Source organism: Mus musculus, chromosome 4, assembly GCF_000001635.26.
Source record: "Mus musculus strain C57BL/6J chromosome 4, GRCm38.p6 C57BL/6J".
Classification (NCBI taxonomy): domain Eukaryota; kingdom Metazoa; phylum Chordata; class Mammalia; order Rodentia; family Muridae; genus Mus; species Mus musculus.
The window spans coordinates 17,164,766-17,236,854 of record NC_000070.6 but is presented as its reverse complement, the minus strand read 5'-3'; positions in this window follow the sequence as shown (position 1 = coordinate 17,236,854).

Sequence of the window (72,089 nt, the reverse complement as noted above, 5' to 3'; positions counted from 1 at the left end):
ACATGAGTTCATGTGTATGTGTGTATATTTGTGTGTGTGTGTGTGTGTGTGTGTGTGTGTGTGTGTGTGTATGTGTGTGAACATGAATACAGGTCCAGCATATGGAGAACAATGTGTTGAAAGTAGTTCTCTTCCTCCACTGTGTGGATCCCAAGGATCAACATCAGGTCATTAGGCCTACCAGCACTGCCTTTTCTTGCTAAGCCATCTTGCTGTCCTCCCTTATCGTGGATTTAAAAGGTCTTTCACATACTGGCCAGAAAAGTGTGAATGATGGTGTAGAAGTGAAAATCATCTCATGCAGAAAGTAGACAGTGAGTGGTAATACGAGGCCTATGAAGAATTGCCTAGCATGTATCCTACTCTACAAATCAGTTAACAGGACACATTGACACTCTCCCTGGGGCCTATCCCGCTAATGAACATTATAAACAAATTTTCTCCTCTGAGACAGGCAGCATATGGAGTGAAAACTTAATTAAAGCAGAGACAGAACATTAACCAAGTAAGAGAATGAACACAAAGAGGGCAAACAGAAGGAGAGAGTGGTGCTCTGGGATGGAGGCTGGGGTAGAATGAAGGTGAGAAGAGAATGGTGTGACTGCTGACAAAGGTGAAAATCCTGGCCTCTTACCTGTCTCCCTAGTGACTATACTATATTTTCATTTCCTGCTTAGGAACAACCTTTCTGAAGTTGCGTTTACCAGGTCTTTGTGTGCATTAAGCATTTTATCTATTGCTCTAGGAGCAAATTCAGCTGTAAACATAGACAAGAAAATACCTGATTTCAGAAGTGTCCATATTCTACTAGAGAAATTCAAACTTTAGTTGTAATTTTGCATATATTTACATTTGATATATTATGTTCATTGATATGGAATAAAATTAATTGATGTGTAATATGTTTGTTGCAAATTCTTAAGTATAAAATAAAAGTAAATATCATTATTAGCATGGTACAGATAATGTATTGTGAAAGTAAAAGTGAGAATAGAGGATCTGGTTATGCATAAGTTATTAAACAATATTAAACAAAGATAATGATGAGTGATAAAGAATAATTTTAGTGTGAATTGTAGAAGGTAGACAGGCTTGATTCATCTTTACAGTAAGAGGCAACAATATCTAATGATGGTAGATGTGAAGAGCCAAGGTTTGATGAGCTAAAAAATAGTCTTCACTTTTTTTAAAAAAAATTTTTTTTAATGGCTTCACGCCTAGCTTGAGAATTAATAAATGGCAGTACCATGTCATTAGAGAGACCAGGCTTAAAATAGGGAACATTGAAGGAATACTAAATTGTAGGTGGATAGTAGACATCTAGGAGGAGACATAGAATTCACCATTGCCTGCATATGCATATTCCTGGTTTAAAGGATTTTACTTGGAAGCTATTTCCTTGAAGGAGATATGTAAGTTTTAAATGGAGCATGAAGAGAAAAAAAGAAATTTAAGAGAGTGTGTCAAAAGAAAGGATGTGACAAAGAAAGAATTGCAAATCATGTCACATCCTGATATTATAAAAGAAAAAATTGAAAGCATTTTGGAAGCCCCATATCTTTGTTGATCTTGAGAGGAATACGTCATGGAGTGATGAGAAATAAAGTTGATTGAGAGAGATTCTAAGGCAAGAATGTAATGTGAGAAAGAGAATATGAAATGACAACCCTTCTCTATAAAAGATTAAGATTACATTAACAAGCTTTCAGGGTACAGATTTGTTTTGTTTTCTGTAAAATAAAAGAGTCCAGAGACTGCCTGTGCAATAGTAAACTGAAGGTTACAATCCATAGAATTGCTCAAACACTCCTAAGAAAGGAAGAGGAACAGCAGGACTTCAGTAGAAGAAGGAAGGTTAGCAATGAAGCACACAGGAACTGGAAGAAGGAAGAGTCCACATCATTCTTAAGACTGAGAAAATAGAACATGAGAAAACAGATTTGCAAAGGACAGAGTTTTCCATAGTCAGAGAGGGTGGAAAATTCTTTCTGCTTCTTTTTTGGGACAGGAGATTTTTCCTTTATAAATTTTGTCTTTACCTCAAGGGTTAACCTGAGAAACAGAGTAGTGCCTAGTTGCTTAAGGAAGAAGAAGAAGAAGAAGAAGAAGAAGAAGAAGAAGAAGAAGAAGAAGAAGAAGAAGAAGAAGAAGAAGAAGGAAAGAAAGAAAGAAGAAGAAAGAAGAAGAAGAAGAAGAAGAAGAAGAAGAAGAAGAAGAAGAAGAAGAAGAAGAAGAGGAAGAAGAAGAAGAAGAAGAAGGAAAGAAAGAAAGAAGAAGAAAGAAGAAGAAGAAGAAGAAGAAGAAGAAGAGGAAGAAGAAGAAGAAGAAGAAGAAGAAGAAGAAGAAGAAGAAGAAGAAGAAGAAGAAGAAGAAGAAGAAGAAGAAGAGAAAAGAAGGAAGAAGGAGAAGGAAGGAGAAGGAGAAAAAAAGGAGGCGAAAGAGGAGGAGAGGGAGAAGGGGAGGGGGAGGGGAGGAGAGGGGGAGGGGGAGGAGAATCAAAACAAAATGACAAAAACCAAGCAAGCAAGCAAACAAACAAAAAACCACTAGAATCTGGCATCTTGTACCTTTCCTAAATCAAGCACCAGATTTCTTCCTATAGTCACAGACTCTATTTATCTGAACACTGTTAATGAGCAAGACACATAGGATTGGCCCTTAGAATTAAAACAAGGGGTATAGCAGAGAACATTTTAAAAAAGGTTTTACTTTGACATGAGAAAGGATTTCTGGATGGCAATGCTAGCTAAAAGTAATATTAATGCCTGTGTGCTAAAGGAAGAAGGATGTTTTTTATTGCTTTAGGACAATCCACTAATATTTAGGACACGCTGACTAAATTCATTGAGACATATTTTGAAGATAAGGTTAGGAAAATGGATAGCAAGAGTCTCATAGCCACTTCCAATTTTAGACTGAGATTCTGTGTCACTGAAGATATGCAGCTCTCTCCAGGGACAGTAGTAGCAGAACAGAAAATTTTAATTATAAGAATTTTTACATTAAAGGAATTGTGCAATGAAAATATGTTTAAATTATGACATTCTTTACAAAGGATGCTGCTGATGTTGGTGAAAAATAATCACATTTGTCTGCGATAACTACTATAAAATAATGATGAACCAACTTCTCTACAAAAGTTCCTAGAGGTGGTAGGTGATTATTGTAATTAACAAATAGAGGTTTTAAAACATATTTATACATGTAATGAACTATGTGTACTTGAATAGGAGCAGTAAATACTTTATTCTCTGTAAGTAAATGTACTAATCTTAACCCTGCTGGTAAATTTTTGTGAACCTCATGAAATACAATCTGCCATGCAATATCAATTTTCTTGAAAAATCTCACACAATGCATAATGCATACTATACACTTTAACATTTCCATTTGTATCTGATGTTTCTAAACAATTTTGGTTGTAACTTCAATTCTATTGATTTTTCTCTCTCTAAGAAAACTCTTATGAACCAAAAATGATTCATCTCCTCACAGTGTAAATATTTCCAAATTCAGGATGTACTGCCACAGAGCAGTGAAAAATCAATAGAGTAATTCTGATTAGTGAAATTTCCAATAAGAAACATAACTTGTTTTTAAATATATGTTAGTTGCAGTCATTACAAAATGCTTTATCCTAATAGTGCCATAACTCACTTTAGGGACTGATAGCTGTTCTGTGTAAGAAAGCTTCTTAAGAGCCAATTTCAGTAAACAAAGAATTCTCAGCTGAGGAGTACCAGGAATACTGAATGGCTGAGAAGCACCTAAAAGAAATGTTCAACATCCTTAGTCATCAGGAAAATGCAAATCAAAACAAACCAGAGATTCCATCTCATACCAGTCAGAATGACTAAGATCAAAAACTCAGATGGCAGCATATGCTGGCGAGGATGTGGAGAAGGAGGAACACACATCCATTGCTGGAGGGACTGCAAGATAGTACATCCACTCTGGAAGTCAGTTTGGTGGTTCTTCAGAAAATTGGACAGAGGATCCAGCATTGTCACTCCTGGGTATATACCCAGAAGATGCTCCAACATTTAATAAGGACACATACTCCACTATGTTCATAGCAGCCTTATTTATAATAGCCAGAAGCTGGAAAGAAGCCAGATGTCCTTCAATAGAGGAATGGATAAAGAAAATGTGGTACATTTATACAATGGAGTATTACTCTGCTACTAAAAACAATGAATTCAGGAAATTCTTAGGCAAATGGATGGAACCAGAAAATATCATCCTGAGTGAGGTAACCCAATCACAAAAGAACACACATCGATTACACTCGCTGACAAGTGGATATTAGCAAAGAAGCTCAGAATACAATTCACAGACCACATGAAGCTCAAGAAGAAGGAAGACCAAAGTGTGGATACTTTGGTCCTCCTTAAAATGGGGAACAAAATACCCATGGGAGAAGTTACAAAGACAAAGTTTGGAGCAGAGACTGAAGGGAAGGCCATCCAGAGACTTCCCCACCTGGGTATCCATCCCATATACTGTCTCCAAACCCAGACACTATCGTGGATGCCAACAAGTGCTTGCTGACAGGAGCCTGATATATCAGTTTCCTGAGAGGCACTACCAGTTCCTGACAAATACAGAGGTGGTTACTCTCAGTCAACCATTGGACTGAGCACAGGAGCTAATCTAGCTTCCAATAAAGGAGCTAGATTCAGGACCCAAGGAGAAAAAGGGGTTTGTAGCCGCATAGAGGAACAACAATATGAACCAACCAGTACCCCCATAGCTGCCAGGGACTAAACCACCAACCAAAGAGTATACATGAACGATCTTTGGCTCCAGCCACGTATGTGGCAGAGGATGACCTTGTCAGTCATTAATGGGAGGAGAGGTCCTTGGTCCTAGAAAGGCTCTATGCTCCAGTATAAGGGAATGCCCGGCCAGGAAATGGGAGTTGGTGGGTTGGTGAACAGGGGGAGGGTGGTGGGGATAGGGGGTTTTCAGAGGGAAAACCAGGAAAGAGGAATAACATATAAAATGTAAATAAAATATCTAATAAAAAAAGATACAAAACAAAAATAAAGAGCCGTTTTCACCTACTTAATTCAAAATCAAAATGATATCATTAACTATATTGTGAACTTGTATGAGAAAAGGATGGATATAGAAAGGGAAATGTATTTGAATAATATGGATAGTATATATTCTTTTGATAAGTTATTCATAAAAACATATATGGTGAGAAACATGCCATATTTTATTATGTAAAAGTAAGATTAACACAAAAATGATTAGGAAAAACAGTGTAATCAATTATTGTTATTTTTAATTACTGTTATTTACAGTATTCTCCATTTTGCAAGATGCATGAAAATATAAGAATGGAGCCATGATAATTATAATTAGTGTTGTAATTCCATAAATTGTTCCTGGTTATTGAACTGCTTAGAGATCTTTATAAGATTTCAGAGTTATAGGCTCCTTTAACTAAAATTTAATACAAAAATGAATATTAGGTAGTGAAAATAATGCTCTACAATAGATTGTAAAATTTTTAAGGTGACTTGGGTACATCCACAAGCATGTATCATGGTACATCTAATATTAATAGGAATAAACAAACAAACAAACAAAAACCCTAATAGCTTAGAAATAAAATTAACCTAAAATTGTCTAAATTTATGCCCTTGTTGCATTGTAAAGTCTCTTAAGAAAATTTTGGAGACATAGTTTTTCTACTGGCCTCCACCTTATAAAATTTTAATGCCATAGAGAAACAAATATATATTTCATATGTGTGTCTCAAATATAATATATGATATATAGAGTGAAAGAACCATATATATATATATATATATATATATATATATATATATATACACACACATACATATATGTATGTATATAGATATATACCGTATATATATCTAATTATTAAAAAATAATAAGATAATATTTTTCTGTTTGAAAATAATTTTTGCCTCCTTGGTTCCCGTGGCTAAAGAGCAAGGATACACTTATGAGAATTTATATCCCAAGCCTGCTTGGGTCACAGAATTTTCAGCATGAGAATCCAGAAGAGAATGGGGTCTGGAAAGACTTGACAAAAACTTACAAAAAATACCATATAGAAAAAGAAAAAGAAAAAAGCTGCAAACTCTCCAGACAAAGCCAAATAAACTGATCTTGCACCGCTGACAAGGGCACAGAGGCACTACAGAATGTCTGGGAGTAAAGATGTGTGGCTCCTTATAACACAAAAATGTAAACCCTTGCTTGGACTTTGAAGAAGTTAATTGACATGCAACACATTAAGTCGTATGTAAATTAATATGTAATAGATCATGAATATAAATGGTTAGGCTATATCAATGGGGCAAAAAGCGACGCTTTCAAAAAAAAGCATAGAAACCCTGGATAAGGTAACTTAAAATCTCCAACTCTGTGAAACAAGGACTGTGGGCTATAAGATTTTATCTATATTCTAGCATCCTTTTCATTTGTAATTTTATTATTTCTATCTTTTTCTTTAAGTGATAGAATGTCCTTTTTAACCAAACTTTTCCTACTTATTGGATGTTGCTTAAATTTTACTGTAAAAAAGACATAATAACAATTACAAAAAATTAAACTAAGAAAACTATATTGCTTGATAAATTTTATACCACTAAACTTCTTTTTAATTATTTATATCTGTTTTACTTGTATGAGAGCACAATACAATTATAACCTTTTTCCCCTTCTCTGTTCTCCATCCAATCCCTCTCTTATGTCCTCTCACTGCTCTAGTCTCTTTCAAATAGATATGAAAATGAAGCCTCAGCATTTGGTCTGCAGGAGATGAGCTTGAAAAAGCAATAGCAGTTGTTTAGAATTTTTCTCAAACAAGAGCTGAGCTATCCAGAGATCTCTAGAGAGTAAAAGCAACTCTTCAGGAATGTTTTTCTAATAGAATTTCTGATTTTGGTTACAAAATTCAAAAAGAACAAGCACATCTCTTTTAGAGATTTTCATAGCTCTTTTACAGTTTTTTTTTTTTTTCTAATAGAATTTCTTAGTCACGTAGACACTGGTACTTTAGAATGTTTTCTAGCAGCTATCCAGGAAAGGCTGGCTGAACAGTGAACACAGCGCTTGTACAATTTTTTTGGCTATTTGACTTTGATCAGAAAAAATAGCTTTTAGAATTTTTCTAATAGGATTTATGGCTTGGTTAGAAGATCCAAGAATTTTTTATATCACCTTTCTGAGTTTGGTCAGAAAACCTATTACCTATCCATGGAATTTTTAGACATTTTACTAGACTGGCACCCTGCACACAATATTTGACTTTCAGTCCCTTGTTTTCACTGCTTGAAAACAACACCTTTCTCTCAGGAAATTCTTAAAGCCTTGACATGTTTATATACATGTGTGTGTGTGTGTGTGTGTGTGTGTGTGTGTGTGTGTGTGTGTAATTACTGATGTACAGACTCTACAGCATGTATTTCAATAGCCTATTGATGAGTATAGAAAGACTGTTTGATTTTATAGTGTACCATGACATTATTTTTATAGAGTTTATAACTTCTTGAAATATTTAGTGGATAGGTATGTCAAATTAAACTTGTTCGAAGTCATTTCTTACGATATATAATGTGTCTCAATTATTTCACCTGAAATCAATGGTAAAACATTCTCATAAGTAAATAGCTTTAAAATAAGATTCAGAAATGTATGTATAAACTCTTGGGATCATTTATTTGTAATACTTTTTATTTTCACATTTTTTAATACAATTACTCATATTTCATAAAAGAAACAAAATTTCTTTCTCTTTTCTATTAATTTATATTAAAGTAATATATAATACTCATTTTTTTAAATTTGCCAATAAACTTACCTTAGTCCAGTGCATCGTATGTGGAGAAAATTTTGTGAAAACATAATATCTTATTCTGTCTATCATATCTTATTGTTATATATTACATATCTCATATATTATATATTACTATAACTATCATATGTTATTATCTAGAGTCATTCTACCGTCTTAACTCATGCTCTGAAATGATATATTTTATTGAAGTGTCAACTTTGTCAACTATTCTAAACATAGATGTTTTCTTCTTGGCTTTATGCCTCTAAATGGAAATACAGCAGGCGAATGGAGCATGTATTTCAATACAAAACTAACTGGTTAATGTCAGGAGATATAGTTCTGAACTAATTAGCCCTATATAAAGTATTTTTATCAATGTGTTTTAAGTAGCTCTGAATATAAGACACATTTTCAACATTGTGATGAGACAGGTAGATATTTTTATTATGACATTGGAGGACAAAACTACAATATAACTTCTTTCAGTCTTACAACTTTCTCCTCTCTTTCAATGGCACTTTACCATACATAATGGATTTTGTAGAGCGACACATAATCAAATTTTTAGCTTAGATGAAAATGTTCTTGCACCAGTGTTGATCACATGATGATGTATATTGTTACTAAACACAAAGCATTTCCATGTAAGTTAACTGACTTAAATGGCCAAAAATAAATGTTTATTTCTTCCCATAAAGGTCCAGAGCAATAGTCTCCAAGTTTACAATTACACATGTCAACAGAAGCAGAGTGAGAGAGTACTTGCCCTCTTCTGCTGCCTCATGAGAAAGATTTCTGATCAAGTGAATGTCAAAAATTGGATCATATATCCTGGACTACACGTCTCAAAGACATTTACACATGACATTTCCAAAACAGCAAAGAAATAGATACATCATTTCTTTCCTCATTAAGAACCGAGCTGGGATGACTGTGCCCAGTGAATTGACATTGTGCTGATGGCTGAGCCTTTCCTTCACTCACAGGTTTCTTTAATGACTTCACAAAATGGCAAGAACATTTCAGTTACATTCTGAATCACTTTGATTTGTGCTAAAATTAGCACTCTGCTTCTCATAATAAATTTATTCATGCATTTTATTGTGTCTATCAGCTTTACTACCTAGGTGATCAGCCAGATATATAAAAATGTAAAATAAATTAGAAAGTGGAAATTATCCTCGTGCAGCTTGAATAGTTCTAATGCATTATATGATGTTTTGGTTTTTCTGGTTAACATGATTTTTTGTAATGTTAGAAAAGCCAGCAGTATCAGAATAATTTAGTTAATAATTTATTGTCAATTGAAATAGATAGTTCTTTTAAGAGGCAGTTTCTCATTCTGAACGGTGTTTTTAATATTAAAGAAATAAAGCACCACCATTTCCCCTACTTATGAGATTAAACTTAGTGATAAATAATATAAATTTTTTCTGAGCTATTTCATCAGGTCATGGTCTTTAGGAAGTCTATTAAAAAGAAAGAATACTACTTAAAAAATCTTCATAAAAAAGCAATTCCCACATCCAAGGTAGTTTAAGATATCTTTCAAAACTGCCAGTTGTATTTCTATAAAAATTTGACCATCCTCTTTCATCCTATTTCCTCTCTCAGGCCCTCTTGTGTGTTTCACTACAAGTTCTCCTCAAGTTGACATGTGAGTTTTATGTGTTCTCCTTTCTCTTGGCTAACCTAGATACATGTGGGGTTAATATTAGGAAAATAGTGACTTCATGTATTATGTGCAAGTTGCCTTCTTTCTCATGTTTATTTACATGACTGAAACAAGAAATCTTGGCACAGATTAGTGAATATAAATTCAGTTTGAATTCCTTCCACAAAAGCCTCAATGTTCTCATTTTTAGTAGGATGTGTTTAAATCTGTTAATGGTTGTGCAGTGTCGCTATTAGTTTTTTTAAACCACATTTAAACAAACACACCAATATATCTATTATAAGAATATGTTATCTTATATATAAAATGATCTAAATATGTGTCAAAGAAAAGTATTTTATCAATATCAGAAACACTTTGCAGGTTTTATTTTTTGAACTGACTTACTTATTTGAATAACATTAATGAATTAGAATTTGTTGTTAGCATAGTGTGATATACTAATTAATGATATGCTATAGTATGATATACTAATTTCATATTTCTTTGTGATGTTACATTGAACTAAATGATTAGTAAATTATGATGCAAATAAGTGAGTTTTAAGGTGGGGTTTGTAAAGTAGTGACAGTGGTATGACTATGTAACAGATTTATAGTACCAGCTATATTTTTGTATTTAGTTTCTTTGAGAAGATATACATTATTTATGAGTTGGCTGAAGATGACTACAAGGATTAGTAATGAGATATGAAAACTTTCATCTCAGAGTGTCTATCTAAACATGTGATGTGGTTCTTATGCCTGAGTGTCTGTTTTACTACTCATTATGGGATATGCTAAATAACATGAATTTAAAGAACTGAGTTGTAACCTGCAACCAAATTTCATCTACTTTGAAAACATGCTCTTAATGTATGTTTGGAAACCATTGATAAGCTTTTCAAGGACATCATCACCAGATTACATCTGCATAGTCTGTCTTCTTACAGGGTTCTGTAGCTCAAGTTTGATGGTCTACTCTACTGACTTTTGTTGTTGCTGTTATTGTTTGTTTTGAGATGGGTTCTCTCTGTATAACTCTGATTTTCCTAGAATTCATAATGTAGATCAGACAGGCAAGATGTTCTGTCTGGTTATGCCTCCTTAGTGCTGGGATTAAGTAAAGGGCAGGATATTCTACCATGCCTGGTTTAGAGGTTCTCTGCCTATGTGTTATAACTCTTAGCTTGGATTATTTTGTGGGACCACTATTAGTGTATGAGGGTATATCTCTGATTCTTCCCTATTTCTAAGACTCTTTTCATCCTGTTGGGTTGCTTTGTCCACCTTCAATATGAAGGGCTTTTACCTTGTCTTATTGTATCTTGCTTTCTCATATTTGGCCTTTGTTTCTTGGAGGTCAGCTCCTTTCCGAAGAGGAAACTGATGCAGGGAGATCTGGAAGATAGGGGAGAATGAGAGAGGGAGAACTGTGAAGAGTGCATGAAGGGGAACTGTGGTCAGGAGGTATCATGTGAGTGAAGAATCTATTTTCAATAAAGAAGAAATGTAAAAGACAAAAATTATGGCATATTGGTCACTGTTTTCCCCAATATGTTAAGATTCAAATGAAGCTTTGAAATTTATATTGTAATCTTAGTTTTATAGGAAAAATGAATTGAAATTAAAAGAAATTAAACTTAAGTCAAAGATTTATAAGTGATTCAGTTACGGTTCAAACACAAAGTCACTTTTACTTTGATTATTCAACAACTCGATTTCCTTTAAAATTCTGATATTTCTTTCTTTTAAAAAATGGACATTTTATTTATTTACATTTCAGATATTGCCTCTTCAAACTCCTTATCCCATTGTCCCTTACCCTGCTTCTATGAGGGTGCTCCCCCACCCACCTACCCACAAGTACCCTAGCATTATACTTTAGGGCATCAATCCTTCAGAGGAACAATGGCTTCCCCTCCCATTGATGCCAGATAAGGACCCTTCAGCTCCTTGAGTCCTTCCTCTAATTCCTCCACTGGGTCTTAGTTGGCTGCTAGCAGAGTATCCTTATCCTGCATTGATCAGGATCTGGCAGAGCCTCTCAGGAGACAGCTGTATCAGACTCCTGTCAACAAGCATTTCTTGGCAGCAGCAATATTATCTGAGTTTGATTTCTGCATGTGGGATAGATTCCTTCAGTCTCTGCTCCACTCCATGTCCCTGTGTTTCATTTAGACAGGAGCAATTCCAGGTTAAAATTTCGGAGATGTGTGGGTGGCCTCATCCCTCACTGGGGGTTGGGGGAGCATGCCTAACCTCCGGATATGGGCTTGACAGCTTCTCCCTCCCCTTTGTGAGATATTTCAGCTAATCTCATCAGTGTGGGGTCTAGGGTGGCTCTTGCTTTCCTGGCATCTGGGACTTTCTGGATGCTACCCCCAGTTCCCCATGCCCCTGTGCTACTCACCCCTGTTCAATTTCCTGAGTCTTTGATCTTTTACATTCATGAAAACTTTCTAAAATCCTTACAAAAAGCCCCAACAACAACAAAAACAAACAAACAAAAAAGTCAAAAAATCCCAAATACTATTTTGTTTTGAATATTCTAATATACCATGTTTAGGTTACACTCTTTCTTCACATTAATTTAATGTTCGAGGTTTTAAATTAATGTAATTGAAAATTTCATTGACAATTTTGAAGTTTTAACTGTAAGCCAGTTGTTGTAGCTTACATCTATACTTAAGCTGACACAGAAGTGAAGCAAGAGTTCAAAATCAGTTTAGTCTAGATACCGAGTCAATGCAACCCTAAACTATAGTGAGAATCTCAGAAAAGTAAAGGTAGAAGGATCAGAAATTCAAGGGTAACCTGGGCTAAGTGAGACCCTGCATCAACCACTTTTAAATAAATAAATAAATAAATAAATAAATAAATAAATAAATAAATAAAATTGAGTAAATTTAAATATATAAACATGCATAAAATCTTAATAATATACATTAAAGATTCAAGGATATATGGTATTAAATTATGGCAGGTTATACTTTTTCCAGTTATATGGTAAATTCAACATGGCACATAAATAATATTTGTAAATTAAATATTAACGTCAGATATTTGTTTATTACTAAAATAGTATAGGCAAACTACATACTAAGAGTAAAAATTGAGTTCGATTAAATCAAATTTCTTTTACCAGATATCATTATTTAACATTCCATGCTAATTCCTCATCTAATGCAAAATTGTCTGAATATATAGTTACACAATTACAGTAGGCTTAAATATGTCATCAAAAAAAAGAATATTCTACAGTCACTCTCCTAGTAAGAAGGTAGAAATTATACTCCTTTTAAAACATATTAATTAATATACACAAATTTATTTATTAATAGATTTAGGAAATAAATTTGAATTCATACAAAAGCATCACTCCTAGGTACCATATTGATTAAAAATTACTAATTCTAAATTGTGTTTACTTTATAATATTTATATTTTTTTTTTCATTTTTTTTTTATTAGGTATTTAGCTCATTTACATTTCCAATGCTATACCAAAAGTCCCCCTTACCCACCCACCCCCACTCCCCTACCCACCCACTCCCCCCCTTTGGCCCTGGCGTTCCCCTGTACCGGGGCACACAAAGTCTGCGTGTCCAATGGGCCTCTCTTTCCAGTGATGGCCGACTAGGCCATCTTTTGATACATATGCAGCTAGAGTCAAGAGCTCAGGGGTACTGGTTAGTTCATAATGTTGTTCCACCTATAGGGTTGAAGATCCCTTTAGCTCCTTGGGTACTTTCTCTAGCTCCTCCATTGGGAGCCCTGTGATCCATCCATTAGCTGACTGTGAACATCCACTTCTGTGTTTGCTAGGCCCCGGCATAGTCTCACAAGAGACAGCTACATCTGGGTCCTTTCAGTAAAATCTTGCTAGTGTATGCAATGGTGTCAGCATTTGGAAGCTGATTATGGGGTGGATCCCTGGATATGGCAGTCTCTACATGGTCCATCCTTTCATCTCAGCTCCATACTTTGTTTCTGTAACTCCTTCCATGGGTGTTTTGTTCCCACTTCTAAGGAGGGGCATAGTGTCCACACTTCAGTCTTCATTTTTCTTGAGTTTCATGTGTTTAGGAAATTGTATCTTATATCGTGGGTATCCTAGGTTTTGGGCTAGTATCCACTTATCAGTGAGTACATATTGTGTGAGTTCCTTTGTGATTGTGTTACCTCACTCAGGATGATGCTCTCCAGGTCCATCCATTTGGCTAGGAATTTCATAAATTCATTCTTTTTAATAGCTGAGTAGTACTCCATTGTGTAGATGTACCACATTTTCTGTATCCATTCCTCTGTTGAGGGGCATCTGGGTTCTTTCCAGTTTCTGGCTATTATAAATAAGGCTGCTATGAACATAGTGGAGCATGTGTCCTTCTTACCAGTTGGGGCTTCTTCTGGATATATGCCCAGGAGAGGTATTGCTGGATCCTCCGGTAGTACTATGTCCAATTTTCTGAGGAACCGCCAGACTGATTTCCAGAGTGGTTGTACAAGCCTGCAATCCCACCAACAATGGAGGAGTGTTCCTCTTTCTCCACATCCTCGCCAGCATCTGCTGTCACCTGAATTTTTGATCTTAGCCATTCTCACTGGTGTGAGGTGGAATCTCAGGGTTGTTTTGATTTGCATTTCCCTGATGATTAAGGATGTTGAACATTTTTTCAGGTGCTTCTCTGCCATTCGGTATTCCTCAGGTGAGAATTCTTTGTTCAGTTCTGAGCCCCATTTTTTAAGGGGGTTATTTGATTTTCTGAGGTCCACCTTCTTGAGTTCTTTATATATGTTGGATATTAGTCCCCTATCTGATTTAGGATAGGTAAAGATCCTTTCCCAGTCTGTTGGTGGTCTTTTTGTCTTATAGACAGTGTCTTTTGCCTTGCAGAAACTTTGGAGTTTCATTAGGTCCCATTTGTCAATTCTCGATCTTACAGCACAAGCCATTGCTGTTCTGTTCAGGAATTTTTCCCCTGTGCCCATATCTTCAAGGCTTTTCCCCACTTTCTCCTCTATAAGTTTCAGTGTCTCTGGTTTTATGTGAAGTTCCTTGATCCACTTAGATTTGACCTTAGTACAAGGAGATAAGTATGGATCGATTCGCATTCTTCTACATGATAACAACCAGTTGTGCCAGCACCAATTGTTGAAAATGCTGTCTTTCTTCCACTGGATGGTTTTGGCTCCCTTGTCGAAGATCAAGTGACCATAGGTGTGTGGGTTCATTTCTGGGTCTTCAATTCTATTCCATTGGTCCACTTGTCTGTCTCTATACCAGTACCATGCAGTTTTTATCACAATTGCTCTGTAGTAAAGCTTTAGGTCAGGCATGGTGATTCCACCAGAGGTTCTTTTATCCTTGAGAAGAGTTTTTGCTATCCTCGGTTTTTTGTTATTCCAGATGAATTTGCAAATTGCTCCTTCTAATTCGTTGAAGAATTGAGTTGGAATTTTAATGGGGATTGCATTGAATCTGTAGATTGCTTTTGGCAAGATAGCCATTTTTACAATGTTGGTCCTGCCAATCCATGAGCATGGGAGATCTTTCCATCTTCTGAGATCTTCTTTAATTTCTTTCTTCAGGGACTTGAAGTTTTTATCATACAGATCTTTCACTTCCTTCGTTAGAGTCACGCCGAGATATTTTATATTATTTGTGGCTATTGAGAAGGGTGTTGTTTCCCTAATTTCTTTCTCAGCCTGTTTATTCTTTGTGTAGAGAAAGGCCATTGACTTGTTTGAGTTAATTTTATATCCAGCTACTTCACCGAAGCTGTTTATCAGGTTTAGGAGTTCTCTGTTGGAATTTTTAGGGTCACTTATATATACTATCATATCATCTGCAAAAAGTGATATTTTGACTTCCTCTTTTCCAATTTGTATCCCCTTGATCTCCTTTTGTTGTCGAATTGCTCTGGCTAATACTTCAAGTACTATGTTGAAAAGGTAGGAAGAAAGTGGGCAGCCTTGTCTAGTCCCTGATTTTAGTGGGATTGCTTCCAGCTTCTCTCCATTTACTTTGATGTTGGCTACTGGTTTGCTGTAGATTGCTTTTATCATGTTTAGGTATTGGCCTTGAATTCCTGATCTTTCCAGAACTTTTATCATGAATGGGTGTTGGATCTTGTCAAATGCTTTTTCTGCATCTAACGAGATGATCATGTGGTTTTTGTCTTTGAGTTTGTTTATATAATGGATTACATTGATGGATTTTCGTATATTAAACCATCCCTGCATCCCTGGAATAAAACCTACTTGGTCAGGATGGATGATTGCTTTATTGTGTTCTTGGATTCGGTTAGCGAGAATTTTATTAAGAATTTTTGCATCGATGTTCATAAGAGAAATTGGTCTGAAGTTCTCTATCTTTGTTGGATCTTTCTGTGGTTTAGGTATCAGAGTAATAGTGGCTTCATAAAATGAGTTGGGTAGAGTACCTTCTACTTCTATCTTGTGAAAAAGTTTGTGCAGAACTGGAGTTAGATCTTCTTTGAAGGTCTGGTAGAACTCTGCACTAAACCCGTCTGGTCCTGGGCTTTTTTTGGCTGGGAGACTATTAATAACTGCTTCTATTTCTTTAGGGGATATGGGACTGTTTAGAAGGTCAACTTGATCCTGATTCAACTTTGGTACCTGGTATCTGTCCAGAAATTTGTCCATTTCGTCCAGGTTTTCCAGTTTTGTTGAGTATAGCCTTTTGTAGAAGGATCTGATTGTGTTTTGGATTTCTTCAGGATCTGTTGTTATGTCTCCCTTTTCATTTCTGATTTTGTTAATTAGGATTTTGTCCCTGTGCCCTTTAGTGAGTCTAGCTAAGGGTTTATCTGTCTTGTTGATTTTCTCAAAGAACCAACTCCTCGTTTGGTTAATTCTTTGAATAGTTCTTCTTGTTTCCACTTGGTTGATTTCACCCCTGAGTTTGATTATTTCCTGCCGTCTACTCCTCTTGGGTGAATTTGCTTCCTTTTTTTCTAGAGCTTTTAGATGTGTTGTCAAGCTGCTAGTATGTGCTCTCTCCCGTTTTTTCTTGAAGGCACTCATAGCTATGAGTTTCCCTCTTAGAAATGCTTTCATTCTGTCCCAAAGGTTTGGGTACGTTGTGGCTTCATTTTCATTAAACTCTAAAAAGTCTTTAATTTCTTTCTTTATTCCTTCCTTGACCAAGGTATCATTGAGAAGAGTGTTGTTCAGTTTCCATGTGAATGTTGGCTTTCTGTTATTTATTTTGTTATTGAAGATCAGCCTTAGTGCATGGTGATCTGATAGGATACATGGGACAATTTCAATATTTTTGAATCTGTTGAGGCCTGATTTGTGACCTATTATGTGGTCAATTTTGGAGAAGGTACCATGAGGTGCTGAGAAGAAGGTATATCCTTTTGTTTTAGGATAAAATGTTCTGTAGATATCTGTCAGATCCATTTGTTTCATCACTTCTGTTAGTTTCAGTGTGTCCCTGTTTAGTTTCTGTTTCCATGATCTGTCCATTGGTGAAAGTGGTGTGTTGAAGTCTCCCACTATTATTGTGTGAGGCGCAATGTGTGCTTTGAGCTTTACTAAAGTTTCTTTAGTGAATGTGGCTGCTCTTGTATTTGGAGCATAGATATTCAGAATTGAGAGTTCCTCTTGGAGGATTTTACCTTTGATGAGAATGAAGTGTCCCTCCTTGTCTTTTTTGATGACTTTGGGTTGGAAGTCAATCTTATCAGATATTAGGATGGCTACTCCTGCTTGTTTCTTCATACCATTTGCTTGGAAAATTGTTTTCCAGCCTTTCATTCTGAGGTAGTGTCTATCTTTTTCTCTGAGATGAGTTTCCTGTAAGCAGCAAAATGTTGGGTCTTGTTTGTGTAGCCAGTTTGTTAGTCTATGTCTTTTTATTGGCGAGTTGAGACCATTGATGTTAAGAGATATTAAGGAAAAGTAATTGTTGCTTCCTGTTATTTTAGTTGTTAAAGGTGGCATTCTGTTCTTGTGGCTGTCTTCTTTTAGGTTTGTTGAGGGATTACCTTCTTGTTTTTTCTAGGGCGTTGTTCCCGTTCTTGTATTGGTTTTTTTCTGTTATTATCCTTTGAAGGGCTGGATTCGTGGAGAGATAATGCGTGAATTTGGTTTTGTCGTGGAATACTTTGGTTTCTCCCTCTATGATAATTGAGAGTTTGGCTGGGTATAGTAGCCTGGGCTGCAGTTTGTGTTCTCTTAGTGTCTGTATAACATCTGTCCAGGCTCTTCTGGCTTTCATAGTCTCTGGTGAAAAATCTGGTGTAATTCTGATAGGCTTGCCTTTATATGTTACTTGACCTTTTTCCCTTACTGCTTTTAGTATTCTATCTTTATTTAGTGCATTTGATGTTCTGATTATTATGTGTCGGGAGGAATTTCTTTTCTGGTCCAGTCTATTTGGAGTTCTGTAGGCTTCTTGTATGTTCATATGCATCTCATTCTTTAGATTTGGGAAGTTTTCTTCAATAATTTTGTTGAAGATGTTTGCTGGACCTTTGAGTTGAAAATCTTCATTCTCATCCACTCCTATTATCCGTACGTTTGGTCTTCTTATTGTGTCCTGGATTTCCTGGATATTTTGAGTTAGGATCTTTTTGCATTTTCCATTTTCTTTGATTGTTGTGCCGATGTTCTCTATGGAATCTTCTGCACCTGAGATTCTCTCTTCCATCTCTTGTATTCTGTTGCTGATGCTCAAATCTATGGTTCCAGATTTCTTTCCTAGGGTTTCTATATCTAGTGTTGCCTCGCTTTGAGTTTTCTTTATTGTGTCTACTTCCCTTTTTAGGTCTAGTATGGTTTTGTTCATTTCCATCACCTGTTTGTATGTTTTTTCCTCTTTTTCTGTAAGGACTTCTACCTGTTTGATTGTGTTTTCCTGTTTTTCTTTAAGGACTTGTAACTCTTTAGCAGTGTTCTCCTGTATTTCTTTAAGTGATTTATTAAAGTCCTTCTTGATGTCCTCTACCATCATCATGAGATATGCTTTTAAATCTATGTCTAGGTTCTCAGGTGTGTTGGGGTTCCCTGGACTGGGCGAAGTGGGTGTGCTGGGTTCTGGTGATGGTGAGTGGTCTTGGTTCCTGTTAGTAAGATTCCTCCATTTACCTTTCGCCATCTGGTAATCTCTGGAGTTAGTAGTTATAGTTGACTCTGTTTAGAGATTGTTCTTCTGGTGATTCTGTTACCGTCTATCAGCAGACCTGGAAGACAGATTCTCTCCTCTGAGTTTCAGTGCTCAGAGCACTCTCTGCTGGCAAGCTCTCTTACAGGGAAGGTGCGCAGATATCTTGTATTTGGACCTCTTCCTGGCCGAAGAAGAAGGCCCAAAACAGGACCTTTCTCAGACAGTGTGTTGCTTTGGCAGTTCCCAGGTGGTACAGACTCTCACCTAAGCAGACTAAATTCCTAAGTTCCTTGGAGTCCCGGGACCAAGATGGCGACCGCTGCTGCTGTGGCTTAGGCCGCCTCCCCAGCCGGGTGGGCACCTGTCCTCCGGTCCGGAAGGTGGCCGGCTGTCCCTGGCCCACACAGGGTGCTGCCTCAGCGCCTCTGTGCTTCTGCCTGTTCCAGAAGCTGTCAGGTTCTCTGGCGCACCCTCTCACCTGTTCAGACTAATTTCCTAAGTTCGGCGGGTCTCGGACCAAGATGGCGACCGCTGCTGCTGTGGCTTAGGCCGCCTCCCCAGCCGGGCGGGCACCTGTCCTCCGGTCCGGACGGTGGCTGGCTGTCCCCGGCCCACAAAGGGTGCTGCCTCAGCGCCTCTGTGCTTCGGCCTGTTCCAGAAGCTGTCAGGTTCTCTGGCGCACCCTCTCACCTGTTCAGACTAATTTCCTAAGTTCGGCGGGTCCCGGACCAAGATGGCGACCGCTGCTGCTGTGGCTTAGGTCGCCTCCCCAGCCGGGCGGGCACCTGTCCTCCGGTCAGGAAGGTGGCCGGCTGTCCCCGGCCCACACAGGGTGCTGCCTCAGCCCCTCTGTGCTTCTGCCTGTTCCAGAGGCTGTCAGGTTCTCTGGCGCACCCTCTCACCTGTTCAGACTAATTTCCTAAGTTCGGCGGGTCCCGGACCAAGATGGCGACCGCTGCTGCTGTGGCTTAGGCCGCCTCCCCTAATATTTATATTTTTATATAAGATAATAAAATGGGCAATGGGAATCATGATTTGAGAAGATAATGCAGTATGAAAATTTATTTTACATCAAATATCTTGCAGAATTCTTTTGTATCTAAAACAGTATATCTAAAATTTAAAAGGGCATAAAGATTTAGGAAATTTCAAAATGGTTGGTAAAAGAACTCTCAACATATTGGAATTCTAAAACGTGTTGTCTTGAAATTCTAAAAAAAAAAAAAAACAAAAGCAAAAACAAAAAAAAACATACTCCTATGAAAGCTTTTACAAAACAAACAGAAGAGTTTGTGATATAATATTTATGCCAGAAAAAAAAATCTCAACATACTTAATTATTTTGTTTGTTTATTTCTTTGGCTGTTTTTTGTTTCATTTTTAAAATATTTAGAATTAACCTTGAACTTATTCATATTTTCATCTGTATATATAAATGTTTCTGGTTTGGGGGCTAAATTTTCAGGATATTCACAAATATAACCTAAACTTTCTTATCATATTTAAATCTATAAATATTTTAATATACTGCATAAGAACTCTGAACCCCTTAGACATATCTAATTCAAAATAAACAAGTGTTAGAAAAAAAATCATGTGAGAATGAAAAAGTAAATAACTTAATGCTGTAATTGTATACTTTGTACCATAGTCTTTATTTTTAAAGTAAGTCTGTGCTGAGATACACCTTTCTGGTGTTATGTCTATGGTTCCATATTAACATAATATAATATTGATGCTAGCAAGAAATCTCACAAATAAAATATTGAAAATAAGGAATGAAATATTTTTCAGTTTTATTTATTTCAATAAATAAATCGCTGTCATTATCTGAACAGTCTAACAATGCATTTACAGTGGCAATCCTGGCAGGCATGGAAATAAATCTTGAGTTTAATGTCAACATTGTGGAACTTGGAATACATTCCTCTGATTGAAAGGAAAAATAAATAAATAAATAAATAAATAAGTTTTTTAAAGGTGCTATTTTCAGTAAGCTTGATCTTAAGAAAACAACCCTCTGATAAAAATTAGTTTAATCTGAGATGTTATTATTCTTCTTTGAAGAGGAATTTTTTACTTTGAACCAACCTTGTATAAATATTAGAAAATAGTGCATACATTTAATAGTTACCATTTCTATTTGCATTTAACTAAATAATTGATTTTATATATCTTTTCTCAATTTACTATATATTAAAAGTTTATGTTTCATTGTCTTATAAAGGTAAATAACATTTTATCAAAAACTTTGTAGATTTCTGTTTCAAATACATGTTATATTTATTTATTCAAAATTCTTTTAACATTCTAGCAGCTTAAACATTACTTTGAGAGTCATCTGTCTTATTATGTTAGCACATGCTTAAAATACTAGCTATTGAAACTTAAAACAAAGTGATTCTGAGTTTGAAGTTAGCCTAAGGTGCATAGCAAAAGTTTATTCTTAAAACTAAAATAAGCAAATAGAACCTTCTCCAAATAATTATTTTAATCAATGATCTTAGAAATTAGTGGAAATAAAACAATTATCTAAAAGAACATGTAAAACTTTATAATTCACAGATTTAGAGTTGGTTTAAGAGTGCTCATATCAGATTATCTGAGGGTAAAATAAAATCTTCTATAATGTAATGTTAGGATAAGTAGTAAATGTATTATTTGAATAGTTGAAAATTGCATAATTGGGTAAGGAGTTGCTAGCTATATTCAGTAGATGATCAAAAGTAGTAACCAGCTGCCAGCCTAAGAGAGTCAACAGTCAGCTGCACAGCAACAAAGAATTGTACCCAGGCAGTCCTTGAACCTTCCAGATCTCCCTTTGCTCAGATGTATCTGCTTATCTCTGAATCAGAACTAAGAGCCCTGGATGGTGAAGACAGGGGAGACTGCAGCAAATGATTCAGAGACCCTCTGTCTCGTGAAGTCTGAGCCCAGCAGTTTCCACTGAATGTAAAAGATCTGAAGAGAAGAGAGTCCAGTTTCAATACTCAGCTTTCAAACCCACCCCACCTATCCCCTTGAATCCAGTTCTGCTGGTGTGCAGCTGGCAGAGATGTGTTGCTAGTAGTACCTTCACCTCTATTTGTGGTCACTTGGTTCACTATTTGGTCCTGAGAAGCCTTACATTACTTCAAGACCATACTGCTTCGTTGAGGAGGTAAGAGAATCCCAAGAATACCCCACTTGGAAACTTGTCCTTCCAATTCCCTTGTGGTCTGGTCCTCTGGAGCATAGCCGTCAGATTAAGTTCCACCGGAGGCACAGCCAGCAGAGACATTCATTGTATGGCCCACATCTCCTCTTGCCTTCCCAGGAAATCCTACCATCATCAGGATCATCTAGCCAACACCAGAGAAAACCATATGCCTGAAGGACAGCATAAGAACAAAACCAACAAGAACTAGGGCAATACGGCACCAGCAGAGCCCACCTATCCTCCTACAACCAGCCCTAGATATCCTAAGGAAACCGAATCACAAGAAGATGACCCTAAATCCAATCTTATAAAGATCACAGAGGCCTTTAAAGAGGATGTAAGTAAATACATAAATTCTGGAAAATACAAACAGGTAAAATATTTGATAACTGCCCAAGGCCTGAAAATGGAAATAGAAGCAATAAAGAAAACAAAAACTGAGACAATCATGGAGACAGAAATTCTAGGAAAGAGAACAGGAACTGCAGACATAAGTATCATCAACAGAATATAAGAGGTGAAAGACAGAATCTCAGGTGTAGAAGATAAGATAGAAGAAATCAATACATCAGTGAAAGAAAACTCAAAGTCTAAAAAGTTCATAACACTAAACATTCAGAGAGAGCAGTTTCCACAAATGGGACTGGTCTAACTGGAAGTCTACATGTAGCAGAATAGAAATAGATCCATATCTATCACCCTGTTCAAAAGTCAAGTCCAAATTCAGCAAAGACCTCAACATAAATACAGCTTCACTAAATCTAATAGAACAGGAAGTGGGGCATATACTTGAAATCATTGGTATAGGAGAAAATTTCTTTACCAGAACCCTAGTTGTTCAAGAACTAAGATTATATTAATTGAGTTATTAATAATTTATTAATAACTGAGACCCCATGAAACTGAAAAGTTTCTGTAAGTCAATGGACACCAGAAATAAGACAAATGGCAATCTTCAGATTGGGAAAGTATCTTCACTAATTCTACATCTGACAGAGTAGAAGTACACAATATATATATAGTACTCAAGAAATTAGACACAAGAAAACCTAATAACCCAATTAATAGATAGGGTACAGAGCTGAATAGAGAATTTTCAGTAGTGAAATCTTGAATGCCTGAGAAGCAATAAAAGAAATGCTCAACATCTTTCATCATCAGGGAAATGCAGATTATACAATTCTGAGATTAAAACTTGTACCAACAAGAAGGGTTAAGGTCAAAAATTGAAGGAATAACACCCGCTGTCAAGGATATGGAAGAAGGGAAGCAGTCATCCATTGCTGGTGGGAATGCCAACTTATACAACTACCCTGGAAATCATTTGGGTGGTTTCTCAGACAATTGGGGATAGTTTTACCTAAAGAATCATCTATACAACTCCTGAGCGTATACTGAAAAGATGCTCCAGGATACTACAAGGACACTTGCTCAACTATGTTCTTAGTAGCCTTATTAGTAATAGCCACAAACTGGAAACAACCAAGATATTTGCAACTGAGGAATGATTGTAAAAAATGTGGTTCATTTACCCAATGGACAACTACTCGGATACCAAAAACAAAGATATCATGAAATTTTCAAATAAATGGATGGGACTGAAAACTACCATCCTGAGTGGGTTATGTAAGATCTCCCTTACCCCAACCCCAAGAGACAAGTGTTGTATATACTTCTACCCTTATGTATGGATAATAATCATAAAGTACAGGTTAACCACACTATAGACAGCAGACCCAAAGAAGCCAAATAACAAGGAGACCCAAGAGAAAATGGATGAATCTTTTTCCAAAGCAGAAACAAAATAGATGGATGGGGAAAATGGGTGGGTGATGGGATATGGAACAGAGCAGAACCAGGGACAAGATGTAGAGAGAACAGTGTAGAGAGAACGGAGATTGGCAGTGAATGGTAAATGGAGGATGTTATAGAGACTTGGAGAGGAGGGAGGCCCCTTTGGAACTATGGAGGTGATTATAGCTGAGACTCCTATCTGGGGGTGATATGGATCCTGAAGTAGGCAATTTGTGTAGCCAAGAATAACTCCCAATGGAGAGAAAAGAATAGCAACCTACTCACAAAACTCCAAATGTGTCCTGTCTTCAACATGTTCAGTGATGAAGATAGAGCAGAGAGGGAATGAATGTCCAACCAACTGAGATCCATCCCATTGGAAAAAACTAATCCCTGACACTATTAATGATACTCTGTTATGCTTGCAGACACAACCCTAGGATAACTGTCCTTTGAGATCCTCCACCCAGCAGCCAATGGAAAGAATCCCACAGCCAAACATTAGATGGCGCTTGGGGAGTCTGATGGAACAATAGAGAGAAGTATTGAAAGCCAGAAGGAGGACAGAGCCTCCAGAGAGTCAACTAGCCTCCTCCCTTGGGGCCAACAGAGATTTAATACCAACCAAATAGCAAGCATATGCTGGTTCTAGGCCCTCTGCACAAATGTAACAGATGCCCAGCCTGGTCTTCACTGGGTGCCCCACAAGTGGAGCTGGTACTCTCCTTGTAACTGTTGCCTACCTGCCTCCAGATCCCATTCTTCTAACTGGGCCACCTTATCTGGTTTCAGTGGGAGAGGATGTTCCTAGAAATGCAGTGACTTGATTGTCCAGGAAGTGGGGTAAGGTGGTGTTTAGTGTGTGAGGAAAAGAGGAAGAGGGGATGGGGAGGAGAATCTGTGTGAGGGGATTCTGGGAGAAGACAAAGGGCTGATATTGAGATGTAAAATGGGACAATAAGTAAATTAAATTTACATAGTAGTAATTATAAGGCCAAGCAGCCTAATAAAGTTTAAGGAAGATAGATGAAAAAACAAGTAACTACCAGATTTATACGTAGTATAGTTTGTAATCAAACTATTTGTAATTAAAGAAAAGAAAAGTTAGAGAGTCAGAAGAGAAAAACATCCAAAGGAATTGAGCAAGAACAGAGTACTCAATTTTCACTTAAATCACTGCCAGTCAGTAGAATTAGATATTGAAGAACTATTTTAAAACTAAAAACTAAAATTACAAATTTGTTTAAGACACACTTTGAAATGTACAAATATAAAAAAAGAAACTTACCAGTAAAGTCAGAGAGGTTTGTCACTGGCAGGCATGTACTACAATGTATGGTAAGAGTTCATCCTATGGACAGGAAGGGTAAGAAGAGGAAGGGAGTGAACTTGAAACAAAATGAGCATAAAAGATGAGATACCACATGCTTGGAAAACAAAACAAGACAAATGAATAATAATAATAAAAAAACAGTAACAAAAATCATCACCCAATACCAGGAACGGTTTGCCACTCTGAGTTATTAGCCAGCAGAATCCCATAGAGCCTCAAATATTTCAGACTATTGCTACTTCTCCCATGTGCCCTCACAAATTTGACTGTAAGACTCTATTACTGAAGGTACCATAAAATTTATTTGTAAAATGTTGAAAAAACAAAGATACTGTTATGAAAACTTCATCCTGCTATCTAGTTTTTGTAGTATTATGTACTCTCTTGGAAGATAAAAGCAATTATCCATGTTATCTAGATGTGAATGCTGTGTGCCCTAATAATTTTGTTTGTATGATGTATCCTTTCTGCCTTTACTGGTCAATTTCTTTATTTGTATTTTGTACATTGTGCAATTGCGGCATCAATGTAATAGGGCTAGACATATGTTTTCTAATAGGATGTAAGACCCACTCTATGAGATGGTACTCATATTGAGCATATTGTCAAGGCCAAAAATCTATAATTAGTAATGGTCTCATGGAGAATTTACTGCTCATATTGTGTCAAACAGGTATGTTTTATTAAATAAATTTCCAATGATGTATCTATATATTCCTAAATTAAAGTATATCTCAACCTTCTGGAAGTGAACTGCAATAAACATAAAGACAAATAACTGCTGAGGTACAGAGAATAAGGGACTTCAGAGTGATCAGCCCTGAATGGGACATCTATTTCACTCCTGGATGTGTAAGCCTCTGAGTTCATTGTAGAAGAAGGTGAAGAATAGTTCATTCTATTTCCACATAGAATTAACCATGAGGAAAGGGTACCTGTAAGAGACATAAAAATAAAAGAATATTTGAACTCACAGCTGTTTTGCCAGCATTTACGATATCAGGAAAAGTCCAAGGTAAATAAACATCCACTTTGGAGAAGGGATTCTGGCCATAAAAATCCTGTGACAAATAAAGGAGCAATTGGCCATTGATAGCTGCTAGAAAAAGGAGAATCTATTTTCTTTAAGATTGTGAACATTAGTAGGTTGACCATGTTCCAGGGTATAAATTTCATTTACTCTGATGAAGTGATGAGAGCCAACATTCAATTTCTGTGAATATATGGCTTGGGCTGAGCCCCAGTACATTTTCTTTTTTGTTTAAGGTATAGGCCTGGAAGATTCTAGCCTTCATTTAATCTAATCTTCTAAGCTGACTGAGTCAATCCAGCTTCCCTCACCTTCTGAATGAATTGCTCTGCTTAGCCTCATACTAAATATGTTCTAATCTTCTGGACCATTCTTGTTCTGTGGCTTGTTCTGTCTTCACCTGTGTCTAGCTTGTTCTTCCTACACTCTTTCTCTGTAAACTGTCTTAGTAAAACTGTCATGTTCATCTACAACACCACACATCACACACCACAGCTTCTCTCCCTTGCTGCTCTTAATTTACCTTTCTTTCCTGTGTTCTTCTCCTATGAGTTGAGCATAGTTGAGCATATCCTATCTATGACTCATTTTGTCAAATCTTTCTCTGGGCCCTCGCTTTGTCTGCCTCTCAGTTACATATCACTTTCAAACACGGTTGCTTCCTTCTAGCAACTAAACTTGCTTTCATTGTTTGGGATTAAAGATGTGTACTAAGGGTTTATCTATATTCCAGGCATATGATGCTGTTATCCAGGGCATGCTGTGCACTCTCTGGATCATATAGACACAGAATGTCTTTTGATATGATTCCTTAAAAAAGCACCCATGTTGCTGAATTAAAATTCCTCTGTACCAGGGAAGACTCCACACTCAAGAATATTTGGACAATGCAAATTTGGCTTGACTAGCAAAAGAAGAGATTATCAAACAAAACAACACTAACAAGAAAAACAAAATGGGATTTAGCAGTGGATCTGGGAGCAGTTCTGGTACTTGGTGAATATGATGAATTTAATTTTTGCAGATAATTTATAAAATATTGTAGCTACCCACAGCTACACAAATCAAGCTCCTGAATGGGAGACTGGACTACATGGAAGGAAATGGGGTGGGGGGGGGGAAATAATAAGACCAAGACAAGATACTGATCAAGGCCCAGAGTTTACTCTGTACTTATAAAGGGGAAGGCCCATCCCCCACCACACCAGGGTGTCAGCACTTGATTGCCAGGTTGTTCCTTAATCAGAAATGTCTCAGGAAGACAGGTTCAGCCTTTCAGTGGGTAAAGGTGTCTTGGAGAATAACACAGGTAGCAGAACAATAGACCTGTCTAGATCAGAAGACTCCACCCTAGGCAGTCTCTTCACAGTGGCAGAATAGGTCTGATCCAGCCTGCTCAAGGCTGGGGTAAGCTACAATTCCTCCCTAAATATATAATAAAAAATTAGCTTGACTAGGGCATAAAATTTACTTATGCTACATGGTCCTGCCTGGGAATTATGATGGCTGGTGGCCACGCCTGTCTTGGGACTTTGGTCTTCTATTAACTTATTCTTATCTGTCCTGGAAAACATGTGCAGCGTGCTTGTGTTTATTTGCACAAACATGTCTCTATGGTGTTATGAACAAACCACTGCATCTTGGCACATGCTTCTGTCTTACATTGAATAATTCAGAGACCCAGTGGCCCGTCTTTGACTGCCGGCCGTCATAGCACAACTTTTTCCCAATCAGACCAAAGCCACAATATGTACTCAATGCATCTCTTCATATCTATGAATTTCTGCCACCTGCCCTTGCTGAAGTTGAGTCTGCATGCTTGCTGAAGACAAGCCTGCATAAAGGTAACTGACCTGCTTGAAATACAAAGCCAAGAGATGAAAAGCAACAGGATTAAGGCTGTGTGTCCATAAATCCAGGTACTCTATTCAGTTGCAAATTAACAACAAACAAGTCCAAGCTCTGGCCTCCTGGGGTGGGGGAGGTGGCTTTGGGAATCAGCAAAAAAGCTGTTACTTCTTATGTAAATAGGCTATGCTCCAAGTTAACTCTGCTGGCTAATAAAGATTTTTAGCTCTCTTCATAATAGGAATCTCTAATATTGGATTTATTACTAGACCAGTCCATGATTAAGAATAACTGATCACATTAAATGAAAAAGAAGAGTCATTATAAACTCCTCCTTTTGAATAATTTTTCTAAGTCAGTTTCCACAGTCTCTAATGTTCTCTGTCCCATAAAGTTAAAGACCTTGAAGCAAGGCAGCTTAGCTTGTTTAATCTGGGACAAAAACAAGCAAAGGTGGGTCAAGAACATATACCCAATACAGCTTTCTTGTCATCATTATCAGGGCACTCAGCAAGCTCACAGGTCAGCCTGTTACATGAATCACTCTGGCAGCTGGCATGCTCCTGCAGCAATCTGTGGCGAAAACACAAGCGTGTCCTCTTCCCCATATTAAGTACCTGTTTAGGATTATGCCATATGACAATAAGTAGATCCTTTTCATCTCACCTAGGCATGAGTATGCCTAGTTTTAAGATACTATAAGGCATTCAGCAAGTTCTTTGACATACAAATTTTAAATTTTTAAAAATAAAAATATGATTTAAATAATGTACATGGGGATATAATTCCATCCCTTCTTTGTTTTTTAAGATATAGTTTTTAAAGTTCCATAATACCTTGTCCTTGAGAATTATAAAAAAAATTCAGGAACATGAGTAACATTAAGTTATTGACAAAACACCTCAAATACTAGACTGTAATAGCCAGTTCCAATATCTGTTTTGATCTGATTTGGAACACCAAGCATAAAAAAATTAACATAGGGAATGACTAATTACACTTTTAGTTGCTTCTCTTGTTAGAGAAGTTGTAGCTAGAAATCCTGAAAAGGTATAAATAGTCACATGTGAATTTTTTTTAAATCAGAAATATGAGTATCCATTTGCAATAATTGATTAAGTATAAGTCCTCATGAATTAACACCATTGTGTGGAACAGGTAGAAACTGAGAACACTGAGAACAAGTCTTTACAATTTGAAGTGCACATTCTGTAAAAATACCAAAATATTATCCCAATCGAATACTACTTTGATGATGTAAAGAATGAAATTATATGGCCAATTATTCTTGTGTAGGGCCTGTAATCTGCCTGGGATAAAAATCTAGTGTGGCATTGCCTTAAGAGTTCTTGTCCAGGCAATCTAGAATGAGTTCTTAAATGTCCAAAGACTGTCCTTTAAAGGAACAGCATTTTTTTCTTATGAGTTGTATGTGCATAAACAGTTGCAAATTTGAGAATTCATAGTATCTAAGAAATGATCAATTTTAAACAATTGTAAGCCCTGGTGTGTGTGTGTGTGTTTGTGTGTGTGTGTGTGTGTGTGTGTGTTTGTGTGTGTGTGTGTGTGTGTGTGTGTGTGTGTGTGTGTGCATTATTTGTATACAAATTAAAGCTTGATTATTCAACATTTTAAAACACTGGCTACAGCACACAATTCAATTATCTGTGCTAAAGGAAGAGGAGACTCAAAAGAATAAACATGTAATTCAATCACATATACTTTTCTCCCATAGAAGGGCTGTTTTAAATATAGTAAATGGGATGCATTCATGAATAAATTGACAGAAAATACAAAAGCATGCTTAGAACCAATATTTAACACTTATATTGGATAGTGATTATCAGTTTTACCTAAAAAGTTTGCTATGCTATAGGCCAAATACCAATATTCTGTAATAACCAATTTAATTGCTGTTTGGAACAAGGAACAGATGCTTCATCAGGTTTTGAAGACACAATTTTTGTTGTTGTTTTTCTAAAATGCTTTGATGAATTTATCAAAGAATTCTTTATTAGCACCATAGCAACCTTAAAATTGGATGTTAAAACTTTACTTAGAGATGAAGAAAGATGATTTTACATTAATGTTCTCTTTTGCCAAACAATTGCTGTGGGCACATTAACAATAACTAAATTAAGCAGCTAATATTTGATTACCATTTATTACAATTGATAACAATTGATCACAGAAACTCTCTCTATTTTCTGCAAAGACTTTTGTTTCTCAACAGTGAATTTGCATCTCCCTTGATAACATCCAACCAAGGCTTAAGTCACCTTAATCTTAGCCAATTAACATCTCTTGGAAGCTTGAAAATAGTTTGAAGTAAGCAAATCTTTTTTTTTTCCCTTAAATTTTCTGTACGACAATTTTTTAGGATAACTAAGACCATAAATATTAAAAAGATATTGCCTCTGAATATTTTCTGGAGCAATAGCTACTCCCCAGAACTTTAAAGATCATTGTGTAAGAGCAAATATTTGAACTAAACTTCCCTTCAGAGGCATTTGCTAATAAATTACATTCCATTTAACAAACAATATACAATGAAAGTATTAGCTTCTTGTATTGAAGCAGAGCCAGAAAAAATATGTAAATGAAAAAACAAACTTTCAAATCTAAAATAATTGTATATAGAGTAGGCAAGCCTGCTTGTAATGCTTCTGTAGTTCTACAGCCTCATTGACTTTTCACAATTTAAACTTTATTTTGAACAACACCTGGATAGATCTGCAACAATGTTGTTTAGCTAAAAAAAAAAAAAAAAGAAAAAGAAAGAAAAGAAAAGAAAGAAAGAAAGAAAGAAAGAAAGAAAGAAAGAAAAAATCCCCAGAAGGCAAGGAGAGACAATGTCTCAAGAACTTCCCTAGGCACGGTTTGCAAAACAAAAGAAACACCACACAAGCCTTTATGAGGCTGCTCTGAGCTTTGCATTAACTCAAATGTGAATATTTCTTAGTCTGAATATACAGTCTGAGTTTTGACCCAAAGATTATCTCTCCTGTAGTGAGGAACAATTTGACCGACTATTTCTTCAATTTTGGACATTCTTTCTTAAGATGACTTATACTTAAAACATTCCGTATAACTTTAGAACTGTGAAAAAATTGCTTGTACTATAGTCCCCTGCAGCAAACATAGCCAAACTGATTGTATGAGAGTCTAATTTCTGCACAAAGATGAATGTATCTTGTTAAGCCTGTCTTTGCTTTGTATGACAGAATGGCTGCAGGGAGCTGCATTAGTGTTCTCATAATATGATTACTACTGTAATCATCCTAATTACAATATATGGGTGAGTTAAAAATCTTAAATTTGTGATCAAGCTGTGAACTGTGGTCAATGAAACATTGGCAATTTTAACCATAATTTTTAAGATTCTTTTGCAACGTGCAATATACACACACACACACCTTTTGGTAAGCAAAATCCAATTTCAAACAATTTATTATCTTTAACAATCAATACCAGAAACATCACTTTTATGTTACGATGTTTGGCTGCCCATTCATACATACGAATGCATGACAGTGTAAATTTTAATTCTTCATTCAAGAAACATTGTTTTAAATCTTATCTAAGTCTACTTTCTAGGATAAGAATTACATAAAATATTATCCCAATTTAAAAGTATCCTTAGAGGCCTAGTTTTCTGGGCTGATTTATATTACTTGTCATTGTTTAAAATGACTCCAACCCTGAGTTACCAGTTTAAAGCTAACTTTATCGTTACCAGAGTTACACCTTTTAATCCTACCCAATAACTTACAAGCCAATATTCTATGACCAAGACATGCAGAGCATATTGGCATTTAAGACCAGTCAAATAACAAATGAAGTGGCTACACAAATCTTATAAATTTAAACAAATCAAAGAATTTTAATTTTCTAGATATAATTTCAAAATAAAAAGCACTTTGTCATTTGCTGAATCATAATAATCACAATTGCAGAGAATTTTCTAGGAAAAAACAACTGTCAGCTTATTTGCCTTAGAACTAAGATGCTGCAGACTCCTTTTTTTAAAAAGAGCATTTCAGCAGGAGCTATCATGCTGTGTGTTCCTCCTGGCTAAGGTGCGGGGCTATAAAATATTGTTTAAAATATCATTTTTTTCTCTTCTTAACAACTCCAAAAAAATGGTAGTGATTTTTAAAATATGTAATTTATAACTCCATGAAGTCATAAAGAAAAACAATTTAAACAACCATGATCAAGTTTCAATTCATCTTCTTTAAAATCTAAGTTCATTTAGTTTTGAATTAAGTATCTTAAGAAACACTATCATGAGATAGACTAAACTAAGTTCCCTTGTTCAATGTCTGGGTTGGAGTACATCATCGGTCAGCCCATTAACTAGCTTCATGCCCTTTGGGAATCTACAACAAAGTGGTCTTCTTTTTACTAAGGCATAATTTTTCAAGATTTTGAATAAAATGTAATTTATAATTTATAATTATAATTATAAGAATAGCAAAATTGTTTATGTTCTTCCTTTAAGAATTAATGAAATATCATTGATGAATTCATTCATACATTATTGAGACATAGCAATAAGACCAATAGAAGCAAGTAAATTATATTATAAGTAAATTAATTACAAATGGTTAAAGAGGTGAAAAGAACAAAGTGTAAAGATAATTATAAAAATGGAAAATATTAAATAAAGTAAACTATAAATAATTGATTCAAGGTAAAATCTATGAACAATTTTATTAACAGTCTGTAAACCTCAAATGAAACAAACATTAAATCTCAACTTCTCCAAATTAATTAAAGAAACAAACACTTTTAATAGCAAGTAAACACAAGGGGGATATATATTGAGAGACTACATAGAAAAAGTACTCCATGGAAACACAGTTTATAAGAAAATAAGTGTTTCTAGGAGATAATGTTTTATGATGATGTAGATCTGAGAAGCCAGCTAAGTAGTTTAAGGCAGTTGCTACATAATTGTGATGAAAGGAAATAAAACTTGAGACATGTGATTCATGTAATTTATGTCAAATAGCCCAAAGAGTTGTTTGTGAGCTTTAAAACCTGGGGCTGAGAACATAGCAGAACAGGCCAGGACATGCCTGGGCAGGCCCGTCGTTACATGTCCTGACTGGCCTAGTGCCTCCCTATCTTCCGCCCTTCTGACAGTCTGTTGATGTTTAAATGAACCAATCATGTGAAACCGCGCCAATTCCAGCCCCACCCCTTTTCTGTAAAAGTCCCTAGCTTCCAAGCCTCAGGGTCGAAACCACTGTCTCCTGTGTGAGATATGTTTCGAACCGGAGCTCCGCCATTTTGGCTCCACCATGTGGTCAACACCTCTGTCTCCTGCAGGAGATATGTGTCGGCCTGGAGCTCCATCATTAAACTACCTCATGCTTTTACATCAAGATGGTCGTCTGTTCGTGATTCTTGGGTGCACGCCGAACGAGAATTGAGTGGGGGTTTCCCCACTAGGTTCTTTCAGTGACAGCTTGAGTTTGACACCAGAAACCCTAAAGAGAAGTAAAGAATGGACTACCCCAAATAATTTTCCTCTGACCTCTGACTTCTAAATGTGTACTATGGCACATGTGAATTATTACACAGATGCACAGTCTCTCTCTCTCTCTCTCTCTCTCTCTCTCTCTCTCACACACACACACACACACAATAAAAATAGTCAATAAAATACTACAGATAATGAACCATATTTCATAATTTACAAAGATTCAAATCAATTTGAACAGAAACTTAAGAATACTAATACACAAAAAGCTAAAACAAATGGAATCACTATGTAATTACTAGTTGAGGCTTTAAAAACTTCTTACTTAATAATTTGCAGGCAATATCTCCCACGATATCAAACACATATAATCTATTAGAAAACTACTACCAGTTCACTTTGATTTTATTCAGTCAATATCTCACTGACTCTACACTGAAGCCAACAGTATGTTAAGGATTAAGTTCCAATAAGCAAATTTCCACACACACAATGCAGAGGGGAAAACGAACTTTAATAAATTATGGTGCTATTTATGTTAGTAGGTGAACCAAATTTTAGAAGATCCCATTGCAGATATAGAGGCAATTGTTCTTGAAAAACAGTTTGTTTTCAGTAAGGAATTTGGAGATTTAATTGGGTAGGGGTTATATCTGAGACTGGAATTGTGAGATAAGTAAACATTTTTAAAAGACAAAGCAACTTAAGAAAGATTAATTGCAGGCAATAAAATAACATCTATAAGATTTTGGTCCTGCCAAAGGTTCTATAATTTATTGGAAACAATATAAAAACCAGATAATGAAAAAAAATGTGAGTAGTATTACAGTAAAGATGGTTTTCACATCACTAAGATTCTAAGATATGAAAATTTGATTTTAATATATAGGGCTAGATAATCATAAAGACACATCATAATTATGCTCTTTAAGTGTGGCAAGCTGGCAAACAGCTGAGACAGTTCTGAAAGGCTGGAGTTACGAGGATTAGTGGCACTCTAACTGATAGTGAATGGATGTGTTGCTTTCTTTTTAATTAGATGCAAGAGGTGCCACATGAGACTTGTTATTAATGAGCTACTTAAATATATAAGTTGTCTAAAGAAGGGCTAAGTCTATCTCTAATAAAATCCTTTCTCATTTATAATTTCTCCACAGGTGATAAAAAATGTTTTTATAGCTGACATCTCAGAAATTGTAAAAGAGCCTAGATGTACTCATTTAACTCTGAAGTATATACAACTGTTGCTTGATCTTTGTTTTCTAGCCTCAATAGTCAGTAACAAGCCAGTTTGCAAAGCATTATTATTGACACATTTTCTAATGATCCCACCTCCTCCAATTTTGCAAATGTGACTTTAGTAATGGTTCTGATATCCTCATGAACAACATACTGTTTACGTTTTGTAGCCTTTACGTTTATCATCATCATTCTTATAGTAATGTTAAAATGTTTATAATACATTGCATTTCATTATTAAGATAAAGATCAACCTGGTCCATATAGCAAATTACAGGAGGGCTAGCTGCACAGCAAGATCAAATCTAGAAAGAAAGAAAGAAAGAAAAAAAAAAGAATAAAGCAAACAAATGAAAATGCACTCAACCTGAGGCCCTGAAGTCTTATGAGTTTTAAATGTTAATTTAAAGATATAAATGCTTAGAAATTTTGGGGAAAATGTAGATACTTAAATTAATATCATCTTTTTGGGAAGCTGAAAAGATTCATAAGTGACTAAGAGTACTTGTGGCTCCTACATGTTTGTTCGCTATCATCTATAACTCTATATTGTGAGATTCAGATGACCTTTTCACCAGCTCTAGGAGTGCAAACTACCCAGACAAACACATATGAAATGAATATATATTTGTATTGTTTCAATTAGTCATTTTCTTTATTTATATCTCAAATGTCGCCCCACTTTCAGTTGCCCTCCTCTTTGTCTAGTAGGGTACATTCCACTCTGGATTCCCCTTCCCTGGGGCTTCAAATCTCGACAGGATTAGATGCATCACCTTCCAGTAAATTCAGACGAGCAGTTCTATGCTGCATATGTGCCAGGCACCTTGGACCAGCCTGTGCGTGTTCTTTGTCTTGTAGGTCAGTCTTTGAGATCTTCCAGGGGTCCAGGTTAATTGACACTGTTGGTCTTCTTATGGGGTTGCCATTCCCTTCAGCAGCTTTAATCCTTCCCCTAACTCTTCCATAGGGGTTTCCTTTTAAAAAGTTAGGGGCAGGAAATAAATCTTAATTAATTTCATTTCTTATCATTTATGTGGCTACTTTAAGATTTAAAATTACATTTATGGCATATATTGTTTATGTGACAGTATACTAGTGAGAATAATTTATGTTGTGTTGAGTCATAAAGCCATATAATGATATATGCAAATTTTGGGGTTCCTTTGGGGACTTAATATTATATGGAGGAAAAATGCTCATAAAAATGTATGTGTTATTTTAAAATATGTGTTTTTATCATATTCAAGTTCTCTCCAAAATGAACGCACTTGATCACGCATGATATTATTTAAAAGCACCTGGTAGACAGCAAAATTAGTAAGGGGATAAAGGCACTTATCGCCACGTCTGAATACCTGAGTTCAATCTACAGTACCCATGTGAAAAAGCAGAGAACAGACGCCGTGTAATCTCCTCTGATCATGTCCATTGCACGATATACATGTATATATAAACAAGCAATAAACATGTAAATGTAATTTTTAAAATCTGGGATCAGTTGGAGGCTTAAAAACAGGAAAAATGCCTTAATGCTTTGTCTATAACTAGATAGAGAAATTAAGCTCTGATGTCCAATGTATGGCCATTATGTTGATTTCCAAGCTAAATAGTTTTAACTGTTAACAAATCTTCAAGGATTCCTAGCATAGCAACATCTTCCACTGTGTAGCATGACCATACAGAGTGAATCAGCACTCCATGGAAGACCTGATCTGTGTAAGCAGCAAGCAAGGCAAGTATTGCTGATGCTCTTCCCAAGCAAACCTTCCATCTCATGCTTGCAATGAAAAATTGGAACCTTATTTTAGTATTTCTGTGAAATCCTGTTAGTGATACATAGTATGTTGTCTACCCTCATTAACTAACAAGGGACAAGTAATATTTACACAGGAATAGAAAAGCAAATACAAGTTAAGCATTCAATGTTCAGTGGCATTCCAGAAATAACTGATTTTGATGTTTTGCTACAAGAATATTTACAGAGTTGAGTGAACAAATTTGAAATTAATCTAAATGTTCTTTATGGCTGCCACGAATCAATGTGCTTCCATGTAAAGTGTGACATTTGTTTTGATTTATTAGTAGCCTGAAGATCATGTGTTTTACTATCAAGAAAAAAAAATATTAAGAGATAAATTCCCACTTTCACATGTATGCACCCTAGTAGATTTGCAGTAAACCACATTTTCATTAAATTGCCATGTATGTCAGTCAGAATTCAAAGATTACAAGATGGTGAAAATGAGTGCAGAAATTTCAGCTGGTCAGCTGAGTGAAGTCTTAACATATGTGATAGGAAGTCATTCCTGTCCAAGAGCTAATGTAATCCAGCTAATGGTGAAAGCCTCTTTATTCCGTTGTCTAGACTGGAGTGCAATACTGGAGATGTACATGCACATAAATCTAGGATGGAAAAATTTGAAGGAACACGAAGTGGAAAAAAAAACTTATGGTCCTGTATCAACAAAGAGTATATTTTATAACTTTTTTAATTAATTATTTACTTAATGTCTTTAGGGTGGGGAACATGAATGGCGATTTAATGGAAATTAAAGGACAATTTTTCTCATCTCTAACCCATGGATTTAGACTATTTATGAGGCTTGGAAGTCAGAGCTTTTATCAGTCAATTATCCGGTGTGCCCCATAATTGATGATGGAAAATGAACCAAAATCCAAAGTTTTAGTTGCTTTCAACAAATGAAAATATAATTGAACATTTAGACATGGAAAAACATTGAGCTAGACTTACAAAGATAGTATTTATAACAAATTAATAGATTTCAACTTCAAAGCTTTCAGACATCTTGATAAAAATGCATAAAAATAAGAACAAAAGAAACTGAAACACTGTGAACATATGGTTAAAATACAGTATAAAGAAATTTAATAAATATAAACAAATGATAAAATAAGTATTTATGTTATTTAACAATATTTGAAGTAAAATTCACAAAAGATTTGCAACAAAAATTATTGGTTATCTCATGATAACCAATAATTGTAAGTTAAGATAGAATAAGCTATCTTAAATATCAAATTAATAAATATTAAAGAAAGAAAAATTTCAAGGTTGCTATAGATTTCTACAATAATTCATTTACTGGTCTTGTACAATTATATAATAGTAAAGGCCTTGTTGAAGAGGAATTAGTCTCCGTACTCCCTGAGTTTTAAGTATGTATGTACTGTCTGGCACTATCATTTCATATTTAATACATAAGTGTTTGACTTACTAATAAGCAATGAAAGATAGAAACAAATGAAATGTAAAGGAAGGGAATAATTAAGTACTCAAACATCTGAGAAAGAATTTCATAATGTTTTTAAGTGGCATGAAATTAATATTGTAAAAGTAAATCATTCTTGATTTATGAATGCAATTAAGAATAGATAAAAATATATTGATGATAGTTTCACCTTAGTAATTATTGCATTAAAATAATAGTCTCTAAAATTGATGAAACAAATTCAAGTTATAGTGGTAAACTACAATAAACCTATGAGGATCACTACATGTACTCACTAAGTAAAATGAATATAAGCTTTAATTACTCTGTAAATGGTTGCTTTTTATGAACCCATTTTTATAAACCTGTACATTCACATTTACTCAGATATAATATCCATTATGCAACAATCAATACACAAATGTAATATTTTCTGTCATGCATCCTCCTGTTTAGATCATTCAAATTAACTCAAATTGGGAAGTATTGCTGAAGTATAAGGGCTAGAGATGGCATGTCCAACGAGTCAGTGACCCTGTGAAGGGACATGGACAGAGAGGGGTGTGCAGTCTCTAAATGAGTCACAGTAATCCTCCTCCCTAGTTACCCTTGCATGGTAAAATGTTTCACATGATAAATTTATTACCTGCAAATTTATGTGTGCTTTAAAATGTTCCTCTACTCTCTGTACTTCTGGTAACATGGTAGTAAAATCTAGAAGTTTGGTTTTTAGCAATTATAATTTATACAGAGTCTATTTAGCAATAAAATACATGCAGTCTAATTGTTCTGTGAAGTTGTCAGATTCAACTATAATAACTTCATATTATTAAGGAACATTTTATATTTTCCTAACTTATTTCTACAATAATAATATTTTGATCTGTGCTATTACGGTTTTCAAAAATAGAAATTCTATTTTTATATTTTCTTCTTCACTTATAAATTCTGCCTTACATAAAAATGTCTCTTCAATGCTGTACATACTCTAAGATGCTGTAGAGCAGCAGGGTATATGTTTTCCAATTTGGCTTTATTTACCACTGATTAGAGTAATGGGTTGGTTTCATGGTACCCTCCAACTTAACATATTAGTTCTATTTTCAAATGTACACCTACTATCAACTTAAGTACTTTCATGTTTTAATCTGTCTTAACATCATTATCATTTGACCTCTTGGTATGTAAGTGTTCTCACATTTATTTTATTTTATTTTTATTTCTTTTTCTCTTATGAAGTATATCCCAGTTGCAGCTTCTTCTCCTTTCACTCCTCCCACTTTCCCAAACTTCCCTGTTTCTCCCACAGCCGCCAATCTCATTACATCCAGAGAAGACCACCCCACCCAGGGACATCAACTAAACATGCCATAACATACAATAAGACAATTAAACAGCACATGAAGGGTGGGGAGACAACCTAGTTAGGAAGAAAAGGGTCTTAACAGCAAGCAAAAGAGATGGCTCAGCTGCTAAAGGTTAGGTTCCTATACAACAATATAAGTATATCATTTATTTTTTTCAACAATTTATTATTTGAGTCACTGTACATCCCAATCACAGCCCCCTTCCCTCCTTTCTACCCAGTCATTGCCTTACAAATCCCTTCCCCGTTTCCTGCTCCCTTCTCCTCAGACAAAGAGAAGCCTTCCACCTTGGATACAACCTCACTCTGGGACATGTAACACAGCAAGACTAGTCACATCCTTTCCTGCAGAGGTCCAAATGGGCAGTGCAGGGAAGGGAATCCAATGCCAGGCAACAGAGTCAGAGCCAACCCCTGCTCTAATCAAGGGACCACATGTAAACAAAGCTGCACATCTTCCAGCCCCTTCACACTCTTTGATTGGTGGTTCAGCCTCTGTGAGCCTCCTTGGGCCTAAGTTGGTTGTTTCTGAAGGTCTTCTTGTGGTGTCCTTGACCCATCTGTCCCCTTAATCCTATCTAAACTCTTCCACAAAACTCCCTGAGCTTTGCCTAATGTTTGGCTGTGAGTCTCTGCCTTTGTTTCCACCATTCCTAAATGAAGCCTCTCAGGCGACAGTTATGCTAGGTTTCTGTCTGCAAGTATAGCTGAGTATAAATAGTAGTGTCAGGGGATTGTCTCTCTCACATGAGGAGGGTGTCAAGTTGGGGTAGTCATTGGTTGGCTGTTCCCTCTGTATCTGCTCCATCTTTATTCCTGTGCATTTTTTTCCATATTAAAAATTTGAGTTGAAGGCTTTGCAGGTGTGTTGTTGTCCCCCCTTTCTTCACTGGCAGTCCTGTGTAGCTACAGGAGGTGACCACTTTAGTCTCTATATCTCCAACTGGTAGATAGTAGGAATCTCAGCTTGGGTCACTTCCATAGACTCTGCCTAGCCTCCCTGTTCCAGAGATGGACTCCACAAATTTCGATTCTCATTCCCAACAATCCCCACCCTCCTTGCCACAAATGATGATTATCTCTTTTCCCACTCTCACCTCCTCTCCCAACCAGGTCCCTGTCCACCTCTGAAGATTATGATTGGAGGGATAGCATTTCTTAATGCAATTAATAATTATATAACATCATTATTCTCTTCGTTTTTTGTTTTTGTTTTTGTTTTTTGTTTTGCTTTTGTTATTTTTACATTGAAATTGGATGCAGGATTTCCCTGTCTTAATGTGAACTAAAATAAAGTTTTCCTTATTTAAGAAGACATACCTGTGTTACTGGCTGAATTGAACAATTATTGCCTTTTGGGTTCCACAGCTACAAGCAATCTTTGTTGTGGAGAATTGTTTTGTTGAGTTTCATTAAGTATATGAGGATTGAATGTTACCTTTCCCTGCCTTATTTTAAATAAACCTTTCTTTCTTTCTTTCTTTCTTTCTTTCTTTCTTTCTTTCTTTCTTTCTTTCTTTCTTTCTTTCTTTCTTTCTTTCTGATTTTCTAAGCCACACTCCATCTGCCCTGAGCTGACATCATTTTACTGTGAGTTTTGTGGGTCATATGTTATAGCTTTTGGGTCAGTTTCCTTCAGCATTTCCAATTTCTTTGCATTCTTCTAATTCATATGTACTTGTGTGCCTAGGTAGCATCCCCTTGCCAAATTGGCTGTTATTTTATTTGGCTCAACTCAATGAATGAAGCTCCACATTTTGGTAAGTAAGGGCTTCACCATGACCTTCAGGGCTTGCCCTGACCTTTTCTAAACTGAATTTGAGCATATTCCCAATGTATCTATTATATCTTAGCTTCTGTCAATAAAATATGCCCATTCATCTAGCTTTGTGAAGATTATGTTTGGATTTTTGATCTATCAAACTAATTACTTTATCTACATTTATATATAGATTATCTGCTCCTGTTATTGTGGACATATCACAGGTACTTTGTTTCCATTTGAATGGTTTCAAGTCTATAAAATGTAGTAGAATTTATTTAAATACATACCTGGGCTTTCTATCCTATGTTCGGTTATTGAGTTCCTTGATAAAAAACATGCACAACCTTGATATTTTTCAATTATTTATGTATTTATGTATTTATTTATGTATTTTTTTATTTATACTCCATATTTATCCCCCACCCTGTCCACTCTATGGCTGTTCCACATCCCACACCTCCTCCCTACACCCCTGTCTCCACATGGATATCTCCATCACCTACCCAACCTAAACTCTAAACTCCATGGGGCCTCCAATCTCTTGAGGGTTAGGTGCATCATCTCTAAATGATCATAGACCCAGCACTCCTCTACTTTATGTGTGTTGAGGGCCTCATATCAGCTGGTTTATGCTGTTTGTTTGGTGGTGCTTGAGAGATCTTCGTGGTCCAAATTAATTGATACCACTGGTCCTCCTACAGGATCTCCCTTATCAGCTTCTTTCAGCATTCCCTAATTCAACAACAGTGGTAAGCTGCTTCTGTCCATTGGTTGCGTGCAAGTATCTGCATCTGATTTTTTCAGCTTCTTTTTGGGTCTTTCGGAGTAAGGTCATGCTAAGTCCCTTTTTGTGAGTTCTCCATAGCTGCAGTAATAGTGTCAGGCCTTGGGACCTCCCCTTGAGCTGGATCCCACCTTGGGCCTGTCACTGGAACTTCTTTTCCTCAGACTTCTCTCCATTTCCATACCTCTAATTCTTTCAGAAAGGAACAATCATGGGTCAGAATTGTGACTGTGAAGTGGCCCCCCCTCTCTCATTTGATGCCATGTGTTCCTGATAGTGGTGGGCTCTATAAGTTCCCTCTCCCTACTGTCAGGCATTTCATCTAAGGTCCCTCTGTTTGAGTTCTGACAGTCTCTCACCTCCCAGGTCTCTGGTGCATTCTGGATGGAGCCCCCAACCTCTTATCTCCTGAGATTGCCTGTTTCCATTCTTTCTGCTGGCCCTCATGGCTTTAGTCCTTTTTCATTACCCAATACCAGATCAGGTTCTTCTTTTCTGCTCACTCCCTCCCCCCACAATGTCCACTTTCCCTCCCAAGTCCCTCTCTCCCTTCCCACTTATGATTGTTTCTTCTCGCTCCCAAGTGGGACTAAGGTGATCCCCTCTTGGGCACTTCAGCTTATTGAGCTTTTTGAGTTCTGTGGAGTGTATATTGGGTATTCTATATTTTTTTTCAAACATCCACTTATTAGTGAATAAATGTCATGCATGTTCTTTTGGGTCTGAGTTAACTCACTCAGGATGATATTTTCTATTGCCATCCATTTGCTTGGAAAACTCATGATGCCCTCATTCTTAATAGCTGAGTAGTATTCCATTGTGTAAATGAACCACATATTCTGAATCCATTCTTCTGTCCTTGGACATCTGGGTTGTTTCCAGCTTCTGGCTATCACAAATAAGGCCACTATGAACATAGTGGAGCACATGCCCGTGTGGCATGGTGGGGCATCTTTTGTGTATATTCTCAAGAGTTTTATAGCTTGGTCTCCAGGTAGATCTATTTCCAATTTTCTGAGGAACCTCCAGATTAATCTCCAGAGTGTTTGCAACAGTTTATAATCCCACCAGCAAAGGAGGAGCATTCCTCTTTTTCCACATCCTTTCCAACAAGTGTTGTCACATGAGATTTTGATCTTAGTCATTCTGATTGGTGTAAAGTGGAATCTCAGGGTAAATTTTGATTTGCATTTCTCTGTTCACTAAGGACTTTGAACATTTCTTTAAATGCTTCTCAGCCATTCGAGACTTCTTAGTTGTAAATTGTTGGGTTAGTTCTATACCTCCTTTTTTTATTGGGTTATTTAATTTTTATTACTAATTAACTTCTTGAGTTCTTTATATATTTTGTTTATTAGCCCTCTATCAAATGTGGGTTTAGTGAAGTTTTTCCCAATTTGTCTTATTGACTATGTTCTTTGTCTTACAGATGCTTTCCCATTTCATGAGGTCCTTTTTTTGTCTGTTTATTTTTTGTTTTTTGTTTTTTCAAGACAAGGTTTCTCTGTATAGCCTGGCTGTCCTGGAACTCACTTTGTAGACCAGGCTGGCCTCAAACTCAGAAATCCTTCTGTGTCTGCTTCCCAAGTGCTGGGGTTAAAAGCGTGCACCACCATGCCCGGCTTCCCCATTTATATTTTTAATAATGCTTTCATATCACAATAGCTGGGCATGACTACCCTCCATGCTGTTAGAATCTACTTTCCTATCTATCCATAATCCTGCTTCATTACTTACTATTTACTATGTTCCATCTGGACTGCTCTTAACTCCAATTGGGCAGCAACCATGGCTACATTCTCCTGACCCTTAACACATGGCAACTTCTCCTTCTTCCTCTCTTGCACATTATTCCTTGCCATCCTCCTCCTCTTCTGCGGTAATCACCATCCCTGACATCAAGCTCTACTACAGAGAAATAATGATAAAACTGCATGGTATTGTTATAGAGACTAGAGGGTAGATCAATGGAATAGTTTTGAAGACCCAGAATTAAATCCAAACATCTATGGTCACTTGATATTTGACAGAAGCCAAAACCATCCAGTGGGTAAAAAAAAAAACACCATATTCAAGAAATGGTGCTAGGTCAAGTGGTGATCAGCATGTAGAAGAATGCAAATTGTTCCATTCTTGTCTGCTTGTACAAAACTCAAGTACAAGTGGATCAAGAACTTCCACATAAAAACCATATAGGCTGAAGATAAATTGGGGAAAAGGCTCAAACATATTGTCACAGGGGTAAATTTCCAGAATAGAACACCAATGGCCCAGGCTCTGAGATCAACTATTAACAACAGAACCTCATAAAATTGAAAAGCTTCTATAATCAATAACTATTAAACATGAATAGAGATTCTCAAAGTATTGGCTCACCAGAGTTTTTAACTTTGTCCTCATAGTTCTCTTCCTTGTTGGATTGGTTTTTCACTTGTAAAGAGGGAAACATCATGTATTAATTACCCACAAATGAAAGTATTTATATTTTTAAGGTTTAAAATGTTTTAAGACCCTTACATTTGAATGAGTGATTAATGCTAGGTTCAGGATTGTTTTTCTCTCTTAATTTTGATAGACAGTCTGTCCTTGTTTCTCTTCTTTTCTTATGAAAAGAAGACTATTTCCCATGAAATCTGTATTTCTTAATAGAAGCTTTGTGTTTGTTCCCTGATTTTTTGCCAAGATTTATTATTTTCAACTACTTATGTATTTATTTTCCTAATATACTTTTAAATTATTCAGTGGCTGAGCTCTTTGAATAGTAAATTATATTTTTGAATCATATACTGAACTTATTCTGGAACATTAGTCTCATCTACAATTTTTGTTTTCTACATGTGAGTAACTAATAGCAATAATAATAGTAATAGTGGCATTTTTCTAATACAAATTCTATCATTTTAATTATTTGGCCAAAATTAAAGGATATATATATATATCACAGACTAACAAATATATTTGTTTTTGTTTTCTTTTGTTTGTTTTTGGTTTTTTAGAGACAGGGTTTCTCTGTATAGATCTGACTGTCCTGGAACTCACTTTATAGACCAGGCTGGCCTCGAACTCAGAAATCCGCCTGTCTCTGCCTCCCGAGTACAGGGATTAAAGGAGTGTGGCACCACACCCGGCTCTATATTTGTTATTGTATATATTTGTGTGTGTATATATATATGTGGATTATATGAATTATATATGTGTGTGTGCGTGTGCATGTGTGTGTGTTGGTGCTAGGGTAGGAAAGCATTTCATGAAAAATTAATGATCATTCTAAGATGGAAATAATTCCATTGTATATTCACTTTTATAGCTAAGTAAGCTCATTTTAATAATGAAAATGTTATTATGATTAACATTTTGTTCTTCTAAGTAAAGGATGTTTCCTTTGACTCTTTCTAAAGTTTGTTATATTTTCAAATAATAATTGAAATAAAACATTAGCTTTATTTTTCTTATATAAGCTCAATTTCAGAATTGTTTATTGAGTGTTTTTCTGAGGTATTTTGCGTTTAATTATATTGTATACTTATGAATATTTTACAATCTTCAGTTTACTTTTGTGTATTCATTTGTATTTCTAATGTAATGTAATTTTATTGGAACTAACACAAGTCAAATATCAAGTCAATACAGAAAAGAAAAGTTTATTATAATCAAGCTGCTGTAAGGGTCTAAAATTGCTGAAGGAAGACCCCAGACTCCGATATTATGCAAACACAAAGAGCATTTATTCTGCAGAAACAACCAGCTTGGGGCAGGGGGGTTCAACCATTCATTTGGCAACCCGAGACATGCATGCAGACCTTCTTTTGGGAACTAGGGAACTATCTAGATGGTTTACAAAATCTAGAATTTCATTGGTGAGTATTAGGAGGTGACGAGCGTTCATTGGTCTACATTTCTATGTCATGAACATTTAACCATGTGATGAAATAGGGCTGTCCAGTGCAGATATCTCATTCTCAGATAAGATATTTCTCCAGTTTTGAGGTTATCCCCAGGTTGTTCTTTGGGAGGGGAGTTTATGACAGTCCCTTGGATTTAATGGTCTGTTCCTACAGCTGCTGTCTAATTATTTAGGTTATGTTCTATTCCTGAAGCTGGTGCCTTCAACATTTTTTTTTGAAATAAAGCCTGGTCTTTAAATTGAGAATTAGGTCCTTATATGGAGACAAATGGGGTTTATGTTGCCCTTTCACTGCTACTGACTAATCAGGGACACAGAGAAGACTCAGAAGTCGAATCGCAACCCAGAGCCAGAATTCTATAGACGTTTTAGGCGTAAAATCAAAAAGTTGTAATCATCTGTACTGAGTTATAGTTACCTTTTTCACCAATTATGATTAGTGATAGGGGAGTTTTCTAGGAACATTTCTTTATGACACACTTAACCTGTTCTCATTGGGTGGTTTACCCAACTATGTCAGGGCAACATGCCCAGTATTCAAGTCTCAACTTACCAACCAATATGTTGCTCATTCAGATAGGTATTGGGATCTTAAACTTTATTTGACTACTATTTAAAATGGAAGTTTTATCCAAAATGGCTTCAGTTTCTTTTACTCAATGCAAGCACGTGGAATGGTACCACCCATATTTAAGGTAGTTCCTCACACCTTAATTATCCAAAGTTTAAAACCTCACAAAAGCACCCAGTGGTTATTTTTCTCCCTTGGATATTACAAATGACATAAAGTTGATGCACTTGATAGTTTTATGTCAGCTTGACAAAGCTAGAGTTATCTGAAAGAAGGGGCCACACCATGGAGAAAATGTCTCCGGAATTTGTAGTTTTGCGGCATTTTCTTAATTTGTGATTTGATATGGAGATCCCGCACCACTGTGAATGGTTCCATCCCTGAGCTGGTGGTCCTAGATCCTATATGAAAGAAGGCTGAGAAAGCCATGGGAAACACGTAATAAACAATGACTCTCCGTGGCCTCTGTATCAGCTTACTAAGCTTGCAAGGCTTGTTTAAAACCATCTTCATGAGACTTAACCAGAAAACAAAGTCTATGTCTGGAATTTTTAAAAGATTTTCTTTATCAATGCAATTAATATGAATCTCTTTGCAGAGGATGCCCTTGTGGGGAATCAATGAGAGGAGAGGCACTTGGTCCTGGGAAGGCTCAATGCCCTAGTGTAGGGAGGCAGGAATAGGTGTGTAGGTTAGTGAGCACCCTCATAGAAGCAGAGGGAGGGAGGATGGAATATGGTGTTTCTGGAGGGGAAAATCGGAATGGAAATAAATAAAATACTCAATAAAAAGATGGCAATACAAAAATTATTTAAAAAGTCAAAAACATTTTTAAAAAAGTTTAAAAGGAAATCTCTTTACCCTAGACTCAGAAAGACTCTTCAGACAAGGGCAAAAATCAGGCACATTCTTCACCAAAACACCACAAATACAATCTCTACACCACTCACTGAAATTCTACTCCACTGAAATTCCATTCAGCAATTACTGTAGAGCACTGTTTGCTAAACTTTTCCTATGGCGAAAATCTCAGCAATTTTGCATGAACACAGATCTCATGCTGGCCGAGTTCTAGCAGATTTTCAATTAATTATCCTGTTACTGCCCTAAGGCCTATTTCTGATTCTAGCTTGCTGACTCAAAGATTGGATTTTTCCTCCTAGCTTTCTTTTGGGTTAAACATTAGTATTTTTTCCACTCTGTAGTATCTGAATTCAACAGGAGGAATTTTATTCTCATTTTCCACATGTTTTCAGTGTCACCCCCATGGATCTTTAAAGGACCTATAAAAAAGTTCAGATAATATTTTCTATAAATGTCCTTATCTGTTTTCAAACACTCTTACAATTTTGATATTATTTGTGTTGTCTTTCAGTATGCTTTAAAGATTGAAAGACAATAAATTTGAACAAAGTGATAAGATTTTGACCCAGAGATCCCAGTACTTGTCGGACGAATGATGTAAGCAATGCTGAATATTCATTCAGATTTATTTTAGGTAGAATTATTCCTAATGCAGAAGAATTAGCACATTTTGTTGAAATTGAATAGTGACATTTTACTAGCCCTTCTTTTCCTTGCCATGACATTTTTAACATTATCAAGGTTCACAAATAAAGGAAAAGCTTGAAATTACTTCAAGGTATGAGTTTCTGAAGCATGAGGTTTTACACAGCCTTGTAATTTTGATAGAAATAACTGGAAATAGACAAATCTAAGCAATAAGGTAAGATGGTAGAGAAGAGAAATGAGAGAAAAGGGAGGAGTAACCAAAATAGAGAAACCTCTTATTTTGTAAGTACAATAAAATATAATATTTTAAAAAAGAATTATCCTGGAGCCCCACCCCCCATAAATGGATAACACCTTTCAGATGACATAGGGTTTTACTCATAGATCAGTGCCTTGCCTAGTTATCATCAGAGAGGTTTCCTCCAACAGAATATGAGAGTTGGTAAAGAGAACATAGCTAGACATTATGTAGAGAAAGAGACTCAAAATTGGAGGTCTTCATCAGGTTTCATTCCTAGGAGCTCAAGAAACCCCTACAATGAGGAGAGGAAGATTGTAGGAGTCAGAGAAGATTGAGGACACCATTAGGACATAATCCATTGAATCAACTAAACAAGGTGCATATTGATTCACAGAGAATGGAGGAGCAACCATAGGGAGTATATGAATGAGAACTTTTACCTTATCTTATAGTATCTTGTTTTATTGTGCTTGGTTGTTGTGTTTTGGAAGCCTGCTTGTTTCTGAAAGGAAACAGCGGGTGAGTAGGTGTATGTGACAGGAAAGGTAGGGAACAACTGGCAGGAGTGGATCTAGGGAAAACTGTGGTTTGAATGTATTGCATGGGAGAAAAAAAATATTTTCAAGAAGAAAGAAAGGAAGGAAGAAAGAAAGAAAGGAAGGAAGGAAGGAAGGAAGAAAGAAAGGTAGGAAGGAAAGGAGGGAGGGAAGGAGGGAGGGAAGCAGGAAGAGAAGGAAGGCAGGAAGAAGGAAGGCAGGAAGAGAAGAGAAGGGAATGGAAAGGAGGAAAGAGAAGAGAAGAGAAGAGAAGAGAAGAGAAGAGAAGAGAAGAGAAGAGAAGAGAAGAGAAGAGAAGAGAAGAGAAGAGAAGAGAAGAGAAGAGAAGAGAAGGAAAATTCTAGTTTCATGGGTGGAATATATTCCTGTAAGTTGTTGGCCAGGGAGATTCCAACTTCTCCTTCAAACTCTCCAGGTCACACTGTCTTTGCTCTTGATTTTACAGAACTTGATAGTATTATCTTAGGATTCTTATGATACCAAATTCAAAATAGCTGGCAGTACTTAAATTAGAACTACTGGTATTTTGTTTTGTTTTGTTTTCTTAGCTTTTGTTCAGATTTCCTTAGTAGCTCATCATTAAAATAGGAAGGAGTATTTTTGAATTAACAAACTGTACTTGATATTCTCAGAAAATTACTGCACTTGGAGTCATTAATAAAACAGTAAAGAAAACCTGAAGTTTCCCATGTATGTAGTTAGCTTTTTAACTACTGCCTTTATATTACAACTATCAGAGTATTTTTCATGCACACAGTGGTGTCAAATGTTAGAATTTATATTCTAAAGGAAAAAGTCTCAATGTCAGTGATAAGGTCAAGCCCATTTCTTCTAATATTAAAGTATCTTCAATGTATCAAATGAGCTTAATCCCAGAAAATCATAACTATAGAAATAAAAGAGAGCTGACAAGTCTATGTTTTACTACATTTTGATGCCTTTTGGTCAGAGATATATATGAATGGGTATTATATTTTGATGTATCTAGTTTGGGAAATTGCATACTCTTTCTAGGTGACTTACGTCATGATTTTTTTTGTAAACTTTTCTAAAACTTGAGACTAGGGAATTGTTTGCAATCTTACTTCACAAACTATGGCTTATTTTTCTTTTGTTTAAAAGGCTTTTCACTGAAATTACTTCTTGAATACACAAACTAATATCCTGAATTCCAAAATATTGCCTTTTGGGCTAGTTGACTAGCTTTCACACACATTTTCTTAGTTCATATTCTTCTTGACATTTATAGAATTCACACTTGTTCCATTTTCCAGAAAATGGGAATCTTCAGGCTGAAAAATATGATTTTAGTAACAATCCCATCTGGCTAAAGGATACTTTTATTCTAACTAAATATTGGTAAAATTCAACTCACGGGTTTTTAGTAGCACGAATGGCTCTATCCTCAACCAAAATGTCCATCCTCTAGGAATACATAGATACACACACACACACACACACACACTTTCCCTTGGAACTCAACCTGCGCATAATTCTTTGATTTTGTGTAGGCTCATCAATCCTATAACTAGATATCTTAGAATGGCATGCAAATTATTTCCTGATATTTTATAGTTTCACTTTCTCCACATTGTTTAATAGTGGATACCACTAAATAGGTTTTGGTCAAATTTTATTAATTATCTGAGGGAAAGCAAACTTCCCAAACATCTCACTTTTGTTTTCTGCATTCTTTTATTATATAAGACTTTTCATATACATTTCTGTATTTTTTCTAAGTAATGTTACTTTGATGGAAAGGTCAGCAAACACATTAATTTCATCAGGGTTTCCTGACATTCTTTTAACTCACCTGTTAAATAATTCTTATTGGATACATAACCTCAGTAATTTACATATATTTTACAATTTTATTATTCATAGATTCTAAATCTTACAAATGGAATAGAATTATTAAGAGGTAATATTGCACTGAGTGGTATACAATGAAAACCTAATGCAATACATTTAACTATTGCTTTTATATTGAAAAAATATTTTTCATACAATACACTACAATTAAGTTTTTCCTTCCCCACCATCTCAGAGCCACAGGTTTTCTTTTTATCTCTCACATTAGAATACAAACTATAAAAAGGCATCTAAGAAACAATAAAATAAGATAAAATAAAGAAGCCTCAATACAAAAATAAAACAACAACAAAAAAGCCAAAGAAAAGCATAGAAACTTATACTCTGAGTCATGCATATTTGTGCACACAGAAAACCCATAAAACAAATTTGGAACTCATAATATATATGCAAACAAAAACAAATAAACAATAAGCCTCCTAAAATACAATTAATTTTATTTTGTTTTGGCAAACTATGGAGGGCATTTGGCCTGCCCTTAAGTGTTTTGTATACCAAGCATGACTCCACTGGAGAAAACTATTTCTTTGTGAGCAATAGTTTCCAGATTATGGTTAGAGACTTGTATGCATTTCCCTTCTCAACACCAGGCCCTCATCTAGACTTGTATCAGCTGTATTTAGTGCCACAGAAAGCATCATCCACATGCAAAGCAACTATGTTTTTAATTTGAAACGATATATAATAAAAGAGAAGTAAATTCCAAATAAATCAGGATGAGTACTTTTATGTAATGTTTGTGTCATGTGGAGGATAGAGGAGAGAAGCAAGATTCACAGAGGAGACTAAAGACTGGTGAAATACAAGGAGTAGCAATTAGAGACTACCAGGATAGTGAGGCTTAAATTGGGGAAACGTGATGGTCAGGGACAAAAAGAGAATGGGGAAAGAGATGACTAATACTATGATTTTAAGAAGACATATGGAAACCTATAGTCTGAAAACTAATAAAAAATAAGTTTTAAAACTTTCAATGAAGGTAACACACGTGCATAATGCTAACATGAGAAGCCATAGACAAACAAATGAAAATCCGAATACTATATATGAGATACGTTTCTGTAAATTATAAGTGGAGAAGACTACAGTCACCACAAATTAGTGTAGACAAGATGTTAAACCCTACTGCTAAATACAATGACAACCTAGGTTTCCACGTACAGAGAAATTAAACTGTAAGTTAAGTGTAAACATCTTCCCTGCTTGCTAAAGTATGTAAAGTGAAAGGTGGCTGTTTGAGTTGCTAGAGGAGGAAAGGTAATCCTAGTCCTATAAACAATGAACTCTGTAAGGTACAATGCCCAGGTGAAAAATAAAATGCCTTATGACACAAAAGTGGCCTTTTTAATATGGGAATAACTTGCCAGAAAACCAGGCTATGGTTATATTTAAAGCTTGCTCCACAGTAGGTAATACATGCCTTACGTGCTTGGGGTAATAAACTTTATCAAAAAACAACAGGTAGGGATACAGTAGGACTCAAGAGAAAAACCTACCATTTTTATTTTGCCAATTTGTCATGGTGTCAAACTAATGTCTATTTATGTTTATTTTCATACTGAAATCCTAATCTGCCTTGATTAGAGAAGCTTCCCTTAGCAACAGTGTTAGGTGCATAGACTAGTGAGCACACAGATATCTGAGAAGTACTGGCAGTTGAATGTTCAGCACTAAACAAACATTTATATCACAATCTTTCAACTCCAGAGAAATTTGTAAAAAGGCAGAAGAGAAGACCAAGAGCAAAGGGATAAGAAAAGCTTCAACTGCTGTTTTATGGGTGTGACACAGTTATTGTAATGATTAACTCATAGCCGTTCTAGTTGCCTGTACTGGACCAGCACAACATTCCAACTGTCAACATGTAGTCATGGATGGGGGGTATTCATAAAAGCCTACACATATCTGGGGAACTGTGTGTGGATGTTAGGGAAATAGAAATTATTGTCTTCAGATTTGATCCCGGTAGTGTGCTCACAAAACTCTAATTGATAATTAAATATCCATGGTCATGAAGATAGCTCTGGTTACAGTCAATGTGTTAATAAAAGAAAACAAAACAAAAGAAAATATTTAGACACCAATGTAAAACATGGACTTTTAAAGGGGAAGTTTATTGACAAAGTGAGGAAAGAAATAAGAAAAAGGGTAAGAATAATCATTATGCCCTGTATACATGTGTGAATTTGTTGAAGAATAAATCTAATTAACAAGAATTGAAGAATCCCTATGAGAAATTAATGTTAGTGGAACAGATGTTCTTATCAAGCATGGAAGAATGTTTTATGTGTCCTTAAACATGTCATATCAATTACAATCCCAAATGTATGACATAATAAATATTCTAGTCTGCTTTCTGTTGCTATGATAAATTCAATGACCAACAGCAATATGAGGGAGGAACGGGCTGAATTAGAGTCCTTTGAGGGAAATTCAGGCAAAAATTTAAGGCAAAAAACCAAACAAACAAAAACAAAAACAAAAAACACAAAAAGCAAAAACAAAAACAAAAAACAAAATAACTAGAGGCAAGAACTGAAGTAGAGGCTATCTAATGCCATTGTTTACTGACTTTGTTCCTAGATCTAGATCTCAGCTTGATTTCTTATATGAGGACTACCTGGACTACCTGTTGTGGCATAGGCTTGTCCATATCAATTGCCAATCAAGAAAGTTCTACAAACTTGCTTACAGGCCTGCCTGATAGGGACCTGTGAATGTGCAAGAGGAGTTGTTGCTCTTTCAGAGGACTTGGTTTAAATTTTCAGCAACACATCACAGCTCACACTATCTGTATGTCCAGTTCCAGAGGTTCTGAGGCCATCTGCTAGGAGCAAGGTATGACTAAGGTACACAAGACATTCATATGGGCAAGACACATTACGCATAAAAATAAAAATGAATAAATGTTCAAAAGAGAAAATTACACCCTGATTCCCTATGACTTATGATGGATAGCATAAATTCAATTTTCACAATTCTAGAACCCTGGAAGGCTGAGATTAATGGCCTAAACATTTCTTATCTGATAAAGATTTGTTCCTTGGTTCACAGACAGTAAGCACCTTCATGCTGTATCCTTACCTGTTGGAAGGAGAAAAACAAAAACAACAAAAAAAACCAAAAAAAAAAAAACAAAAAACAAAAACAAAAACAAAAAAAAACATACCTTTTATAATGATATTAGTATCAGTTATGAAGTCTCCAATCTCATGATTTTATATCTTCTAAAGACCTCACCTTCAAATTAGAAAACAACTTCAACATGTAACTAGGACATTAGGGCATAAACCATCACTTGCTGCCTACTTATATTAAATATGTACTTGAAATTAAGAGATTGAGATTTAGACTGCCAGTTCTGAAGCCTGGTGGATTCCTGTGGTAGAAAATGCACAGATTTCCTTTTTGGTAAGTCACCTGAAACAAATTTATAGTATGTTTTCTAATCCTCTGCTCATCGTTGCAGGTATTGTTTTCTTTGCGAAGAAACCCTATATTGAAGCCTGTGTATTTCAACTGCTACTTTGCTGCTTCCAGGAACAGTAAATCAGTTTTGGCACCTGTTTGTTTTGTATTTTGTAATACACACACACACACACACACGTATGTATGATGTGTGTATATATATATATATTCACTTATCTTGATACTCCAAAGACAGCAACCTCATATTCTCATTGTTCCTTTCAATATCTTTGTTTGTGCCAGTACCAACCCATCTATTCCTGATAATTACCATAAAGACTGACTTAATCTTCAAGAGTGTTGTCCTTCAGAATGTACCCAGAAAGTCTAGAGGAAATCTGAATTGGATTTCAGTATTGGAGTTTCTGAAGAATAAAGTTTAACAGAGTAAAACATTTTTAACAATTTATTTCATTACTTTTTTGTATACATATGCTAGGAAAGGCAAATATTAGCTAGGAAGAACTTTAAGAATGTGTTCAACATGATTATTTTTATAATGAGAAATTTATAGTGAGTGGTAAGGCAATGACAAAAGTGATTTTTAATCATTCTGAATATTGTTTCTTGTAGCTTATGTTAGCACTATGAAATCAAATAACATAACTTTTCAAATGAGTATTGACTCCCTCAAAATGTCAAAATGATGGTATGCATTGAACAAGGTTAGCTACCAACTTGTATATATGCCAACAATAAATGCACAAATGGGACTTAGGTTAAAATAAGATTCCTGTTATTTCTCTGATTATTTAAATGTGTTAAGGTATTTAGAATACAATGAAAAATTTTAATAGATTTCTAAAAAACAGCAATTTTAAGTGAATACGGGACACTACTTGATAGTTATATTATGGTGCATTTATTTTTTTTCCAAAACAATTTTTATTAGATATTTTCTTCATTTACATTTCAAATGCAATCCCGAAAGTCCCCTATATCCTCCCCCTGCCCTGACCCCCAACCCACCCACTTCTGCTTCCTGGCCCTGGCATTACCCTGTCCTGGGGCATATAATCTTCACAAGAGCAAGGGCATCTCACCCCACAGATGGCCTACTAGGTCATCCTCTGCTACATATGCAACTAGAAACACAAGCTGTGTGTGTATGTGTGGGGGGGTACTGGTTATTTCATATTGTTGTTCATCCTATAGGTTGCAAAACCCTTTAGTTCCTTGGATACTTTCTCTAGCTTCTTTATTGGGGGCTCTGTGTTCCATCCAATAGATGACTGAGAGCATCCAGTTCTGTATTTGCCAGGCACTGGAATAGCCTCACTAGAGACAGCTATATCAGGGTCCTGTCAACCAAATTTTGCTGGCATATGCAATAGTGTCTGCGTTTGGTGGTTGTTTATGGGATGATTCCCAGATGGGTCAGTCTCTTGATGGTCCTTCCTTCAATCTCACCTTTGAACTTTGTCTCTGTAACTCCTTCCATGGGTGTTGTGTTCCCCATTCTAAGAAGGAATGAAGTATCCACACTTTGGTCTTCCTTCTTCTTGAGTTTATGTGCTTTGCAAATTTTATCTTGGGTATTCTAAGTTTCTGGGCTAATATTCACTTATCAGTGAGTACATATCATGTGTGTTCTTTTGTGATTGGATTACCTCACACAGGATGGTATCTTCCAGATCCAACCACTTACGTAAAATTTTCATAAATTCATCCTTTTTAATAGCTGAGTAGTATTCCATTGTGTAAGTGTACCACATTTTCTGTATCCATTCTTTTGCTGAAGGACATCTGGGTTCTTTCCAGCTTCTGGCTATTATAAATAAGACTGTTATGAACATAGTTCCTTATTACAAGTTAGAACATCTTCTGGATATATGCCCAGGAGAGGTATTGCTGGATCTTCTAGTAGTATTATGAACAATTTTCTGAGGAACAGTTAGACTGATTTCCAGAGTGGTTGTACCAGAGTGCAATCCCACCAGCAATGGACGAGTGTTCCTCTGTCTCCACATCCTTGCCAGCATCTGCTGTCACCTGAATTTTTTATCTTAGCCATTCTGATGGGTGTGAAGTGGAATCTCAGGGTTGCTTTAATTTGCATCTCCCTGATGATTAAGGATGTTGAACATTCTTTTTCAAGTGCTTCTCATTTGAGAATTCTTTGTTTAGCTCTGTACCCCATTTTTAATGGGGTTATTTGATTCTCTAGAGTCCAACTTCTTGAATTCTTTGTATATATTGGGTATTAGTTATTTGTGACTATTGAAAAGGGTGTTGTGAAGTGTGGACACTATGCCCCTCCTTAGAAGTGGGAACAAAACACCCATGGAAGGAGTTACAGAGACAAAGTTTGGATTTGAGATGAAAGGATGGACCATGTAGAGACTGCCATATCCAAGGATCCACCCCATAATCAGCATCCAAACGCTGACACCATTGCATACACTAGCAAGATTTTATCGAAAGGACCCAGATGTAGCTGTCTCTTGTGAGACTATGCCGGGGCTTAGCAAACACAGAAGTGGATGCTCACAGTCAGCTAATGGATGGATAACAGGGCTCCCAATGGAGGAGCTAGAGAAAGAACCCAAGGAGCTAAAGGGATCTGCAACCCTATAGGTGGAACAACATTATGAACTATCCATTACCCCGGAGCTCTTGACTCTAGCTGCATATGTATCAAAAGATGGCCTAGTCGTCCATCACTGGAAAGAGAGGCCCATTGGACACGCAAACTTTATATGCTCCAGTACAGGGGAATGCCAGGGCCAAAAAGGGGGATTGGTTGGTAGGGGAGTGGGGGTGGGTGGGTATGGGGGACTTTTGCTATAGCATTGGAAATGTAAATGAGCTAAATACCTAATAAAAAATGGAAAAAAAAAAGAAAAGGGTGTTGTTTCCCTAATTTCTTTCTCAGTCTGTTTATTCTTTATGTAGAGAAAGGCCATTGACTTGTTTGAGTTAATTTTATATCCAGCTACTTCACCGAAGCTGTTTATCAGGCTTAGGAGTTCTCTGGTGGAATTTTTAGGGTCACTTATATATACTATCATATCATCTGCAAAGAGTGATATTTTGACTTCATCGTTTCCAATTTGTATTCCCTTGATCTCCTTTTGTTGTCGAATTGCTCTGGCTAGGACTTCAAGTACTATGCTGAATAGGTAGGGAGAAATTGGGCAGCCTTGTCTAGTCCCTGATTTTAGTGGGATTGTTTCAAGCTTCTCACCATTTACTTTGATGTTGGTAACTGGTTTGCTGTAGATTGCTTTTATCATGTTTATGTATGGGCCTTGAATTCTTGATCTTTCCAAGACTTTTATCATGAATGGGTGTTGGATCTTGTCGAATGCTTTTTCTGCATCTAACGAGATGATCATGTGTTTTTGTCTTTGAATTTGTTTATATAATGGATTACATTGATGGATTTTCGTATATTAAACCATCCCTGCATCCCTGGAATAAAACCTACTTGGTCAGGATGGATGATTGCTTTAATGTGTTCTTGGATTCGGTTAGCGAGAATTTTATTGAGTATTTTTGCATCGATATTCATAAGGGAAATTGGTCTGAAGTTCTCTATCTTTGTTGGATCTTTCTGTAGTTTAGGTATCAGAGTAATTGTGGCTTCATAGAATGAGTTGGGTAGAGTGTATTAGTCCTCTAGGACTAATAGGATTGGAAAAGCTCCTTTCCCAATCTGTTGGTGGCCTTGTTGTCTTATTGACAGTGTCTTTTGCCTTACATAAGCTTTGCAACTTTTTGAGGTACCATTTGTGGATTCTTGATCTTACAGCAAGAGCCACTACTGTTCTATGCAGGAATTTTCCCACTGTGTGGGCCTAGGTACCAGAAGTTTTCCATGGAGACCTCTATCCAGGCCATGTGGGAAGGCCCCAGCGAGGGAAGGGAGATGAAGCCTCTGCCACTCCTTCGAGGTCGCTCTGTAACTCAGAGCAGTACCATGCAGTTTTTATCACAATTGCTTTGTAGTACAGCTTGAGGTCAGGCATGGTGATTCCACCAGAGGTTCTTTTATTGTTGAGAATAGTTTTTGCTATCCTAGGTTTTTTGTTATTCTAGATTAATTTGCAAACTGCCCTTTCAAACTCAGTGAAGAATTGAGTTGGAATTTTGATGGGTATTGCATTGAATCTGTAGATTGTTTTTGGCAGGATAGCCATTTTTGCTGTATTAATCCTGCCAATCTATGAGCATGGGAGATCTTTCCATCTTCTGAGATCTTCTTCAATTTCCTTCTTCAGATACTTAATGTTCTTGTCATACAGATCTTTCACTTCCTTAGTTAGAGTCACATCAAGGTATTTTATATTTTCTTTTTTGTGACTATTGTGAAGGGTGTTGTTTCCCTAATTTCTTTCTCATCCTGTTTATCCTTTGTGTAGAGAAAAGGCACTGACTTCTTTGAGTTAATATTATATCCAGCTACTGCACTGAAGCTGTTTATCAGGTTTAGGTGTTCTTTGGTGGAATTTTTAGGGTCACTTATATATACTAATATATCATCTGCAAATAGTTATACTTTGAATTTTTCCATTCCAATTTGTATTCCTTTTAACTCCTTTTGTTCTACAATTGACTGGCTAGGACATTGAGTACTATATTGATTAGGTAGGGAGAGAGTGGGCAGAATTTTTTAGTCCCTGATTTTGGTGGGATTGCTTCAAGTTATTCTACATTAATTTGATATTGGCTACTAGTTTGCTGTATATTGCTTTTATTATGTTTAGGTATGGGCCTTGAATTCCTGTTCTTTCCATGACTTTTATCATAAAGGGGTGTTAGATTTTGTCAAATGCTTTCTCAGCATCTAATGAGGTGATCAAGTGATTTATGTAGCTGAGTATGTTTATATAGTGGATTATGTTGATAAGATTTCCATATATTAAACCATCCCTGAATCCCTGGGATCAAGCCTGCTTGGTCATGATGGATGATCCTTTTGTTGTGTTCTTGGATTTGGTTTGTGAGGATTTATTGAGTATTTTGTATCGATATTCATAAGGGAAATAGGTCTAAAGTTCTCTTTTTTTGTTGGATCTTCGTGTGGCTTAGGTATCGAGTAATTGTGGCTTCACAGAATGAATGGGGTAGAGTACCTTCTATTTCTATTTTGTAGAATACTTTGAGCAAGGTTAGAATTAGGTCTTCTTTTTTTTTTTAATTACGTATTTTTCTTCAATTACATTTCCAATGCTACACCAAAAGATCCCCCCCACCACACCCCTACCCACCCATTCCCATTTTTTGGCCCTGACATTCCCCTGTACTGGGGCATATAACGTTTGCCTGACCAATGGGCCTCTCTTTCCAGTGATGGCCAACTAGGTCATCTTTTGATTCATATGCAGCTAGAGTCAAGAGCTCTGGGGTACTGGTTAGTTCATAATGTTGTTCCTCCAATAGAGTTGCAGATCTCTTTAGCTCCTTGGACACTTTCTCTAGCTCCTCCATTGGGGGCCTGTGATCCATCCAATAGTTGACTGTGAGCATCCACTTCTGTGTTTGCTAGGCCCCGGCTTAGTCTCACAAGGGGCAGCTATATCACCGTCCTTGCAACAAAGGCTTGCTAGTGTATGCAATGGTGTCATCGCTTGGAGGCTAATTATGGGATGGATCCCTGGATATGGCAGTCTCTAGATGGACCATCCTTTTGTCTCAGCTCCAAACTTTGTCTCCGTAACTCCTTCCATGGGTGATTGTTTCCAATTCTAAGAATGAGAAAAGTGTCCACACTTTTTTTCGTTCTTCTTCAGTTTCATATGTTTTACATATTGTACGTTATATCTCACTATAATAAGTTTCTGGGTTAATATCCACTTATCAGTGAGTACATTTCATTTGACTTCTTTTGTGATTGTGTTACCTCACTCAGGATGATGCCCTCCAGGTACAAACATTTGCCTAGGAATTTCGTGAATTCATTCTTTTTAATAGCTGAGTAGTACTCCATTGTGTAAATGTACCACATTTTCTGTATCCATTCCTCTGTTGAGGGACATCTGGGTTCTTTCCAGCTTCTGGCTATTATAAATAAGACTGCGATGAACATAGTGGAGCATGTGTCCTTCTTACCGGTTGGGACATCTTCTGGATATACGCCCAGGAGAGGTATTGCTGGATCCTCCGGTAGTACTATGTCCAATTTTCAGAGGAACCACCAGACTGATTTCCAGAGTGGTTGTACAAGCTTGCAAACCCACCAAGAATGGAGGAGTGTTCCTCTTTCTCCACATCCTTGCCAGCATCTGCTGTCACCTGAATTTTTGAACTTAGCCATTCTGACTGGTGTGAGATGGAATCTCAGGGTTGTTTTGATTTGCATTTCTCTGATGATTAAGGATGTTGAACATTTTTTCAGGTGTTTCTCAGCCTTTCAGTATTCCTCGGGTGAGAATTCTTTGTTCAGCTCTGAGCCCCATATTTTAAGGGGGCTATTTGATTTTCTGGAGTCCACCCTCTTGAGTTCTTTATATATATTGGATATTAGTCCCCTATCTGATTTAAGATAGGTAAAGATCATTTCCCAATCTGTTGGTGGTCTTCTTGTCTTATTGACGGTGTCTTTTGCCTTGCAGAAGCTTTGCAGTTTCATGAGGTCCCATTTGTCAATCCTCAATCTTACAGCACAAGCCATTGCTGTTCTATTCAGGAATTTTTTTCCTGTGCCCATATCTTCGAGACTTTTCCCCACTTTCTCCTCTATAAGTTTCAGTGTCTCTGGTTTTATGTGGAGTTCCTTGATCCACTTAGATTTGACCTTAGTACAAGGAGAGAGGAATGGGTCGATTCGCATTCTTCTACATGATAACAACCAGTTGCGCCAGCACCATTTGTTGAAAATGCTGTCTTTTTTCCACTGGATGGTTTTAGCTCCCTTGTCGAAGATCAAGTGACCATAGGTGTGTGGGTTCATTTCTGGGTCTTCAATTCTATTCCATTGGTCTACTTGTTTGTCACTATACCAGTACCATGCAGTTTTTATCACAATTGCTCTGTAGTAAAGCTTTAGGTCAGGCATGGTGATTCCACCAGAGGTACTTTTATCCTTGAGAAGAGCTTTTGCTATCCTAGGTTTTTTGTTATTCCAGATGAATTTGCAGATTGCTCTTTCTAATTCGTTGAAGAATTGAATTGGAATTTTGATGGGGATTGCATTGAATCTGTAGATTGCTTTTGGCAAGATAGCCATTTTTACAACGTTGATCCTGCCAATCCATGAGCATGGGAGATCTTTCCATCTTCTGAGATCTTCTTTAATTTCTTTCTTCAGGGACTTGAAGTTTTTATCATACAGATCTTTCACTTCCTTAGTTAGAGTCACGCCAAGATATTTTATATTATTTGTGACTATAGAGAAGGGTGTTGTTTCCCTAATTTCTTTCTCAGCCTGTTTATTCTTTGTATAGAGAAAGGCCATTGACTTGTTTGAGTTTATTTTATATCCAGCTACTTCACCGAAGCTGTTTATCAGGTTTAGGAGTTCTCTGTTGGAATTTTTAGGGTCACTTATATATACTATCATATCATCTGCAAAAAGTGATAATTTGACTTCATCTTTTCCGATTTCTATCCCCTTGATCTCCTTTTGTTGTCGAATTGCTCTGGCTAGGACTTCAAGTACTATGTTGAAGAGGTAGGAAGAAAGTGGGCAGCCTTGTCTAGTCCCTGATTTTAGTGGGATTGCTTCCAGCTTCTCACCATTTACTTTGATGTTGGTAACTGGTTTGCTGTAGATTGCTTTTATCATGTTTAGGTATGGGCCTTGAATTCCTGATCTTTCCAAGACTTTTATCATGAATGGGTGTTGGATCTTGTCGAATGATTTTTCCGCATCTAAGGAGATGATCATGTGGTTTTTGTCTCTGAGTTTCTTTATATAATGGATTACATTGATGGATTTTCGTATATTAAACCATCCCTGCATCCCTGGAATAAAACCTACTTGGTCAGGATGGATCATTGCTTTAATGTGTTCTTGGATTCGGTTAGCAAGAATTTTATTGAGGATTTTTGCATCGATATTCATAAGGGAAATTGGTCTGAAGTTCTCTATCTTTGTTGGATCTTTCTGAGGTTTAGGTATCAGAGTAATTGTGGCTTCATAAATGAGTTGGGTAGAGTTCCCTCTACTTCTATTTTGTGGAATAGTTTGTGCAGAACTAGGATTAGATCTTCTTTGAAGGTCTGGTAGAACTCTGCACTAAACCCATCTGGTCCTGGGCTTTTTTTGGTTGGGAGACTATTAATGAATGCTTCTATTTCCTTAGGGGATTTGGGACTGTTTAGATCGTTAACTTGATCCTGAGTTAACTTTGGTATCTGGTATCTGTCTAGAAATTTGTCCATTTCATCCAGGTTTTCCAGTTTTGATGAGTATAGCCTTTTGTAGAAGGATCTGATGGTGTTTTGGATTTCTTCAGGATCTGTTGTTATGTCTCCCTTTTCATTTCTGATTTTGTTAATTAGGATGTTGTCCCTGTGCCCTCTAGTGAGTCTAGCTAAGGGTTTATCTATCTTGTTGATTTTCTCAAAGAACCATCTCCTCATTTGGTTAATTCTTTGAATAGTTCTTCATGTTTCCACTTGGTTGATTTCACCCCTGAATTTGATTATTTCCTGCCGTCTACTCCTCTTGGGTGAATTTGCTTCCTTTTATTCTAGAGCTTTTAGATGTGTTGTCAAGCTGCTGGTATGTGCTCTCTCCCTTTTCTTTTTGGAGGCACTCAGAGCTATGAGTTTCCCTCTTAGAAATGTTTTCATTGTGTCCAATAGGTTTGGGTATGTTGTGGCTTCATTTTCATTAAACTCTAAAAAGTCTTTAATTTCTTTCTTTATTCCTTCCTTGACCAAGGTATCATTGAGAAGAGTGTTGTTCAGTTTCCATGTGAATGTTGGCTTTCCATTATTTATGTTGTTATTGAAGATCAGCCTTAGGCCATGGTGGTCTGATAGGATACCTGGGACAATTTCAATATTTTTGTATCTGTTGAGGCCTGTTTTGTGACCAATAATATGGTCAATTTTGGAGAAGGTCCCGTGAGGTGCTGAGAAGAAGATATATCCTTTTGTTTTAGGATGAAATGTTCTGTAGATATCTGTCAGATCCATTTGTTTCATAACTTCTGTTAGTTTCACTGTGTCCCTGTTTAGTTTCTGTTTCCATGATCTGTCCATTGATGAAAGTGGTGTGTTGAAGTCTCCCACTATTATTGTGTGAGGTGCAATGTGTGCTTTGAGCTTTACTAAAGTGTCTTTAATGAATGTGACTGCCCTTGCATTTGGAGCATAGATATTCAGAATTGAGAGTTCCTCTTGGAGGATTTTACCTTAGATGAGTATGAAGTGTCCCTCCTTGTTTTTTTTTTTTTTTTTTTTTTTTTTTGATAACTTTGGGTTGGAAGTCGATTTTATCCGATATTAGGATGGCTACTCCAGCTTGTTTCTTCAGACCATTTGCTTGGAAAATTGTTTTCCAGCCTTTCACTCTGAGGTAGTGTCTGTCTTTTTCCCTGAGATGGGTTTCCTCTAAGCAGCAGAATGTTGGGTCCTGTTTGTGTAGCCAGTCTGTTAGTCTATGTCTTTTTATTGGGGAATTGACTCCATTGATATTAAGAGATATTAAGGAAAAGTAATTGTTGCTTCCTGTTATTTTTGTTGTTAGAGTTGGCATTCTGTTCTTGTGGCTGTCTTCTTTTTGGTTTGTTGAGGGATTACTTTCTTGCTTATTCTAGGGCGTGATTTCTGTCCTTGTATTGCTTCTTTTCTGTTATTATCCTTTGAAGGGCTGGATTCGTGGAAAGATAATGTGTGAATTTGGTTTTGTCGTGGAATACTTTGGTTTCTCCATCTATGGTAGTTGAGAGTTTAGCCGTGTATAGTAGCCTGAGCTGGCATTTATGTTCTCTTAGTGTCTGTATAACATCTGTCCAGGCTCTTCTGGCTTTCATAGTTTCTGGTGAAAAGTCTGGTGTAATTCAGATATGTCTGCCTTTATATGTTACTTGATCTTTCTCCCTTACTGCTTTTAATATTCTCTCTTTATTTAGTGCATTTGTTGTTCTGATTTTTATGTGTCAGGAGGATTTCTTTTCTGGTCCAGTCTATTTGGAGTTCTGTAGGCTTCTTGTATGTTCATGGGCATGTCATTCTTTAGGTTTGGGAAGTTTTCTTCTATAATTTTGTTGAATATATTTGCTGGCCCTTTAAGTTGAAAATCTTCATTCTCATCAACTCCTATTATCCGTAGGTTTGGTCTTCTCATTGTGTCTTGGATTTCCTAGATGTTTTGAGTTAGGATCTTTTTGCATTTTGTATTATCTTTGATTGTTGTGCAGATGTTCTCTATGGAATCTTCTGCACCTGAGATTCTCTCTTCCATCTCTTGTATTTTGTTGCTGATGCTCGCGTCTATGATTCCAGATTCGTTTACTAGGGTTTCTATCTCCAGCGTTGCCTCACTTTGGGTTTTCTTTATTGTGTCTACTTCCCTTTTTAGGTCTAGTATGGTTTTGTTCATTTCCATCACCTGTTTGGATGTGTTTTCCTGTTTTTCTATAAGGACTTCTATCTGTTTGGTTGTGTTTTCCTGCATTTCTTTAAGGACTTGTAACTCTTTAGCAGTGTTCTCCCGTATTTTTTTAAGTGAGTTATTAAAGTTCTTCTTGATGTCCTCTACCATCATCATGAGATATGCTTTTAAATCCGGGTCTAGCTTTTCGGTTGTGTTGGGGTGCCCAGGACTAGGTGGTGTGGGTGTGCTGCATTCTGATGATGGTGAGTGGTCTTGATTTCTGTTAGTAGGATTCTTACGTTTGCCTTTCACCATTTGGTATTCTCTGGAGCTGTGCAGGATACACTTGTCGGGGTCCTGGAACTAAGATATGTGCTGCCAATGCTCAGGCAAAGCGTTCCTGTGCCGGGCAGGTCCCTATCCTCTGGCCGGGAAAATGGCCAGCTGTCTGTGCAGGATACACTCAGCGGGGTCCTGGAACTGAGATGTCTGCTGCTGAAGCTCAGGCAAAGTGCTCCCGCGCTGGGCAGATCTCAATTTTCAGAATTCTTAAGATTGCAAGGCTGGTGTTGTGGGTATCTGGCGGTAGTCAGCCGACTGTGCACCCTAGCTACCCCGGTGCTGCTCGGACTGAAAGGGGCTTGTGCCCCTACTCAGACCGGGTTTTTGCTTCCCTGACTAATGCAGTCCCGGGCGATTGGATTGGAGCAGATGCTGTGTTCCACTCACCAGAAGTCTTAAGATTGCTTGGCGGGTTTTGTGGGTAGCTGGAGGTAGTCAGACAACTGTGCACCTTAGCTACCCAGTGCTGCTCGGACCGGAAGGGGCTTGTCTTAGGTCTTCTTTTAAGGTCAGATAGAACTCTACACTAAACCCATCTGGTCCTGGGCTTTTTATTTATTTATTTATTTTTGGCAGGGGTGGGGGAGACTATTAATGACTGCTTCTATTTCTTTAGGGGAAATGGTACTGTTAAGATCGTTAATCTGATCCTTATTTAACTTTGGAACCTGGTATCTGTCTAGGAAGTTGTCCATTTCATCCAGGTTTTCCAGTTTTGTTGAGTATAGCCTTATTTTGTTAATTAGGATACTGTCCGTGTGCCTTCTAGTTAGTCTGGCTAAGGGTTTATCTATCTTGTTGATTTTCTCAACCAACCAGCTCCTGGTTTGGTTGGTTGAATAGTTCTTTTTGTTTCCACTTGGTTGATTTCAGCCGCGAGTTTGATTATTTCCTGCCATCTACTTCTCTTGGATGAATTTGCTCCCTTTCATTCTAGAGTTTCTAAGTGTGCTGTCAAGCTGCTAGTGTATGCTCTCTCTAGTTTCTTTTTGGAGGCGCTCGGGGATATGAGTTTTCCTCTTAGGACTGCTTTCATTGTGTCCCATAAGTTTGGTTATGTTGTGACTTCACTTTCATTAAGCTCTAAAAAGTCTTCCATTTCTTCCTTTATTTCTTCCTTGACCAAGGTATCATTGAGTAGAGTGCTGTGTAGTTTCCACGTGAATGTTGGCTTTCTAATATTTATGTTGTTATTGAAAATCAGCCTTAGTCTGAGGTGATCTGATAGGATGCATGCAACAATTTCAATATTTTTGTATCTGTTAAGGCCTGTTTCTCCATCTATGGTAATTGAAAATTTGGCTGGGTATTGTAGCCTGGGCTGGCATTTGTGTTCTCTTAGTGTCTGTATAACATCTATTCAGGATCTTCTGGCATTCATAGTCTCTGGTGAGAAGTCTGGAGTAATTCTAATAGGCCTGCCTTTATATGTTACTTGACATTTTTCCCTTACTTCTTTAAATATTCGGTCTATTTATTGCATTTGTTGTTCTAATTATTATGTGTCGGGAGGAATTTCTTTTTTGGTCCAGTCTATTCGGAGTTCTGTAGGCTTCTTGCATGTTCATGGGCATCTCTTTCTTTAAGTTAGGGAAGTTTTCTTCTATAATTTTGTTGAAGATATTTGCTGGCCCTTTAAGTTGAAAATCTTCATTCTCATCTACTCCTATTACCCGTAGTTTTGGTCTTCTTATTGTGTCCTGGATTTTGTGGATGTTTTGAGTTAGGATCTTTTTGCATTTTGCATTTTCTTGGATTGTTGTGTCCATGTTGTTTATGGAATCTTCTGCACCTGAGATTCTCTCTTCCATCTCTTATATCCTGTTTTCTGATGTTCCCATCTGCATTTGCTCATTTCTTTCCTAGAACTTTTATCTCCAGAACTGTCTCCCTTTGGGTTTACTTTATAGGTTCTACTTCCATTTTTCAATCTTGGATGGTTTCAATCTGTTTGCTTGTGTTTTTCTATAATTCTTTAAGGGATTTTTGTGTTTTGTCTTTATGGATTTCTACCTTTTTAGCAGTGTTCTCCCATATTTCTTTCTTCTGTCCTTCCTTCCTTCCTTCCTTCCTTCCTTCCTTCCTTCCTTCCTTCCTTCCTTCCTTCCTTTCTCTTTCTTTTTCTTTTGTTTGTTTGTTGTTTTTGTTTTTGTTTTCAAGACAGGGTTTCTTTGTGTAGCCCTTGCTGTCCTGTAATCTCCTGTATTTCTTTAAGTGAGTTATTAATGTCCTTCTTAAAATACTCTACCAGCATCATGAGATATGATTTTAAATCTGAATCTCACTTTTCTGGTTTGTTGGGATATCCAGGTCTCACTGTGATGGGAGTATTGGGTTCTGATGATGCTGAGTGGTCTTAGTTTCTGTTAGTAAGATTCTTATGTTTGCCTTTTACCATTTGGTAATCTCTGGTGTTTGATGTTATAGCTGTCTCTGGCTGGAACTTGTTCCTTCTGTGATTCTGTTAGCCTCTGTCAGAACTCCTGGGAATCCAACTCTCTCCTGAGTCACAGTGGTTTGAGTACTCTTTGCAGGCAAGTTCTCCTCTGGCAGGGAAGGTGCCCAGATGTCTGGGTCTCAGCTCTGTTTCCTAGCTGAGGATGAAGGACCAAAGTGACCCTATCCAAGAAGCTCTGTTGTTTCTGTGACCCACTCACTCTCCTTCACAGGCTGGTCTCTGAGAGACCTGGGATACAACATGGCGCTCTCACCTGAGTCCTGGGATCAGAGTCTTCTATGGAGGCGACTCCTGTCTGCAGGTACAGATGAGCAGAGTCTAAACGATTAAAAAAAAATTACAACTTTAACTAAGATACCATCATTCAAATGCCAGGCAACAATTCTTATAATTCCATCTTCTTGGTTTTCTAAGAATCTTCATCTTTAACCCAGACCAGTCATCCCAGGATCCTCAGTGTGCTAGGATGCCTTCTGAGTGGAGAGTCCTCTGGGGACTGTGGGACCATCCCAGTGCAATTATTTTTTAACTATCAAGAAATGGTCCAATTTGTTTACAAAGCAATTAATAAAGCACAAATAATATGTGTACAGATCTCAGTGTTTATATATTTCTATTAACACTAACTCATTGTTAAAAACTTTTTATTTCTGTGGAGTCCCCAATTCTACACATTCACTTGAGTTGGAGATAGAGAAAACTACCAAATAGAGTAATATTTGGTAGTCAATAAGTTCATCATCAATATTCTTCAAGGCCTGCTATACATTGAAAAAACTCCATTTTTTCCACCCTTTATCTTTTTGTATGCCTTTAGAAAAATCCTTATATTCTTTACTTGTAAAAGTTAGACATCTTAGACTAAATATCTTAATCAAAAATAGAGAAAATATTGGGTGGCTTATTAATTATTAGAAACAATTATGCCTTAAGCTTTTTTTTATTACAATGAAGACTTATTCTCCATATAAAGTTGGGTCTTATGTTGCCTTTTGTTTATGTAGAGTATAGAATTTCAGTGTTAGGATTTTAAAGTTAATAGAGCTTTTCCAGGAAGGCTGACAAGGAGGCTTCTGGGAATGGTGAGTATCCAGTGACTCCCTGGCAAAACAATTACTGCTGGTTGCCCTTTTGTGATGTTGATATAGTGTGTCAAGTACTTTAACCCATGATGTGCTCTTTGCATGATTATGTATTTTTCGTCCTGCTTAACCTCTTTTTTTAGATACTGAGTATTTAAAATATATACTCATATCTATGGACAATATTTTAACAGTCAACTTATTTCTGTTCACACATAAAATCTAGAAAAGTCTACAGGGCTCCCTTGTGTACTTTTGATATTCACAAATATAAAATAAGAAAAATAAGTAGAATTCAACATTTTTAGGATTACAAATAATAGCTCATAATCAACTGATTTTAAAATCTAAATATGAAAACTGATAAATTATTGTTCATGGAACTGAAGAATTTAAGAAAAAGATGAAAAGAGAATATCCAAATTAACAAAATTAAAAATGAAAAGGATGATATAATGACAGATAACAAGGAAATCCAAAGAAACATAAAGACATACATTAAAAAACCTCTACTCTAGCAAACTGAAATATCTAAAATAAATGTATAATTTTCTTGATATATAGCACTTAACAAAGTTAAATCAAGATGAGATAAGCAATTTCAACAAACCTATAACCCCTGGTGCAATAGAAGTAGTCATTTAAAGTCTCCATCCCTCTCCTTAAACAAACAAAGGAACCAAGGCCCCATGGCTTTAGCAACAAGCAACAAGCCTACCATACTGTCAACAACGAGTTAATGATCATACTCTTTAAATTATTACACAAAGTAGAAACAGGTAAACTATTACTCTACTTATTTTAAGAGACTAAAATTTCCCTGATAAACAAATCACACAAAAACCAAACAAAGAAATAGAATAAGAAACAATTTTCCCATTAGAAAATAGATTCAAATATTCCCAAAAAGCACCAAAAGGATCATCGACCATGATCAGGAAAGCTACATTACAGAGATGTGGGGATGCTTCAAAAGAAGAAAATCAATTAATACAATCTGTTAATTAGGCAAACATAAAGCCAAAACCACATGTTCATCTCTCATTAGATACAGAAAATGCCTTTGAAAAAAATTCAACACCCATTCCATCCTGATGTTTTGAGATAGGATCTCACATAGCCCTGGTCTACTTAAAATTCATTACATAGGCAAAACTGCCTTTGAACTGTCTTATCTTTCTGCCTTCAATTCTAATGTGCAAGGATTACAGGCAAGTATCTCCATATTCAGTGTGTTTTCTGTTTTTTTTTTCTTTTTCCTTTCTGTTTCTTTGTTTCTTTCTTCCTTCCTCTCTATCCCTATATCTGTCTCTCCATCTCTCTCTTCTCTCTCTTGCTATCACTCTTGTTCTCTCACTCTTCTCTCTCCTCTCGCTCTTCCTTCCTTTCTTCCTCCCTTCCTTCTTTCCTTCATTTCCCCCTCCCTCCCTCCCTCTATCCCTCCCTCCCTCCCTTCCTTCCTTCCTTTCTTCCTTCCTTCTTTTCTTTTGCAGGGCAAGAACCTGGAAACAGTAGCTAAGTCAGTGATCATAGAAAAGTACTATTTCCTTTGTGATTGGGTTACCTCACTCAGGATGATACCCTCCAGGTCCATCCATTTGCCTAGGAATTTCATAAATTCATTTTTTTAATAGCTGAGTAGTATTCCATTGTGTAAATGTACCATATTTTCTGTATCCATTCCTCTGTTGAGGGGCATATGGGTTCTTTCCAGCTTCTGGCTATTATAAACAAGGCTGCTATGAACATAGTGGAGCATGTGTTCTTCTTACCAGTTGGGACATCTTCTGGATATATGCCCAGGAGAGGTATTGCGAGATCCTCCATTAGCACTATGTCCAATTTTCTGAGGAACCGCCAGACTGATCTCCAGAGTGGTTGTACAAGCTTGCAATCCCACCAACAATGGAGGAATGTGATAAGTGGATATTAGCCCAGAAACTTAGGATACCCACATATAAGATACAACTTGCCGAACGCATGAAATTCAAGAAGAACGAAGACCAAAGTGTGGACACTTTACCCTTTCTTAGAAATGGGAACAAAACACCCATGGAAGGAGTTACAGAGACAAAATTTGGAGCTGTGACGAAAGGATGGACCATCTAGTGATTGCCATATACAGGAATCCATCCCATAATCAGCTTCCAAATGCTGACACCATTGCATACACTAGCAAGATTTTGCTGAAAGGACCCAGATATAGTTCTCTCTTGTGAGACTATGCCGGGGCCTAGCAAACACAGAAGTGGATGATCACAGTCAGCTATTGGATGGGTCACACAGCCCCTTATGGAGGAGCTAGAGAAATTACCCAAGGAGCTAAAGGGAACTGCAACCCTATAGGTGGAACAACAATATGAAATAACCAGTACCCCGGAGCTCTTGTGCCTAGCTGCATATGTATCAAAAGATGGCCTAGTCGGCCATCACTGCAAAAAGAGGCCCATTGGACTTGCAAACTTTATATGCCCCAGTACAGGGGAATGCCAGGGCCAAAAAGGGGGAGTGGGTGGTTAGGGGATTGGGGGGGGTGGGCATGGGGGACCTCTGGGATAGCATTGAAAATGTAAACGAGGAAAATACCTAATTAAAAAAAAAGAAGAAGAAAAGAAAAGTACTATTTACTGGCTTTCAGTTCAAGGCATGCTCGCCCTTTAACACCACCTACATTGTGCTATGTCTTTCCCAACAATTACTAAGAAAATTCACCAAAGGTGTGTGTACTATCCAATCCAGCAGAAGCTGTTTTTTTTTTTTTTCTTTTCAGTCAATTACCTCTTCCCAAATGTCTTTTGCATGTGACAGGTTGACATAATACAAGCTAGTGCAGTGAGAAATTTAGGATTTAAACTTAGAGGAAGTAGAAATAATTCTAGCAATTTACATTCGGAATGATTTGGAATAATTAGTGTGACTCATATTTGGAAAAGTAATTTGCAAAAAGAAAAAGAAATGCACTTAAGAGATTACTATTGTAGTTAGGACAGAAATTATATCTGGGAGAGCCTGAAGGAAGATGTGACTAATGAGAGGAAAAGGCAAACAGGGAGCAGCATTTCCAGATGCTTCCAGATGTTTGGCTTGTATATTTTGGGATGTGGTACTCTAATCACTTGAAATACTAGAAGAGGGATAGAAAAAAGGGAAACAATGATCGGTATTAAAATGCTAACTGTAAGACAGCTGTGGGAGAAACAAGAAAATCTTAACTGGAACAGGGATGTCCTATGCCAATAAAGAGCAGAGGAAATAAATGACCTCACATGGAAGACTGAAAACTGGATTAAAAAAAAAGAGACATACTGCAAGGCGTTGAGGATATGTCTTATTCCTATAATATGTCAATCAGTTACACAATACACTGACTAGCTGTGATGCCAAGAATAATCAGGAAAGAGTTTCTGAACATATGCTCTTATTAGTAGAGTTTGAGGATAAACAGGAGTTTTGTTTTGTTTTACTTATTTATAAGGAAATAGAACTGTAACTTCAAGGAAGATAGAAAATACTATATTGTCACCTTAATAGAAGATAGACAGACTGTTCCGTAATCTCTACCTTCAGTGTAGGTGTAATTTCAAATGTATGATGGTAGAAAATGTACACAGGTAGTACTATATATATATGGCTTTGGTAAGCTAGTAGGATCTTATCCTTCTGGAGATAATAGAAAGCTCATGATACATTCCTAGCAAAGATGATTTTAAATTTGCATTTTAGGAAAAATGGCTAGCATAAAACTTAAAGATAAATTCAAACTGTTTATCTTTTTAAAACCAGGTTCCAAAAAGCAGCAGACTAGTAAGAAGATAATAATTTTATGTGTAATTAATAATCTTATGTATACATAAATGTAGAGAACATAGACTAAGTGAAAATTAGTAAG